The sequence below is a fragment of the Zea mays genome, chromosome 10, assembly GCF_902167145.1.
Source record: "Zea mays cultivar B73 chromosome 10, Zm-B73-REFERENCE-NAM-5.0, whole genome shotgun sequence".
NCBI lineage: Eukaryota > Viridiplantae > Streptophyta > Magnoliopsida > Poales > Poaceae > Zea > Zea mays.
This window is the reverse complement of record NC_050105.1, coordinates 134,293,211-134,365,299: the sequence shown is the minus strand read 5'-3', so window position 1 is coordinate 134,365,299 and position 72,089 is coordinate 134,293,211. Positions and strand designations below refer to the sequence as shown.

Here is a 72,089-nt window from a genome sequence, read left to right as displayed (position 1 = left end):
GTCATACCTATAATAAAATAGTTGCTCACTTGTTCTTAGCTTGTGTAGCTAATCTGTTTTACTTAGCTTGTGTAGCTAAGTAGTTGTTTCTCTCTAGTAGTGCTTGTGCTTTGTGCTCTTTGCTTACTAGTATGTTTAGGAGCTATCGTTATGCTTAAAATTACATTTGCATAATTTATATGTCGTTGCTAACTAGATTTGTATGGGAGAGCTCTTTCACTATCTTGGCACCTTAGTTGTTTCAATTAGAATCTTTTGTCAGGTGTTTGTAATAGTTAGAGGAGTGTAGTCTTGGCTAAACCAAAATAGTTTTAATTCCGTATTTATTTGTGTTAGCCATTATAATTAGTTTTAGAAAGGACTATTCACCCCCCCTCTAGTCCGCCATCTCGACCCTACAAGTGGTATCAGAGCCTGGTTCTCTCATTTGGGGGTCTTAACCGACCCGAGAGTAAGCTGGATGGCGACTAAAGGGCTAGAGGTTGCTTGTGAACCACACATTTTTGATGGCACACATTTTGCACAGTGGAAAACTTGCATGAGTCATTATTTTCATACAATTGATGTAAAATTGTGGTGGATCATAAGTGTAGGCTTTTATAAACCTTTTGATGAGAACACAAAAGATCTCACCCAAGCCAAAAAGAAATGCTTACATCTTGAACACCGAGCTACTAACATTTTATATCAATGGATAAGTGATAAGGTGTTTAAGGAAATTATGTGTATGGAGACCGCTCATGATATTTGGACATATCTTGATGACATATATGGGAGGATCTCTAGCGAGGATGTTGAGCACATCCACAACACGGTGGTTGTGAAAGATTGCTCCACCTCATGGTCAAGTGATGATGATGAAAGACACACAAGTTCACTTGATAATCATGATTGTGTTGGCTCAAACTCAAGTAATGCAAATGATTGTTCTATCTCAAGCATACTTGATGATTATGGTGATTGTTCATGCTCGGATGATGATATTGCTACTACAAGCTCATCCATTACACCACATTGCTTGATGTCACAAGGTAATACGAAGGTATATAATGCTAATGTGACTAATCATTCATATTCATATGATGAGCTTGTTGTTAGACTTGCTAGCATGAACATTGACTTAGAAAATGAGAAAGATAAAACAAGAAATTTGGAAAGCGAAAACTTATTTCTAAAGAATTCATGTGAACAACAAAAACATCTACTTTATGTTATTACTTGTTCACATGAGGAACTAAAATTGAGTCATGAGGAACTTAGTGTTGCTCATGAAAATTTGGTACAAGATCACGTTTTTCTCACTAACAAGATTTATAGTGAAGAAATTAAAACTAGTGACAACTCATCACATGATTTATATGATCAATTGCAAAATGTTGCTAATCCATGTGATGAAGATAAGAAGAATGTATCCACCTCTTGTGAAGATTTATTAGCTATGCCATGTTCTTCAACTATAGATTATTATTATTCTTCCTTGTCTTGTGGGACTAACCTTTTGAAGGAAAATAATAAGCTCAAAAACAAAGTGAAGAATTTAAGCAACATGTTTGAGAGGTGGCATAAATCAAAAGTCACTCATGATCTTATAATGAAAAATCAAAGAAGATATGATGACAAGAGTGGCCTTGGTTTCAACAAGAGCAATATCAAAGGCAGACATTCAAATTAAAAGGAAATAAGCTATCTCACTTCATGTGCTATAAATGCCATGAGATGGGTCATCTTGCAAAGGCATGCCCCAATAAAAGGAAGCTCAAGTTGAAGAAGGAAGAAAGGAGGCTAAAGCATGACATGTGCTTCAAGTGCCACACTTGGGGTCACCTCACCTCAATGTGCCCAACCAAGAAATTAGTGAAGCCACAAGTGAAGCCTCAATCAAAGCCACGAGTTGAGCAAAAGAAGAATCCCCAAAAGAAAATCAGGATTAACCATGAATATAATGGTGATGTGGGGAAGAAAAATAAAACAAGAAGAGAAAGAATAAGGCATTCAATATATAATCAAGATTACATGATGAGCACAAATCAAAAGAAGAAGGATGATTTGGCTCAAATCAAGTGTTACATGTGTGATGATATGGGTCACTTTGCCTCAAGGTGTCCCAACAATCTTGAGAAGAAGGCTCAAGCAAATGAGAAGAGGCAAGGCAATGTGAAGCAAAATTTGAGAAAGAAAGAGAAGGCTCAAACAAAGAGAACTTGCTACACACGTCGGGAAAGGGGACACATGGCAAATTCATGTCCCTTAGGTAACAATTCGAAGCCTATTTTAACTCATAAGAATATTATGCTTAGAAAGGATGGCAATGGCACCTCATTTGTTGCAATTGCAAAACATCCCGCTATTCATACTAAGGCAATGCCTAAGTATGTTGCTCCTAACTTAAGAGGACCCAACTTAGTTTGGGTACCATCAAAACGTGGATGATCATGATGTTGGGGCGAAGGCAGAAACGCCACCCTTCGCTCGAAGTCTTCCCTTCGCTCGATGTCCTCGCTGCAGCAACTGAGCCAACAGACAAAGCAGGCAGAGACACCCTTCGCATGTACCGCATCAGACGAAGACTGGCGACGAGGGGCACCCCACAGCGCAGCTTCGTCCAGCTCGGAGGCCCACGTGTGATCCGGCCCATTGCTACGGGCCCCGCGTGGCCGCCGTGCGTTACGGGCCTAATTTGTGAAGACATCCCTGTAATTACGGTCTGTAACCCCGCTTTATGGGAATATTCCGGGGATAATCTAGGTAGCTGAGGGCACATGCGTCCTTAGCTCAAGGCACTGCGCGCTCAGGTACCTATAAATACCCCTGTACAGTGCCCGTGAGAGGCCAGAAAAAACAGTGCTTTTGCCATCACGTGCTAAAACCCTGTTTGTGCCTACATTCCCCCTACCGTTGGATCGACTTGTGCCCGTGTGTAAGTTCCAACATTTGGCGCCCACCGTTCGTGCTACGAGAAAACCACCCGCGATGGCACCCAAGAGAGCTAACCCGAAGGCTGACGAGGCTGCGAAGGCAGCACTGCTCGCCGCAAGAAAGGGCAAGGCCCTCGCCCTCACCCACTCCACCCACCAAGAGGCCACTGAAGACAACGTTCCTCGCGCCTGCGAAGACGGCCCCCTTCGCACCTGCGACCCTGAAGGACAACCACAGCCGCCCTCAGGCTTCGCACCACCGGAGGGCGCAGACCTCACCGAGGACGGTGAAGTCCTCGGCGTCTCAGCAGAAGAACAGCTACAGCTCCGCGCCCTGCGCCTCAAGAACCGCAATCTCCAGAGGCAGAAGGAGACACTGGAGGCCAAGCGCCAGCGTGTGTCCGCACTAGCCAAAGTGCGGCAAATGATACGCGACGAAGAGCAGAAGGCCCAAGAACTCGAGCGGGAGATTGCGCTGATGCAGCGCGAAGGCCATTCCGGCCTGCAGCACGAGGCACCCACCCAGCAGCGCGCACAACTCGAAGACACGCGCGAAGGCCACTTCGGCCTGCAGCATGGGCCCCCCCTGCAACACCGCGCCCAACCGGAGGACCTGCGTTTCCCCCAGCGCGACATCACCTTCCCGCACGCCGCGCCGTTCCAAGGGGTCAACTATCTCGATGAGCGAAGTCCCCTGGCGCCACACCTGCAAGTGACGCCTTGGCCAGCTAACTTCCGGGCAGGGACTTATCCCAAGTACAACGACAGCACCGACCCGGCTCAATACATAATGAGTTATCAGGTCGCCGTTGCATCTGCCGGAGGGGACGACGCCACAATGGCGAAGTCTTTCATCATCGCCCTCGAGGGCCCGACACTCACCTGGTTCACCAGGTTGCCTCCGCTGTCCATTGATTCCTGGAGGAGTCTCCGGGACAAGTTCCTGCTCAACTTCCAAGGGTACCGCCCAGACACCGACGCCCTGGCCGAACTCTCGCTATGCAAGCAGCTGGAGAAGGAGACTCTGAGGGAGTATTACCGCAAATTTTTAACACTCAAATCACAGCTGCCCTAAGTCGATGACCAGATTGCCATCCACTATGCTATCAGTGGCCTTCGCGCCGGTGTCCTATACAGCCATTGCATCAGAGATCCGCCAAAGAGCCTCCAGGAGTTATATCAGCTGTTTGAAAAGTACGCCAGATCCGAAGAACTCCACCAGCGTAAGATTGAGTCCCAAAGGAAGCCGAAAGATGTCCCACAGTCCAGCCGCACGTGGACAAGGACTCCGCAGCCAGACTCCGGTCGAGACGGCCGCAGCCAGCAGCAAGTGCACAACATCGCCAACCAGCATCCCGCTGCTGACCCCCCTCGCCGCCAGGAATATCCCCCCCAGGGCCGCGGAAATGGCACTCGTGGTAGGGGCCGAGGGCGCACACAGCCGCCGCGCCGATTCTACTGCCTCTTCCACGGCGAAGACTGCGCCCACCAAACCAAGGACTGCCCCGAAACGAAGGCTACCAGAGAGAGGATGGCACGGGCGCAGCCAGCCGACAACCCCAGAATTGTCGCGCACAATTACCAGCAACCCCCTCCACCATATATCCACGCTCCCGCCCCGCATCCACCGCACCACGCTTACCAACACCATCAGGAAGTACAAATCGTACCTCCTCCACCCCCACCACCACACCTGCAACATCAGAACATCCCCAATGCCCCAAAGCAGGAGGACTTCGCCGATCAACCATATCGCGGAGTCATCCACATGATAACTGGGGGGTCCAGCACTGACTTCGACACCAAACGGCAGAAGCGGGACCATTACCGCAGCATCAACCATGTCGCCGTCACGGGTCCGGTTGTGCAGACTAAGTGGTCCCACATACCACTAACCTTCGACGCACGGGACGTCGACTTGCGCAGTGCCCCCCACTGCGACGCCATGGTGATCAATTGCAGCGTGGCAGGCTGGGACTTGCACAAAGTCCTAGTTGACAACGGCAGTCAGGCAGACATTATCTTCCTTCACGCCTTCGATCGCATGGGCATAAGCCACAACCTGCTCAAGCCTTCGGACAACCCGCTGTATGACTTCGGTGGCAAGGGCACCTTCCCCGTCAGCAAAATAGAGCTGCCTCTCTCCTTCGGTGTAGCACCCAATGCCCGAAGCGAGCAGATAACCTTTGACATTGTGGACATGGTATATCCTTACAACGCCATCATGGGCCGGGGCTCCATTAATAAGTTCGAAGCAGCCATTCACGGACTATACCTATGCATGAAGATACCAGGCCCGTTAGGCGTCATCACAGTCTTCGGTAATCAACAGACTGCGCGCAACATAGAGCGGGACTTCGTGCCCGGTCAAAGAAACGTGCACTGCCTCACGGCCCAGCGCGAGGTCCCCGCGCTTGCCAGCCCAACCAATAAGCAGCACGACAAGGCCCAGCTGCAGAGCAACGACGGGACCAAGATTGTCCCCCTCGACCAGGCCACGCCCAGGCAGACAGTCATTATCAGCGAAGACCTTACTTCGCATGAAGAAGAGAAGCTCCTCTGCTGTCTGGCCAAGAACAAAGATGTCTTCGCCTGGTCGGCCCTCGACCTGGTCGGGGTTAGCCGTTCAATAATTGAGCACAGTTTGGGAATCGACCCTTCGGTGCGGCCGAAAAAGCAGCGCCTTCGCAAAATGTCCGACGAGAAGACGGAGGCCGCCAAGGCAGAGGTGCACCGCCTCCTGGAGGCCAAATTCATCGAGCCGGTGGCTTACCCCACATGGCTCTCCAATGTCGTCATGGTGCAGAAAAAAAGCGGGAAGTGGCGAATGTGCATCGACTTCACCAGTCTCAATAAAGCCTGCCCAAAGGACAATTTCCCGCTGCCACGGATCGACAAAATAGTCGATAGCGCGGCCGGATGCGAAGTCATGTCCCTCCTCGATTGCTTCTCCGGTTACCACCAAATATACATGAAGGAAGAAGACAAGGCTAGCACCAGCTTTATAACACCCTTCGGCACATATTGCTTCATCCGAATGCCGGAGGGACTCAAGAACGCCGGGTCCACCTTCTCCCGGCTCACCAAAACTGTGCTCGAAGGGCAAATCGGCAGGAACATATTTACATATGTGGACGACATCGTCGTCGCCAGCAAGAGCAAGGAGGACCACCTCGCCGACCTCGCTGAAACATTCGCGAACATGCGAGACGCACAACTCCGCCTAAACCCGGAAAAGTGCGTCTTTGGCGTTCGCCAAGGCAAAATATTGGGCTACCTGGTATCACACCGCGACATAGAGGCCAACCCAACAAAGATTCAGGCCATCTTAGACATGACGCCTCCGCAGTCCGTCAGGGATGTCCAGCGACTAACAGGCAGATTGGCCGCCCTCAACAGATTCATCTCCAGGTCCGCCGAGCGAAGTCTCCCCTTCCTCAAGACACTCCGTGGTGCAAAGGACTTCGCCTGGGGACCAGAGCAGGCAGCAGCCTTCGCCTCATTGAAACAGTACCTGACAGAGTTGGCCGTCCTCAGCAGCCCCGACCCCTCGCTCCCCCTGCTGCTCTATGTCGCGGCTTTGCCACATGCGGTCAGCGCGGCACTAGTGCAGGAGCAGACTGTCGAAGGCGTTGTCAGGCAGCGCCCCGTATACTATGTCTCCGAAGTGCTGACACCGTCCAAGTGCAACATGACAGAGCTGGAGAAGATTGCCTACGCAGTCGTCATGTTGTCGCGCAAGCTGCGCCATTACTTCGAAGCATTCAAGGTCCGGGTCACCTCAAACAGGGGACTCGGCGAATTATTCAGAAACCCGGAGGCGTCGGTGAGGATTGCCAAGTGGGCGGCCGAACTCTCCGGCTACCACATCTGCTTTGAGCCCAGGACAGCAATAAAGTCTCAAATCCTGGCAGACTTCGTCGTCGACTGGACTGGGCCAACAACACAGCCAGACCCATCCGCAGGGAAGGTTTGGACGATCCATTGCGACGGCGCATGGTGCCATGCGGGGGCAGGCGTCGCTGCAGTCATCACCTCACCAGTCGGGGTCAAGCACAGATATGCAGCACGACTCAGCTTCAATCTGGAATCCGACAGATGCACAAACAATATAGCAGAATACGAAGCAGTCATCCTCGGCCTCCGCAAGCTGAGGGCCCTCGGAGTCACCACCTGCATCATCAAAACAGACTCCAAGGTAGTTGCCGGCCAAGTCGAGAAAGACTACGCGGCAAAGGACCCCTCGCTCATGCAGTACCTTGCGGCCATCCGAAGTCTCGAGAGGCAATTCAAGGGGTTCACCCTGCAGCACGTGGATCGGGCCAAGAATGAAGAGGCCGACGCATTGGCCAAGGCTGCCGCCAGGGGCGAAACTCTGCCCTCCGACGTGTTCTTCCACATCATCGGTACGCCAGCCGTCCGGAGCCCCGAAGGGCTCCAAATAACCAACGACAGCAAGGGCCACCGCATAGTCAACCTTATCATGACCGAGGACTGGCGGGCACCAATAACCCTGTTCCTACAGGGGTATTATCATCCAGCCGACGTCAGTGAGGCCAAGCGCCTCAAACATCGAAGCCGAGACTTCGCACTGATTGAAGGCCAGCTCTACAAAAAAGGGGTCAGCCAACCAATGCTGAAGTGTGTCACCGAAGCCGAAGGCATGCAGATCCTACGCGAAGTCCACAGCGGCACGTGCGGCTCACACGCAGGGCCAAGGGCCCTAGCAGCTAAGGTGATCCGCCAAGGTTTTTACTGGCCCGCAATGATTTGCGCCGCAAATCGGGTCACCCGGTCCTGCGAGGCCTGCCAGAAGTTTTCTCCTCGGTCAGGCAGCCCCTCGCAGTATACAAAGCTGATCGCCCATACATGGCATCTCCAGCGCTGGGGCCTGGACATCGTCGGGCCCCTGCCCACCGCTCAGGGGAACCTTAAGTTCGCCTTCGTCGCTGTCGAGTACTTCACCAAATGGATCGAGGCGCGGGCTGTCTCTACAATAACATCAAAGACTGCCCAAAAATTCTTCTGGCAGAACATTGTTTGCCGCTTCGGAGTACCGTCCGAGCTGACAGTTGACAACGGCAAGCAGTTCGATAATCAAGACTTCAAAGATTTTTGCTTCTCCATTGGCACCAAGCTTGCCTTCGCTTCAGTCTATCATCCGCAGTCCAATGGGGTCGTGGAACGCGCCAACGGGAAAATCTTCACAGCTGTCAGGAAAATGCTCCTTGATGAAAAGAAGGGCAGATGGACCGATTTGCTACCAGAGGCAATATGGGCACTAAACACGACTGAGTGCAGGGCGACCGGGTTCACTCCCTTCCGCCTTCTATACGGATCGGAGGCCATGACCCCGCAAGAAATAAAGCATGGGTCCCCGTGAACAGTCCCGTCAGCCGTCCCCGACGTGGACGAGCCAACTTCAAAAGATCTCATCGACGGAGACCGGGTCTTCGCCCTACAGGCCCTAAACAAATACCAAGCCCAGACCAAAGCATGGCGCGACCACGCAGTCATCCCGAGGGAGTTCAGCGAGGGGGACCTCGTACTCGTCCGAACAGCTCGGACGGAGTCCAGGGGCAAGCTGGAGCCCAAGTGGGAGGGCCCCTTTATAGTCAAGACAAAAGCTTCCCCCAGCGCTTACAGGCTCACAACGCCAAACGGCGAGGACCTGGAGCACTCCTGGAACATCGACAACCTTCGCAAATTTTTTGTTTGACTCATTAGGGCTGACTTCGCCCTTGTAATTCGCCAAAAACAATCTTGTACCGGCCCGCACTCTTTTCCTCCCGGGGGGTGAGGTTTTTAACGAGGCGGAGCCATGTAATATATGTGTGAAAAATCCCCCGCAAAAACATGCATCGAAAAAAGACCGCGACGACGGTCTTCGACATTCGACCAATTCGAGGTCACCGCGAGGCTAAGCGCTAGCCACCCTCGCGTGCGACGAATCCGCGCAGAAGTCGCCTAAGGGTGCAGCCGGACTAGCACAACAAGTGCGACAAACACGAAGTCTATCGCGAAGACTATCCGCGCAGAAGTCGCCTAAGGGTGCAGCCGGACTAGCACAACAAGTGCGACAAACACGAAGTCTATCGCGAAGACTATCCGCGCAGAAGTCGCCTAAGGGTGCAGCCGGACTAGCACAACAAGTGCGACAAACACGAAGTCTATCGCGAAGACTATCCGCGCAGAAGTCGCCTAAGGGTGCAGCCGGACTAGCACAACAAGTGCGACAAACACGAAGTCTATCGCGAAGACTATCCGCGCAGAAGTCGCCTAAGGGTGCAGCCGGACTAGCACAACAAGTGCGACAAACACGAAGTCTATCGCGAAGACTATCCGCGCAGAAGTCGCCTAAGGGTGCAGCCGGAATAGCACAACAAGTGCGAAAAACCCCGAAGTCTACCACGAAGACCATCCACGCAGAAGTCGCCTAAAAGGCGCAGCCGAACTAGTACAACAAAGGCAGAAACGACAGCATCAAACTGTCCGCGTTAAAACCGACTATAATCACACCAGCACAGCACAACAAAACATACTAGGCAAAATACACAACGCCTCCGCAGGCACAGGCGAGCGAGGGCACACAACTTCATCGTATAAGCCTTTACACATATACGCGCGAGGGCGCCACACCCTACATCGGCTCAACCTTAGGAATAATTCCCATCTCCCTATAATTAAACAACATTATCCTAAGCTCCTCACCCGCAAAAAGACTCCGCAGTTCCCCTTCCCCTGTACTCGCGGCGGCCGGCAAAGACAACAGTTCCTGCCGACCAGCCCTACTCACACGAAGCCGAGACCTTTCCTCCGTGCTAACTCTACGCTTTGCAACCGCCCTTCGCCGTCGGCGCCCGGTGCTAGGACCTGGCACATCTTGCGCGTCCGCAACGCGCGGCGAGGTCTCCGCCGCAGCCACATCCAAAGCCGCGAAATAGTCCAAATCCTCCTCCGACGACTCCTCAGTCCACTCAACCGAGCTCCCAGAATCAGCAACACCAAAAAACTCAGAAAATTCAGATCCAGATCCACCACATTCATTACCACCTTCCGCGGCCGAAGCCGCCAAAAATTTAGCAGTAGCGGTTGCGTGTGCAGGCCCAAAATCTTGAACCTGCGCAGCAACCAAAATTCAGTAACATATCCAAAATTCCCCAACCCTATTACACCCACTACGCCACCTGCGAAGGCCCTGGCGCTGCGGGGGCCTCCGCCTTTGGCTCCGCCGCTGCTTCCGCTGTCGTCTCCGCCACCACCGCCGCGGGATCTTCAGTACTCGGCGCAGCCGCCGCGGGGGCATCAGGTGCGCTTTCGGCCACCTTCGGGGGCAGGTCTTCGCCGGCCGCTGCGGATGTGGGGGCATCCGGCGCGTCTTCCGCGGTTTCCGGGGTTGGCTCCAGGGCGACCCCGGACGCGGCCTCCGCAGGGGTCGGCTCCGGATCAGGCAGCGCACTGTTCAGCGCCCCGAGGTCGTCCACCCGCTCGCCACGCAACGCCTAAGCCAAAGCACGCAAAATTCAGCAACCACACGCGCGCCCCACATACAACAAACGCCAAGCAAACGAAAATGTTACCTGAGCCATCGCCGCCTCCGCCCGCTCCCTGACCACCTCACGACCGTACAGACCCCACATCCGGTCATAGAGGGCCCCGGCGGATTCCTTCACCACGGGGTCTTCGACCTTATAGATATCTCGCTCAAAATCTTCATCCGCCTGGTCGAAGGCCTCGAAGTGCCGGCACCCTTCGCGGGAGAGCGCGTTCATCGCCCCCTCGCAGGTGACCAGGGAGGCGTACGACATCAACCCCCCCGCGACGGCTGGGAGTTCCAGCAGCTCCTCCTGCAACCATTGCAGACAACGAAGCCCGGGCTCTCGGTCCGGCACCTCGAAGTCACCGGTCCGCGCACCCAGCTCACGATATGTATCCATAAGCTGCGTGCGCGTCCGTTCGGCCTCCGCACGCATCGCGGCCTCGGCCCCCTTCGCGCGACTCTCCAGGGCGGTGAGCCGCTCTTGCAGATGTTCGGCGAGCTCCTTGGCAAGATTGCCCTCCGCCCGCGCCAGCTTGGCCTCCGCCAGCGCAGCCTGCTCCTTGGCGACGGCCTCGTTGGCTTCCCTCCTCTCCGCCGCCAGTTGGCGCCGGAGGTCAGCCTTCTCCCTCTCCAACGCGGCCACCTTGTCCGCCAGTTTACGGCACTTGATGTCGGAGGCTGATTTCTCACGGACAGCGTCAGCATGTTGCGTCCGAAGTCTCTCGACTTCGGCAGACACAGCTGTCGTGAGGGCCCCCGACGCAGTACGGCTGGCGAAGTTAGCCACCTGCAGAGCACACGTAAGGTCGTTGCCCCAAAAGAAAAAGGGGGGGGGGGAGAGAGTATAGCCCAGCAGACCTGACTCAGCGCCTCCGACACCTCCTTCAGCCGGCGGATCGCTGCGTCCGCCTCGTCCCTGACAACCGCGAGGGCCGCCGCCTCGCCCCCGGAGCCAAGAGCCTCGCCCCTTGCCTTCGGCACTATGGCAGCCGTCGCGACCGCCGCGTCAGGCGCAGCTGTAGCAAGCTGGCCCTCGTCCGACCCTGCAATGCACCAACGAAATAAAAAAAGAGAGAGAGAGAGAGAGAGAGAAAGCCAGCGACTTACCACCAAGATAGTGATCCACACAAATGTCGGTGGCGAAGTCGGCGACACGCTTGCCTGCCGGCGGCAACGCTCGGGCCGCCTTCGCGGCCTCCGCCACCCTGCTGAGCGGCGGCACAACCTTCGCCGGTTTGGAGCCTCCGGCGCCCGCCGCTGCCTCTGGCGCCTTGCTAGATGCAGGGACGCCTGACTTCGCCGCCAGCGGCGGCTTCCCTCCGCCGGGGGCCGCAGCCGTCGCCGACCCCCGCTTTTGCCTCTTTGGCCTGGCGTCAACAATCCTGATAGCCGCCTGCCGTTTTTGGGCAGCCCCCTGGCGATCCTTGTCCATCACTGCCGACACAACAGCAGCAATATTTCGCCCGTAAGGAAAAACTCTCCATTCACGAACCATGCGAGATGTAAAAACGTCCCCGCTGGCCGCGCGGGGGATAGGAACATTCCTAGGCCAGCAACCCCCGGTAACCTTCAGCATCCGAGCCGAAGACACCCGGAGCTCGGGCAAAGACATCCTTTCCCCCGGGGCCGCGCATGTCCTCATCAACTCTCTAGCAAACCCATCGGACACCCCAAGTCCTCCCATGGCAGTACCTAGTTTCCTCTTCTTAGAGGATGGGGCGGCCGCCGGCGCAGGGTCGTCTTTAGTCTCCACCACCGGTTTTTTCCCCCGGCGGTCCGTGTCGTCTTGACCTGGATAGCCGTCATATGGCAGTTGGTTCAATTCGAAGACCCTATTCAAACGGTCATTCGACCCGCGGATCTCCCAGCTGCGCTGGCCCTCGGTCCTCGGCACATAACGCCCAACAAGCCGCACCGCCTCATCCTCAGCTTCACGCACAAAGGCGGCCGCATCACGGTTTCGCAGATTTAGCGCGAAGGCAGGACTCCGCACCATCTCTCCACCACGGAAAGGCATCTGGCGAGGGCATACTTCGCCCAACGCCCAACCATGCGCCAAGGGCCATACCCCGTACGCCACAAACTCTTCAACCAAGTCGCGCCCGCTGCTCTGGCCGGCGGCATACCGAAGGGCCCCTTCGTCCACATCATCCTCCGCCACTTCAAAGGGCGGGTACGCCGAGTAAAAATGAGAGCACATTTCGGACACGGGAAGTCCCTTGTGGCCCTCGACGATACCCTCAGCAACGTAAAACCAAAATTCATTCCAGTTGCCCCACTTGTTGCGGGCGCACGGGACCAACTCGACTACCGGCATCATGGTCTTGCCGGTCTTCGGCGTGAATGTGCAGGACCCGAACTGAGCAACTTCGTCCCCGATCATCCTCTTTTGCCAGTGTAAACAATAATGCTTCGCAAAAACTTCGACCGAGGGCTGTCCGCCGTACGAAGTCGTCGCCCAGACATACTTCGACAGGGCCACCACGGCATTCGGCGTCAGCTGATGTATTTGCACGTTGAACCTGCGCAGGACTTCGCCAACAAACCGATGCGCAGGCAAGCGGAGACCGGCGGCAAAAAACGCATCGAAAACAACCAACTCGCCCTCCGGCTCGGGGACCTTCTCCGTCCCCGGGGCACGGGCAACTCCGCCGCCGAAGTAGCCCAACCGCTGCATATCTTCCACGCGGGCCGACGACATTCGCGACACGCCGAAATCAGCAGTATCGCCGGCGCGCAGCTCCTCCGGCATCAAACTGCTCAGCGTCTCCTCCGACGAGGCGGCGGCCGACGGCGAGGAACCGGCCGGCGGCGTAGCGGCAGCGGAAGAAGAGGAAGACGACATCGCTACGTACCGTCGGCGGCGGCGGGCAGTCTGCTTCACTCGCGCGAGATCTCCGGCGAACAAGAGCGCGGCGGGCAGACGAGCAGCAAGACGACGGGCGGCTAGGGTTTTCGCGGAGCGCGGAAAGTAAAGTCCAAAAAGCGCCGGCCCCCGCCCCCCTTTTATAGGCAGGGCGCGGCGCTTCGGGAAACCCGCAATCCAACAGTACGCCGTCAATCAACGGTCATATCAAAAACCCCCGCGGAACCACTTCGAGCGAGAGCAGCGTCTCCGCCATCTAGCGATGTCTTCGGCACCAGGTGACTTTGTCGAACTGGTCCCTCGGAGGGCAAATGTTGGGGCGAAGGTAGAAACGCCACCCTTCGCTCGAAGTCTTCCCTTCGCTCGATGTCCTCGCTGCAGCAACTGAGCCAACAGACAAAGCAGGCAGAGACACCCTTCGCATGTACCGCATCAGACGAAGACTGGCGACGAGGGGCACCCCACAGCGCAGCTTCGTCCAGCTCGGAGGCCCACGTGTGATCCGGCCCATTGCTACGGGCCCCGCGTGGCCGCCGTGCGTTACGGGCCTAATTTGTGAAGACATCCCTGTAATTACGGTCTGTAACCCCGCTTTATGGGAATATTCCGGGGATAATCTAGGTAGCTGAGGGCACATGCGTCCTTAGCTCAAGGCACTGCGCGCTCAGGTACCTATAAATACCCCTGTACAGTGCCCGTGAGAGGCCAGAAAAAACAGTGCTTTTGCCATCACGTGCTAAAACCCTGTTTGTGCCTACATTCCCCCTACCGTTGGATCGACTTGTGCCCGTGTGTAAGTTCCAACACATGAACAGGTACCTTGGGCGTTGGAGGCTTGATTCGATAATATTCATTTAATCATCATATGTTGAATTAAGTGTTGAAGACTAATAAAATTCTATCCCAATGCCAAGTCAATAATAAGTGAAGTCCAAATTCTACCAAATACAAGTGCTTTATTCAAGTTGGTTAAATTATGAATGGATACTTGTCTTTTGAAAGTAGTTCATTTCAGATTTGATTCAACTTGAAGAAGAATAACTCAATATACTGAAATCTGGCCAATATTGAAAATCTGACAAGGCTGTGCTCATAACCATGTTTGAGTGATCAAATCTATTTGGATTGGCTTGAAATTCAGTTTACTTGCTCTATGCATATGATAGCAAAGTCTGTGCAAATTTCATAATCATTGGATAAGTGAAACTTCTTGATTAAGTCAATCTTGTCAGCACAAACACAGCAGTTTTCAGCATGTACCTATTGTGGGAGATGTTGTGGCTGGCAGCACATATGAAGTCAAATGAGTCTCAACTTTTTACAGCTGTTAGCAGACTTATTAAAGCACATCTCCACCAATTTTCGTGGTCATAGGATCTGTACATCAAAATTTATGGATGTTTCTTTGGAGTATACAGAATCTGTCATAAGTGACAAGTATTTGAAATATTGAAAGTCACTTTGATTGGAAGGCTCTCATATAGGATAAATCACATAAGTTGTTTGAGAGACCATAGTTTGGTTTTGAATTGATCTATAATCATGGAAAGTGAAGGGGTACAAGGATATTTGTTGAGAAATATTTTGACACTTATCTTGGTACTCCAAGTTGAAGATCAAGACCAAAGATGATCAAAGTTGAGGTTATCATATAACCGATTGCATAATCTTCTTTCTTACATATGGCAATCCAAATGCTTAAATTGGTTGTAAGTATTTCTTGGCACATTTCAATTTGATTACTCTATTATTGCCATGATCTAGACATTAAAGAGAAAAAACCCGTGTTCGTGAATGAATAAGGTGCTAAGTAAGAAATTCAAATTCTTAAAGCACTTATCTAAAGGGGAATTCTCTATATGACTAGAGTTGTGAAACTAACTTTTTTTACCTAAGTGATCTATGTAGTTTCACAGCATGAGAATGAGTTTCTCAAATGGACTATGCAATTAAACGTATAAAGAAGAACAATCCAAAACTATGTGATGTATTCTCTCTTGTTCATTTGGATTTATTTCTTCTACATTAAATACTCACCATGATATGATTTAAAATTAGCCTTTGAACTTAATCAATTTATCATGTATGTTTAATTTGTTAAAATTAAGCATTGAAGACTAAGAGAATTTTAGTTCATATAATAAGGTTTTCTTGTTTAAGTATCTGCCTACTTTATGTATTCAAAGTGTTATAAAAGAGAATTTGGTACTTGCTTTACTAACGACATCTCTTTTGAGCATGTTCATGAAATTCTGTGAAAAGAGATTCTATATGTTCAAATTGGTTACTCCTCACCAAAAAGTAAGAAAAGAATTTCTAGAGGCAAAGTGGTACTTAATTGGAGCAATCAAAAGATTGATCAGGAAAGAGAACAAGCAACACATTCAAAGGCAAATCAAGCATATATGATTGATGTTTCAAACATGGATTGATTTTGAGTATTTTCCAAGTATTTTTGGTTTGACATCAATTCATGATCACTTATACTCAAATCATGTACATTCATGCAAATTATTTATATATGGTTGAATACTAATGCTTGGTGCAGTCATAAATTTCAATGATCCTATTTTAAAATTCAACTATTGAGAAGTTAACAGTCAGCTCAATGGAATGCAAGTTCCAGGTCTCGGACCGTCCGGTCCTAGGCCACGGACAGTCCGAGAGATCAGGCCACGGACAGTCCGAGCTCCCACTGTGGACCGTCCGTGAGTAGCAGTCTTGCATAAACAAAGGAATTTTCTGGACCAATATCTCCACAAGTGGTGTCATCCTTACAAGTGATATTCCTATATTCGGTGCAAATTCATAATTCTCTCACATACAAGTGGTATTGAAGGAACAAATGCATGTGAACTACAACATTCAAATTGTGCACTTGATCTTAAATGGGTTCTCGACTTCATACTGGTGAAGAATGGATTTCTTATTGATAATTGGTCTTCACCAAGCTATTCAATTGGACTTCACATTGCTATTGGAGAGCTAATCAAAAGAATCTTGACTATCCTCTACTCCAACATAGCAAAGGTATCATTGTGATGTGCATGATCATATCATCCCCTACTAGTATGTGGTTAGTGCATATAGTACATACTTAATAGTATCATGCATATTTAATGAAATATTTAAATTCATGTTCTACCACTATTGGTTATTTTCGTTGATTGAAACTAGTGGTAGCATATGAGTTTGTTCATGAGCAAAGTGAACCCATGTACTTAATTTATTTTGGATTGCAACAAGCTACAAGAACAACCTCGATAAGATAACCGCTTAATGCGTGTGAAGAAGCTTAAAGAGGGTTCAACCCGAACTTGGAAGCTTAAGCAAATCTATTTGGTTAAGTCACATATTGAGCCGTCATATGGCAGTTGGTTCAATTCGAAGACCCTATTCAAACGGTCATTCGACCCGCGGATCTCCCAGCTGCGCTGGCCCTCGGTCCTCGACACATAACGCCCAACAAGCCGCACCGCCTCATCCTCAGCTTCACGCACAAAGGCGGCCGCATCACGGTTTCGCAGATTTAGCGCGAAGGCGGGACTCCGCACCATCTCTCCACCACGGAAAGGCATCTGGCGAGGGCATACTTCGCCCAACGCCCAACCATGTGCCAAGGGCCATACCCCGTACGCCACAAACTCTTCAACCAAGTCGCGCCCGCTGCTCTGGCCGGCGGCATACCGAAGGGCCCCTTCGTCCACATCATCCTCCGCCACTTCAAAGGGCGGGTACGCCGAGTAAAAATGAGAGCACATTTCGGACACGGGAAGTCCCTTGTGGCCCTCGACGATACCCTCAGCAACGTAAAACCAAAATTCATTCCAGTTGCCCCACTTGTTGCGGGCGCACGGGACCAACTCGACTACCGGCATCATGGTCTTGCCGGTCTTCGGCGTGAATGTGCAGGACCCGAACTGAGCAACTTTGTCCCCGATCATCCTCTTTTGCCAGTGTAAACAATAATGCTTCGCAAAAACTTCGACCGAGGGCTCTCCGCCGTACGAAGTCGTCGCCCAGACATACTTCGACAGGGCCACCACGACATTCGGCGTCAGCTGATGTATTTGCACGTTGAACCTGCGCAGGACTTCGCCAACAAACCGATGCGCAGGCAAGCGGAGACCGGCGGCAAAAAACGCATCGAAAACAACCAACTCGCCCTCCGGCTCGGGGACCTTCTCCGTCCCCGGGGCACGGGCAACTCCGCCGCCGAAGTAGCCCAACCGCTGCATATCTTCCACGTGGGCCGACGACATTCGCGACACGCCGAAATCAGCAGTATCGCCGGCGCGCAGCTCCTCCGGCATCAAACTGCTCAGCGTCTCCTCCGACGAGGCGGCGGCCGACGGCGAGGAACCGGTCGGCGGCGTAGCGGCAGCGGAAGAAGAGGAAGACGACATCGCTACGTACCGTCGGCGGCGGCGGGCAGTCTGCTTCACTCGCGCGAGATCTCCGACGAACAAGAGCGCGGCGGGCAGACGAGCAGCAAGACGGCGGGCGGCTAGGGTTTTCGCGGAGCGCGGAAAGTAAAGTCCAAAAAGCGCCGGCCCCCGCCCCCCTTTTATAGGCAGGGCGCGGCGCTTCGGGAAACCCGCAATCCAACAGTACGCCGTCAATCAACGGTCATATCAAAAACCCCCGCGGAACCACTTCGAGCGAGGGCAGCGTCTCCGCCATCTAGCGATGTCTTCGGCACCAGGTGACTTTGTCGAACTGGTCCCTCGGAGGGCAAATGTTGGGGCGAAGGTAGAAACGCCACCCTTCGCTCGATGTCCTCGCTGCAGCAACTGAGCCAACAGACAAAGCAGGCAGAGACACCCTTCGCATGTACCGCATCAGACGAAGACTGGCGACGAGGGGCACCCCACAGCGCAGCTTCGTCCAGCTCGGAGGCCCACCTGTGATCCGGCCCATTGCTACGGGCCCCGCGTGGCCGCCGTGCGTTACGGGCCTAATTTGTGAAGACATCCCTGTAATTACGGTCTGTAACCCCGCTTTATGGGAATATTCCGGGGATAATCTAGGTAGCTGAGGGCACATGCGTCCTTAGCTCAAGGCACTGCGCGCTCAGATACCTATAAATACCCCTGTACAGTGCCCGTGAGAGGCCAGAAAAAACAGTGCTTTTGCCATCACGTGCTAAAACCCTGTTTGTGCCTACATTCCCCCTACCGTTGGATCGACTTGTGCCCGTGTGTAAGTTCCAACACATGAACAGGTACCTTGGGCGTTGAAGGCTTGATTCGATAATATTCATTTAATCATCATATGTTGAATTAAGTGTTGAAGACTAATAAAATTCTATCCCAATGCCAAGTCAATAATAAGTGAAGTCCAAATTCTACCAAATACAAGTGCTTTATTCAAGTTGGTTAAATTATGAATGGATACTTGTCTTTTGAAAGTAGTTCATTTCAGATTTGATTCAACTTGAAGAAGAATAACTCAATATACTGAAATCTGGCCAATATTGAAAATCTGACAAGGCTGTGCTCATAACCATGTTTGAGTGATCAAATCTATTTGGATTGGCTTGAAATTCAGTTTACTTGCTCTATGCATATGATAGCAAAGTCTGTGCAAATTTCATAATCATTGGATAAGTGAAACTTCTTGATTAAGTCAATCTTGTCAGCACAAACACAGCAGTTTTCAGCATGTACCTATTGTGGGAGATGTTGTGGCTGGCAGCACATATGAAGTCAAATGAGTCTCAACTTTTTACAGCTGTTAGCATACTTATTAAAGCACATCTCCACCAATTTTCGTGGTCATAGGATCTGTACATCAAAATTTATGGATGTTTCTTTGGAGTATACAGAATCTGTCATAAGTGACAAGTATTTGAAATATTGAAAGTCACTTTGATTGGAAGGCTCTCATATAGGATAAATCACATAAGTTGTTTGAGAGACCATAGTTTGGTTTTGAATTGATCTATAATCATGGAAAGTGAAGGGGTACAAGGATATTTGTTGAGAAATATTTTGACACTTATCTTGGTACTCCAAGTTGAAGATCAAGACCAAAGATGATCAAAGTTGAGGTTATCATATAACCGATTGCATAATCTTCTTTCTTACATATGGCAATCCAAATGCTTAAATTGGTTGTAAGTATTTCTTGGCACATTTCAATTTGATTACTCTATTATTGCCATGATCTAGACATTAAAGAGAAAAAAACCCGTGTTCGTGAATGAATAAGGTGCTAAGTAAGAAATTCAAATTCTTAAAGCACTTATCTAAAGGGGAATTCTCTATATGACTAGAGTTGTGAAACTAACTTTTTTTACCTAAGTGATCTATGTAGTTTCACAGCATGAGAATGAGTTTCTCAAATGGACTATGCAATTAAACGTATAAAGAAGAACAATCCAAAACTATGTGATGTATTCTCTCTTGTTCATTTGGATTTATTTCTTCTACATTAAATACTCACCATGATATGATTTAAAATTAGCCTTTGAACTTAATCAATTTATCATGTATGTTTAATTTGTTAAAATTAAGCATTGAAGACTAAGAGAATTTTAGTTCATATAATAAGGTTTTCTTGTTTAAGTATCTGCCTACTTTATGTATTCAAAGTGTTATAAAAGAGAATTTGGTACTTGCTTTACTAACGACATCTCTTTTGAGCATGTTCATGAAATTCTGTGAAAAGAGATTCTATATGTTCAAATTGGTTACTCCTCACCAAAAAGTAAGAAAAGAATTTCTAGAGGCAAAGTGGTACTTAATTGGAGCAATCAAAAGATTGATCAGGAAAGAGAACAAGCAACACATTCAAAGGCAAATCAAGCATATATGATTGATGTTTCAAACATGGATTGATTTTGAGTATTTTCCAAGTATTTTTGGTTTGACATCAATTCATGATCACTTATACTCAAATCATGTACATTCATGCAAATTATTTATATATGGTTGAATACTAATGCTTGGTGCAGTCATAAATTTCAATGATCCTATTTTAAAATTCAACTATTGAGAAGTTAACAGTCAGCTCAATGGAATGCAAGTTCCAGGTCTCGGACCGTCCGGTCCTAGGCCACGGACAGTCCGAGAGATCAGGCCACGGACAGTCCGAGCTCCCACTGTGGACCGTCCGTGAGTAGCAGTCTTGCATAAACAAAGGAATTTTCTGGACCAATATCTCCACAAGTGGTGTCATCCTTACAAGTGATATTCCTATATTCGGTGCAAATTCATAATTCTCTCACATACAAGTGGTATTGAAGGAACAAATGCATGTGAACTACAACATTCAAATTGTGCACTTGATCTTAAATGGGTTCTCGACTTCATACTGGTGAAGAATGGATTTCTTATTGATAATTGGTCTTCACCAAGCTATTCAATTGGACTTCACATTGCTATTGGAGAGCTAATCAAAAGAATCTTGACTATCCTCTACTCCAACATAGCAAAGGTATCATTGTGATGTGCATGATCATATCATCCCCTACTAGTATGTGGTTAGTGCATATAGTACATACTTAATAGTATCATGCATATTTAATGAAATATTTAAATTCATGTTCTACCACTATTGGTTATTTTCGTTGATTGAAACTAGTGGTAGCATGAGTTTGTTCATGAGCAAAGTGAACCCATGTACTTAATTTATTTTGGATTGCAACAAGCTACAAGAACAACCTCGATAAGATAACCGCTTAATGCGTGTGAAGAAGCTTAAAGAGGGTTCAACCCGAACTTGGAAGCTTAAGCAAACCTATTTGGTTAAGTCACATATTGAGCCGTCATATGGCAGTTGGTTCAATTCGAAGACCCTATTCAAACGGTCATTCGACCCGCGGATCTCCCAGCTGCGCTGGCCCTCGGTCCTCGGCACATAACGCCCAATAAGCCGCACCGCCTCATCCTCAGCTTCACGCACAAAGGCGGCCGCATCACGGTTTCGCAGATTTAGCGCGAAGGCGGGACTCCGCACCATCTCTCCACCACGGAAAGGCATCTGGCGAGGGCATACTTCGCCCAACGCCCAACCATGTGCCAAGGGCCATACCCCGTACGCCACAAACTCTTCAACCAAGTCGCGCCCGCTGCTCTGGCCGGCGGCATACCGAAGGGCCCCTTCGTCCACATCATCCTCCGCCACTTCAAAGGGCGGGTACGCCGAGTAAAAATGAGAGCACATTTCGGACACGGGAAGTCCCTTGTGGCCCTCGACGATACCCTCAGCAACGTAAAACCAAAATTCATTCCAGTTGCCCCACTTGTTGCGGGCGCACGGGACCAACTCGACTACCGGCATCATGGTCTTGCCGGTCTTCGGCGTGAATGTGCAGGACCCGAACTGAGCAACTTCGTCCCCGATCATCCTCTTTTGCCAGTGTAAACAATAATGCTTCGCAAAAACTTCGACCGAGGGCTCTCCGCCGTACGAAGTCGTCGCCCAGACATACTTCGACAGGGCCACCACGGCATTCGGCGTCAGCTGATGTATTTGCACGTTGAACCTGCGCAGGACTTCGCCAACAAACCGATGCGCAGGCAAGCGGAGACCGGCGGCAAAAAACGCATCGAAAACAACCAACTCGCCCTCCGGCTCGGGGACCTTCTCCGTCCCCGGGGCACGGGCAACTCCGCCGCCGAAGTAGCCCAACCGCTGCATATCTTCCACGTGGGCCGACGACATTCGCGACACGCCGAAATCAGCAGTATCGCCGGCGCGCAGCTCCTCCGGCATCAAACTGCTCAGCGTCTCCTCCGACGAGGCGGCGGCCGACGGCGAGGAACCGGCCGGCGGCGTAGCGGCAGCGGAAGAAGAGGAAGACGACATCGCTACGTACCGTCGGCGGCGGCGGGCAGTCTGCTTCACTCGCGCGAGATCTCCGGCGAACAAGAGCGCGGCGGGCAGACGAGCAGCAAGACGGCGGGCGGCTAGGGTTTTCGCGGAGCGCGGAAAGTAAAGTCCAAAAAGCGCCGGCCCCCGCCCCCCTTTTATAGGCAGGGCGCGGCGCTTCGGGAAACCCGCAATCCAACAGTACGCCGTCAATCAACGGTCATATCAAAAACCCCCGCGGAACCACTTCGAGCGAGGGCAGCGTCTCCGCCATCTAGCGATGTCTTCGGCACCAGGTGACTTTGTCGAACTGGTCCCTCGGAGGGCAAATGTTGGGGCGAAGGTAGAAACGCCACCCTTCGCTCGATGTCCTCGCTGCAGCAACTGAGCCAACAGACAAAGCAGGCAGAGACACCCTTTGCATGTACCGCATCAGACGAAGACTGGCGACGAGGGGCACCCCACAGCGCAGCTTCGTCCAGCTCGGAGGCCCACCTGTGATCCGGCCCATTGCTACGGGCCCCGCGTGGCCGCCGTGCGTTACGGGCCTAATTTGTGAAGACATCCCTGTAATTACGGTCTGTAACCCCGCTTTATGGGAATATTCCGGGGATAATCTAGGTAGCTGAGGGCACATGCGTCCTTAGCTCAAGGCACTGCGCGCTCAGATACCTATAAATACCCCTGTACAGTGCCCGTGAGAGGCCAGAAAAAACAGTGCTTTTGCCATCACGTGCTAAAACCCTGTTTGTGCCTACATTCCCCCTACCGTTGGATCGACTTGTGCCCGTGTGTAAGTTCCAACACATGAACAGGTACCTTGGGCGTTGAAGGCTTGATTCGATAATATTCATTTAATCATCATATGTTGAATTAAGTGTTGAAGACTAATAAAATTCTATCCCAATGCCAAGTCAATAATAAGTGAAGTCCAAATTCTACCAAATACAAGTGCTTTATTCAAGTTGGTTAAATTATGAATGGATACTTGTCTTTTGAAAGTAGTTCATTTCAGATTTGATTCAACTTGAAGAAGAATAACTCAATATACTGAAATCTGGCCAATATTGAAAATCTGACAAGGCTGTGCTCATAACCATGTTTGAGTGATCAAATCTATTTGGATTGGCTTGAAATTCAGTTTACTTGCTCTATGCATATGATAGCAAAGTCTGTGCAAATTTCATAATCATTGGATAAGTGAAACTTCTTGATTAAGTCAATCTTGTCAGCACAAACACAGCAGTTTTCAGCATGTACCTATTGTGGGAGATGTTGTGGCTGGCAGCACATATGAAGTCAAATGAGTCTCAACTTTTTACAGCTGTTAGCATACTTATTAAAGCACATCTCCACCAATTTTCGTGGTCATAGGATCTGTACATCAAAATTTATGGATGTTTCTTTGGAGTATACAGAATCTGTCATAAGTGACAAGTATTTGAAATATTGAAAGTCACTTTGATTGGAAGGCTCTCATATAGGATAAATCACATAAGTTGTTTGAGAGACCATAGTTTGGTTTTGAATTGATCTATAATCATGGAAAGTGAAGGGGTACAAGGATATTTGTTGAGAAATATTTTGACACTTATCTTGGTACTCCAAGTTGAAGATCAAGACCAAAGATGATCAAAGTTGAGGTTATCATATAACCGATTGCATAATCTTCTTTCTTACATATGGCAATCCAAATGCTTAAATTGGTTGTAAGTATTTCTTGGCACATTTCAATTTGATTACTCTATTATTGCCATGATCTAGACATTAAAGAGAAAAAAACCCGTGTTCGTGAATGAATAAGGTGCTAAGTAAGAAATTCAAATTCTTAAAGCACTTATCTAAAGGGGAATTCTCTATATGACTAGAGTTGTGAAACTAACTTTTTTTACCTAAGTGATCTATGTAGTTTCACAGCATGAGAATGAGTTTCTCAAATGGACTATGCAATTAAACGTATAAAGAAGAACAATCCAAAACTATGTGATGTATTCTCTCTTGTTCATTTGGATTTATTTCTTCTACATTAAATACTCACCATGATATGATTTAAAATTAGCCTTTGAACTTAATCAATTTATCATGTATGTTTAATTTGTTAAAATTAAGCATTGAAGACTAAGAGAATTTTAGTTCATATAATAAGGTTTTCTTGTTTAAGTATCTGCCTACTTTATGTATTCAAAGTGTTATAAAAGAGAATTTGGTACTTGCTTTACTAACGACATCTCTTTTGAGCATGTTCATGAAATTCTGTGAAAAGAGATTCTATATGTTCAAATTGGTTACTCCTCACCAAAAAGTAAGAAAAGAATTTCTAGAGGCAAAGTGGTACTTAATTGGAGCAATCAAAAGATTGATCAGGAAAGAGAACAAGCAACACATTCAAAGGCAAATCAAGCATATATGATTGATGTTTCAAACATGGATTGATTTTGAGTATTTTCCAAGTATTTTTGGTTTGACATCAATTCATGATCACTTATACTCAAATCATGTACATTCATGCAAATTATTTATATATGGTTGAATACTAATGCTTGGTGCAGTCATAAATTTCAATGATCCTATTTTAAAATTCAACTATTGAGAAGTTAACAGTCAGCTCAATGGAATGCAAGTTCCAGGTCTCGGACCGTCCGGTCCTAGGCCACGGACAGTCCGAGAGATCAGGCCACGGACAGTCCGAGCTCCCACTGTGGACCGTCCGTGAGTAGCAGTCTTGCATAAACAAAGGAATTTTCTGGACCAATATCTCCACAAGTGGTGTCATCCTTACAAGTGATATTCCTATATTCGGTGCAAATTCATAATTCTCTCACATACAAGTGGTATTGAAGGAACAAATGCATGTGAACTACAACATTCAAATTGTGCACTTGATCTTAAATGGGTTCTCGACTTCATACTGGTGAAGAATGGATTTCTTATTGATAATTGGTCTTCACCAAGCTATTCAATTGGACTTCACATTGCTATTGGAGAGCTAATCAAAAGAATCTTGACTATCCTCTACTCCAACATAGCAAAGGTATCATTGTGATGTGCATGATCATATCATCCCCTACTAGTATGTGGTTAGTGCATATAGTACATACTTAATAGTATCATGCATATTTAATGAAATATTTAAATTCATGTTCTACCACTATTGGTTATTTTCGTTGATTGAAACTAGTGGTAGCATATGAGTTTGTTCATGAGCAAAGTGAACCCATGTACTTAATTTATTTTGGATTGCAACAAGCTACAAGAACAACCTCGATAAGATAACCGCTTAATGCGTGTGAAGAAGCTTAAAGAGGGTTCAACCTGAACTTGGAAGCTTAAGCAAATCTATTTGGTTAAGTCACATATTGAGCTGCTCATGAGGATGACTTATGAAGAAGATACCAATGCAAATGAATATCAAAACCTTCAAGTGGCATCAATATCTACAGAGAAATGTCCAGGCCAATATTATTCCTTCAATTGGTATTCACTAAGTGGTTTCTAGATCAATCATACAATTGATATCCTTTGAGTGGTACAAGACTTCAAGTGATCCACAACCTTAAGTGATCATCAACTCAAGAGATCAACTCTCTCCTAAAATAAGTTCATGCAAGTGATGTCAAGGATTTTTATCATGCATATGGTGTCCATCAAAAACTTATTGAGTACTTTCAAGTTGATATAATATTCACAAGTACATTTTCCCAGAGCCTTAGAACAACCCTTTTTATGGTAATTAATGACAAAGGGGGAGAGGTTGGAACAAAGATATGTAAATGTACAAGTTGGAACAAAGATATGGAAATATGCACAAGAGAAATTGGAACAAAGATATGGAAATATGCACAAGAGAAAATTGGACATGAACTCAGGGGGAGCTTTTGGTCAATTGAGTTAGAATGAATACAAATGGATCAAAAGCAAAGTATAATGGTATGATATTTTATTGAACAAGAGATGCACACAAGTAGGGGGAGCAAGCTCGTGAATATATGTTTGATGCATTTGTTTGCACTACATTTCTTGCTTGCATCACATTTGTCTTATATTCCTACATACTTGTGTGTAAGTGTTTGCTAGAACTAAGACTTGGATGATGATTGATTTAGTGATATTTATAAGACTAGTCTTAGTGTGAAAGGAGTAACTAGAATCCTATTTATTATGATCTCATGTGGTATCTAGTTTCACTTGTTTCTAGCAAGATGATGCTAAGGATGAAATGAAAAGTAGTAAACACGCTACAAAGGTACATTTCTATTTTGTATACTTTAGCATCATGTGGTAGTGATAATGTCCCCTCAATTTTCATATCTTTGCATGTGTGTAAGCTTGAAACCAAACCATCCAAGCACACATGTAGGCGAGGATATCACTACCAAACCATTTTTATGGTGCTTATCCAAATCTTAACAAATGAGCTTAAAGTTGGATAAGGAACTTAAGAACTTTGCCAAACTAGCAATTTACACTTGTGTGAAAAGCTAGCTTGGAAAAGAACAAAAACGACAAATCTTTGTAGAGTTGTCATCAATTACCAAAAAGGGGGAGATTGTGAGACCCTGTTTGGTTTTGGTAATTGATTGACAACTTATATGGACTAATAAGTGTTTATGTTGAGATACACAGGTGATTAGTCCATAGGTACACTAGTGTGAGTTATTTTAGCCATGGTGGTGATGTGGCTTGGTGATATTGAGATGCTCAACTAGTGTGATAAAGGAGCTCATTGCATATGAAGACATGACATGGTGTCATGTGGCTATATGGAGAAGATCAAGAGATATGGCTTGGTTTCGATGGATCGAGTGGCTAGTGTGAAGGGCAAGTCAAAGGCTCATGTGTGAGGGACCGCGTGGCGGTGAAGCAAGAGCAAGGACTTAGCACCGATGGACATAAAGCAATGGTGAAGAGCAAGCTATGTTGAGATTGATGAACCAAGAAGGCTATGTGATAACATGGAGTGGATCATATCATTATAGAATTATCAAGCCATGTGTTGATCTGGGATATTGATCAAGTGGCTTGATGATGGTGGAGGAGGAACTTCATGCTATGGACAAATGGTAAAAGGTATCATGGTTGGCTACACTTATGGATGCCCATTGTTCATCATTTAAGGCGATGGAATTGAATGCTCAAGGCAAAGGTATAACAATAGGTTTTTGTTTTACCGGTCAAAAGGTGCTTAGAGGTTGATAATTGACCGGGTTAGTAGGCTAGATAGCCGTACTATCAAGAGGGGTCAATTATCTTACTTGACATGTCTTTAGTGCCTCATTGCTCGTATAGTTGGTGCATTTGCATGAGGGCTAACAACGCTTTGGTTCGTGTAATAAAATTTATTCAAAAGCGATTTCTTGAATGTGGGCTGAATTGAGGTACCGCGGACCGTCCAGGCCAGCATGGCGGATTGTCCGCAGGTCTAACTTGAGGTAATGGGCAGAAACACGGAGTTTCAGTGTTTCGTGAAGTTTTTGTACTGCGGACCGTCTGGTCCCAGGTGGCGGACCGTCCGTAGTTGAAGGATTGGTGTTTGGACAGAACTCGAGTAGTTCTGTGTTGGTTTTATTTTTTGAACTGCGGACCGTCCGGGGCCTGAGTGCGGACCGTCCACAGTACAAATATTTTGTATTGCGGACCGTCCAGGGTCCAGGTGCGGACCGTCCACAGTACAAAGATTTTGTATTGCGGACCGTCCGGGGTCCAGGTGCGGACCGTCCGCAGTACAAATTTCAGCAAATGTGCAGAGTCAGCAAAACTTCGTTTTGGCTCAGTTTTATGTATCGCGGACCGTCCGACCTTGAGGGGCAGACCGTCCGCAAGTCATTTTTGAATGCTCTGACATTTTTATAACCGTTTATAGCCGTTGGGATTCTTGTGCGGACAGTCCGGGCTTGTATTGCAGACCGTCCGCATGTGCGCAGAAAAGGGGCAATTGACCCATAACGGCTAGTTTTGGAGAGGGGGCTATATATCCTTGTGTTGCCCGGGTTGAAAGTGTGAAGGAGGCTAGTTGGAACACTTGTGAGCATATTGGAGCCTTTCCTCTCCCTCTCTCTCACTCATATTGGTTGGGATTGCATTCTAGTGAGATTGAGAGCCATCTAGTGCATTGCATCAAGTTGTTGATCTTTGAGGCACTAGGGAGATCATCAAGTGAGGTCGTTGGCTTGTTACTCTTGGAGGTTGCCGCCTCCTAGACGGCTTGGTGGTGGTTCCCCGTGAGCTCTTCAAAGGAGATTGTGAAGAGGCCGCGGTGGTGATTGTGAGAGGCGTTGTGCTTGCCTCGCCGGAGCGGTGAAAAACAACTCTAGTGGAATCGAGGTTTGAGGGTTCATTGACCAATCCGGCTCAAGAGATCAAGTGGAGACTTGATAGAGGAGCGGTTGGGAGCTTTGAATCTACCTCAACGTGGACTAGGGGTGACCGGCAAGTCATCGACACCACGGGAAAAAAATCATTGTGCCACGTGTCATCATCTTCCCGTTGGTTTGCAACTTTCCTCACTAGCTTGTATTTACTTGTTCATATACTTATGCTAGTGAGTATTTGTTGCTCGTGTATGCTCTTGTATATCTAGTCATACCTATAATAAAATAGTTGCTCACTTGTTCTTAGCTTGTGTAGCTAATCTGTTTTACTTAGCTTGTGTAGCTAAGTAGTTGTTTCTCTCTAGTAGTGCTTGTGCTTTGTGCTCTTTGCTTACTAGTATGTTTAGGAGCTATCGTTATGCTTAAAATTACATTTGCATAATTTATATGTCGTTGCTAACTAGATTTGTATGGGAGAGCTCTTTCACTATCTTGGCACCTTAGTTGTTTCAATTAGAATCTTTTGTCAGGTGTTTGTAATAGTTAGAGGAGTGTAGTCTTGGCTAAACCAAAATAGTTTTAATTCCGTATTTATTTGTGTTAGCCATTATAATTAGTTTTAGAAAGGACTATTCACCCCCCCTCTAGTCCGCCATCTCGACCCTACACTCTTCAAACATGACAAACATATAATGTTAGAGAAATGGTTTAGCATTTCTCCTGTATGGTCTATGCTCTAGGCAATATGATAAGCTATTGAGTGGAATATCTCATTCTATATTGGTAGATATTTATTTACTTATTCACAATTAAACATATAATGGTCTGTAGTAAGAGTGCATGATCCTAGGCTACGCAAGGGTTGTTCAGAAATCTTCTGTGCCTTTTCTTTTTAGAGAACTAGATTTGTTTTCCCTTCTATATAGTTGATTGAAGCACATACTGAAAAAAGGGAGACTCGGTGTCAGGAGACCTATATTCCGTTAGCGGAATTTTCATCATGTGTGCTGCTAATCCAATACCAAGTTGTTCCTTGCAAGAGTTCTTCCTTGTTATTATTTCTTGCAAGAGGGAGACTCGGTGGGTGGGGGTGTTTTTATGGCTGCACCTTGTTTTCAAGCATGCTGCAATCCCTGTAGTAACTCTGACTAGGATACGACATTCCATTCCTGGCTTGTACTTGCTAACTAATAAGCTAATAAAAATGTGAACGAAAATAATGTCATGTTCTGAACTGTCACAAAGAGTGCATACGTCATAACTATTTTCAGATAGAATATTTGTCGCTCCTTAGTTCATTTTTGAACTAATCGGTGACAAATAAAAAAGAACGGAGGGAGTACTAAGTTAGTAGAATGCTGGTTCACAAATATATTTATTTTGATGTCACAAATAGAATTGCTCTGGTGGAATAGCTATTATATGTACTTGTAGTATCGCTTTACAGTTGGATGAGGCCTCACGTGCTTCTTTTGGAATACTTGATTTTCCTTTTGTAGGAGACTGCTGATCATCTTTTGTACCCAAACCCAGGATCAGGATTGGTTCATGAACTACATCTGCAATATTTCCATTTTCTTGGAAGTCTACTTGGGAAGGTACTTTGACCATGTCCCTTTTTCCCGTTGCTAAGGAGATACTTGATCTAGCTCCTAGATTCTTACGTAATTTGGGGTTTGTGGCCTAAAATGTAGTGGTTTGAGTCTTTAGTTCAAAATGGAATCGAAATCAAGATGTTTTAAGGACGCCTAGCACCAAGGAGTTGGGTCTGAAGCTATACAAGCCCTGTCGGGGATCATAATTAGGGGTACCCTCAAGACGCCTAATTCTCAGCTGGTAACCCCCATCAGCATAAAGCTGCAAAGGCCTGATGGGTACGATTAAGTCAGGGATCAGTCCACACGAGTGACTCGATCACGCTTCACCTGAGCCTAGCCTCGGCCAAGGGCAGCCGACCTCGAGAGACTTCCGTCTCGCCCGAGGCCCCCTTTTTATGGCGGACACATCACCGGCTCGCCCGAGGCCTTGGCTTCGCTCAAAAGCAACCTTGACTAAATCGCCGCACCGACTGACCAAATTGCAGGGGCATTTAACACAAAGGTGGCCTGACACCTTTATCCTGACACACGCCCCCGGCAGAGCCGAAGTGACCGCCGTCACTCCACCGCTCCACTGGCCAGTCTGACAGAAGGACAGCGCCGCCTGCGCCACTCCGACTGCAGTGCCACTCGACAGAGTGAGTCTGACAGGCAGTCAGGCCTTGCCAAAGGCGCCACGGCGAACTCCGCCCCGCCCGACCCCAGGGCTCGGACTCGGGCTAAGACCCGGAAGACGGCGAACTCCGCTCCACCCGACCCCAGGGCTCGGACTCGGGCTAAGACCCGGAAGACGGCGAACTCCGCTCCGCCCGACCCCAGGGCTCGGACTCGGGCTAAGACCCGGAAGACGGCGAACTCCGCTCCGCCCGACCCCAGGGCTCGGACTCGGGCTAAGACCCGGAAGACGGCGAACTCCGCTCCGCCTGACCCCAGGGCTCGGACTCGGGCTAAGACCCGGAAGACGGCGAACTCCGCTCCGCCCGACCCCAGGGCTCGGACTCGGGCTAAGACCCGGAAGACGGCGAACTCCGCTCCGCCCGACCCCAGGGCTCGGACTCGGGCTAAGACCCGGAAGACGACGAAACTCCGCTCCGCCCGACCCCAGGGCTCGGACTCGGGCTAAGACCCGGAAGACGACGAAACTCCGCCTCGCCCGACCCCAGGGCTCGGACTCCGCCCTGGCCTCGGCCGAACGACTTCCGCCTCGCCCGACCCCATGGCTCGGGCTCGGCCACGGCAACGGAAGGCAGACTCAACCTCGGCTTCGGAGGAACCCCCACGTCGCCCTGCCTAGGGCACAGACCGCCACGTCAACAGGAAGCGCCATCATCATCCTACCCCGAATCGACTCGGGTCACGGAGAACAAGACCGGCGTCCCATCCGGCCAGCTCCGCCGGAGGGGCAATGATGGCGCTCCACAAGCTCTATGACGACGGCGGCCCCTAGCTCTCTTACGGAAGCAGGACGACGTCAGCAGGGACTCGACCGCTCCAACAGCTGTCCCTCCGCCAGGCTCCGCCGCACCTCCGACAGCCACGACATCACACCAGCAGGGTGCCCAGATCTCTCCGGCTGCCACATTGGCATGTACCTAGGGCGCTAGCTCTCCCTCCGCTAGACACGTAGCACTCTGCTACACCCCCCATTGTACACCTGGATCCTCTCCTTACGACTATAAAAGGGAGGACCAGGGCCTTCTTAGAGAAGGTTGGCTGCGCGGGACCGAGGACGGGACAGGCGCTCTCCTGGGGCCGCTCGCTTCCCTCACCCGCGTGGACGCTTGTAACCCCCCTACTGCAAGCGCACCTGACCTGGGCGCGGGACGAACACGAAGGCCGCGGGACTTCCACCTCTCTCACGCTCGACTCCGGCCACCTCGCCTCTCCCCCCTTCGCGCTCGCCCATGCGCTCGACCCATCTGGGCTGGGGCACGCAGCACACTCACTCGTCGGCTTAGGGACCCCCCTGTCTTGAAACGCCGACAGTTGGCGCGCCAGGTAGGGGCCTGCTGCGTGCTGACGAACAGCTCCCCGTCAAGCTCCAGATGGGCAGTCTCCAGCAACCTCTCTGGCCCGGGATGGTGCTTCGTTTCGGGGCTCTTGAGTTCATGTCCTTCGACGGCAGCTACGACATGATACTTCTTCCACCGCCGCACGACTACGACAATGGCGGCCGACAACCCGCCCGCCGGCGGCGGAATCGACGACGTCTTCCCCGCGTGGTGGAAGGGCAACATTCGGGCTCGCTCCGTTCTCTCCCCCGCCAACGGAGGAGGAGGCGGGGCCGTCAAGGCCAGGTGGGAGGCCGCGCTTCGTCGGCCGTCCAGCGAATCGACGCCCCCGACGCCCCGACGGAAGGCACGCCGGACGTCGACCTCGCGTTCAAGACGGAGGCAAGCGCCGTCCCCCCGCGGCACGCTGACCCCGAGCAAGAAGACGACGCCGGCGCGCTCGCGGAAGGCCTGCAGGACGTCGCCCTCGAACCAGAGTTGACGGTGCAACCAGTCCCCGATGTGACTACGTTGCTCCTCGTCGACAAAAAGGTACCGACTAACTCCCATCTTGCGTCATTTCGACTCGGCCTCAACCCGCCAAACGACCTCGTTTTGGCGGGCGCTCTCATCGAGGCGAGTGCAACCCCACTGAGGTTCCGTATGCGGTCGCCTTGGGACCGACTGACGGACGTCTCGACCTACGGGCCCTCTGGGTCCGAGGAAGATGACGATCCCAGCATCGCTTGGGATTTCTCCGGACTTGGCAACCCCAGTGCCGTGCGGGACTTCATGACCGCATGTGACTACTGCCTATCCGACTGTATCGATGGAAGCCGCAGCCTTGGCGACGAGAGCTGCGGCCCAAGCCGCGAATGTTTCCACATCGAGCTAGGGGATCCCTCCGAAGGCAACCATCTTGGCATGCCGGAGGACGGTGATCTCCCTAGGCCGGTGCCTCGCGCCGACATCCCACGGGAGCTAGCTGTGGTCCCCACTCCGGCGGGGGGTTACGACCCACAACTCGAGCAAGTCCGCGAGGTGCAGGCCAGGCTCAACGAGGGAACAGGAGCGCTTGAGCCGATCCGTCGGGACGTCGGACAGGCATGGGTGGGCCAACCTCTGGCCGGAGAAATACGTCACCTGCCCCAAGGTCTCCAGCACCGCGTCGCCAACGATGTCAGGATCAGGCCGCCGCCCGCATCCAGCGGGGTTGGTCAGAACCTGGCAACCGCAGCGATGCTCATCCGCGCGATGCCGGAGCCGTCAACCACCGAGGGTCGGCGAATCCAGGGAGAACTCAAGAATCTCCTAGAAGGCGCTGCGGCCCGGCGGGCCGAGAGCACTGCCTCCCGAAGGCAAGGTTATCCCTCGGAACCTCATGCCGCGACTTCCCGATTCATGCGGGAAGCCTCGGTCTACACCGGGCGCACGCGCAACACCGTGCCTGCGGCCCCGGGCCACCTCGGCAACGAGCACCATCGACGCGACCGTCGGGCTCACCTCGACGAAAGGGTGCGCCGAGGCTACCACCCCAGGCGTGGGGGGCGCTACGACAGCGGGGAGGATCGGAGTCCCTCGCCCGAACCACCCGGTCCGCAGGCCTTCAGTCGGGCCATCCGACGGGCGCCATTCCCGACCCGGTTCCGACCCCCGACTACTATCACGAAGTACTCGGGGGAAACGAGACCGGAACTGTGGCTCGCGGACTACCGCCTTGCCTGCCAACTGGGTGGAACGGACGACGACAACCTCATCATCCGTAACCTCCCCCTGTTCCTCTCCGACACTGCTCGCGCCTGGTTGGAGCACCTGCCTCCGGGGCAGATCTCCAACTGGGACGACTTGGTCCAAGCCTTCGCTGGCAATTTCCAGGGCACATACGTGCGCCCCGGGAATTCTTGGGACCTTCGAAGCTGCCGGCAACAGCCGGGGGAGCCGCTTCGGGACTACATCCGGCGATTCTCGAAGCAGCGCACCGAGCTGCCCAACATCACCGACTCGGATGTCATCGGCGCGTTCCTCGCCGACACCACTTGCCGCGACCTGGTGAGCAAGCTAGGTCGCAAAACCCCCACCAGGGCGAGCGAGCTGATGGACATCGCCACCAAGTTCGCCTCTGGCCAGGAGGCGGTCGAGGCTATCTTCCGAAAGGACAAGCAGCCCCAGGGCCGCCCATCGGAAGAAGCTCCCGAGGCGTCTGCTCCGCGCGGCGCCAAGAAGAAAGGCAAGAAGAAGTCGCAATCGAAACGCGACGCCGCTGACGCGGACCTTGTCGTCGCCGCCGAGTATAAGAACCCTCGGAAGCCCCCCGGAGGTGCAAACCTCTTCGACAAGATGCTCAAGGAGCCGTGCCCCTACCATCAGGGGCCCGTCAAGCACACCCTCGAGGAGTGCGTTATGCTTCGGCGTCACTTCCACAGGGCCGGGCCACCCGCCGAGGGTGGCAGGGCCCGCGACGACGACAAGAACGAAGATCACCTAGCAGGGGAATTCCCCGAGGTCCGCGACTGCTTCATGATCTATGGAGGGCATGCGGCGAATACCTCGGCTCGGCACCGCAAGCAAGAGCGCCGGGAGGTCTGCTCGGTGAGGGTGGCGGCGCCAGTCTACCTAGACTGGTCCGACAAGCCCATCACTTTCGACCAGGCCGACCACCCCGACCATGTGCCGAGCCCGGGGAAATACCCGCTCGTCGTCGACCCCGTTGTCGGCGATGTCAGGCTCACCAAGGTCCTGATGGATGGGGGCAGCTGCCTCAACATCATCTACGCCGAGACCCTCAAGCTCCTGCGCGTCGATCTGTCCTCCGTCCGAGCAGGCGCTGCGCCCTTCCACGGGATCATCCCTGGGAAGCGCGTCCAGCCCCTCGGGCGACTCGACCTCCCCGTCTGCTTCGGGACACCCTCCAACTTCCGAAGGGAGACCCTGACGTTCGAGGTGGTCGGGTTCCGAGGAACCTACCACGCCGTGCTAGGGAGGCCATGCTACACGAAGTTCATGGCCGTCCCCAACTACACCTACTTGAAGCTCAAGATGCCGGGCCCCAACGGGGTCATCACCGTCGGCCCCACGTACAAACACGCGTTCGAATGCGACGTGGAGTGCGTGGAGTACGCCGAGGCCCTCGCCGAGTCCGAGGCCCTCGTCGCCGACCTGGAGAACCTCTCCAAGGAGGTGCCAGACGTGAAGCGCCACGCCGGCAACTTCGAGCCAGCGGAGACGGTCAAGGCCGTCCCTCTCGACCCCAGTGGCGACACCACCAAGCAGGTCCGGATCGGTTCCGGGCTCGACCCCAAATAGGAAGCAGTGCTCGTCGACTTTCTCCGCGCGAACACCGACGTCTTTGCGTGGAGTCCCTCGGACATGCCCGGCATACCGAGGGATGTCGCCGAGCACTCGCTGGATATTCGGGCCGGAGCCCGACCTGTCAGGCAGCCTCTGCGCCGATTCGACGAGGAGAAGCGCAGAGTGATTGGCGAAGAGATCCACAAGCTAATGGCAGCAGGGTTCATCAAAGAGGTATTCCATCCCGAATGGCTTGCCAACCCTGTGCTTGTGAGGAAGAAAGGGGGGAAATGGCGGATGTGTGTAGACTACACTGGGCTCAACAAAGCATGTCCGAAGGTTCCCTACCCTCTGCCTCGCATCGACCAAATCGTGGATTCCCCCGCTGGGTGCGAAACCCTGTCCTTCCTCGATGCCTACTCAGGGTATCACCAGATCCGGATGAAAGAGTCTGACCAGCTCGCGACTTCTTTCATCACGCCGTTCGGCATGTACTGCTATGTCACCATGCCGTTCAGTTTGAGGAATGCGGGCGCGACGTACCAGCGGTGCATGAACCATGTGTTCGGCGAACACATCGGTCGCACAGTCGAGGCCTACGTCGATGACATCGTAGTCAAGACAAGGAAGGCTTCCGACCTCCTCTCCGACCTTGAAGTGACATTCCGGTGTCTCAAGGCGAAAGGAGTCAAGCTTAATCCTGAGAAGTGTGTCTTCGGGGTGCCCCGAGGCATGCTCCTAGGGTTCATCGTCTCCGAGCGAGGCATCGAAGCCAACCCGGAGAAGATCGCGGCCATCACCAGCATGGGACCCATCAAGGACTTAAAAGGGGTACAGAGGGTCATGGGATGCCTCGCGGCCCTGAGCCGCTTCATCTCATGCCTCGGCGAAAGAGGTCTGCCTCTGTACCGCCTCTTAAGGAAGGTCGAGTGTTTCGCTTGGACCCCCGAGGCCGAGGAAGCCCTCGGCAACCTGAAGGCGCTCCTTACAAAGGCGCCTGCCTTGGTGCCCCCGGCGGACGGAGAAGCCCTCTTGGTCTACGTCGCCGCGACCACTCAGGTGGTTAGCGCCGCGATTGTGGTCGAAAGGCAAGAGGAAGGGCATGCATTGCCCGTTCAGAGGCCGGTCTACTTCATCAGCGAAGTGCTGTCCGAGACTAAGATCCGCTACCCGCAAGTTCAAAAGCTGCTGTATGCTGTGATCCTGACAAGGCGGAAGCTGCGACACTACTTCGAATCTCATCCGGTAACTGTGGTGTCATCCTTCCCCCTGGGGGAGATCATCCAGTGCCGAGAGGCCTCGGGCAGGATCGCAAAGTGGGCGGTGGAAATCATGGGCGAAACGATCTCGTTCGCCCCTCGGAAGGCCATCAAGTCCCAGGTGTTGGCGGATTTCGTGGCCGAATGGGTCGACACCCAGCTGCCAACGACTCCGATCCAACCGGAGCTCCGGACCATGTTTTTCGACGGGTCGCTGATGAAGACGGGGGCCGGCGCAGGCCTGCTCTTCATCTCACCCCTCGGAAAGCACTTGCACTACGTGCTGCGCCTCCATTTCCCGGCGTCCAACAATGTGGCCGAGTACGAAGCTCTGGTCAACGGTTTGCGGATCGCCATCAAGCTAGGGGTCAGACGCCTCGATGCCCGCGGTGATTCGCAGCTCGTCATCGACCAAGTCATGAAGAACTCCCACTGCCGTGACCCAAAGATGGAGGCCTACTGCGACGAGGTTCGGCGCCTGGAAGACAAGTTCTTCGGGCTCGAGCTCAACCACATCGCTCGGCGCTACAACGAAACCGCAGACGAGCTGGCTAAGATAGCCTCGGGGCGAACGACAGTCCCCCCGGACGTCTTCTCCCGGGATCTGCATCAACCCTCCGTCAAGCTCGACGACGCGCCCGAGCCCGAGGTACCCTCGGCTCAGCCCGAGGTACCCTCGGCACAGCCCGAGGTACCCTCGGCACAGCCCCAGGTACCCTCGGCACAGCCCAAGGTACCCGCGGCCTCCGAGGGTGAGGCACTGAACGTCGAGGAAGGGCAGAGCGGGGCCACGCCAGATCAAGATTGGCAGGCCCCGTACCTGCAATATCTCCGTCGAGGAGAGCTACCCCTCGACCAAGTCGAGGCTCGGCGGGTAGCGCGACGCGCCAAGTCATTCGTCTTGCTGGGCGACGAAGAGGAGCTCTACCATCGCAGCCCCTCGGGCATCCTCCAGCGATGCATCTCCATCGCCGAAGGTCGGGAACTGCTGCAAGAAATACACTCGGGGGCTTGCGGCCACCACGCAGCGCCCCGAGCCCTTGTCGGAAATGCTTTCCGGCAAGGCTTCTACTGGCCAACGGCGGTGGCTAACGCCACTAGAATTGTCCGCACCTGCGAAGGGTGCCAATTCTATGCGAAGCGGACGCACCTGCCCGCTCAGGCTCTGCAGACAATACCCGTCACTTGGCCCTTCGCTGTATGGGGTCTGGACCTCGTCGGTCCCTTGCAGAAGGCGCCCGGGGGCTACACGCACTTGCTGGTCGCCATCGACAAATTCTCCAAGTGGATCGAGGTCCAACCTCTGAACAACATCAGGTCCGAGCAGGCGGTGGCGTTCTTCACCAACATCATCCATCGCTTCGGGGTCCCGAACTCCATCATCACCGACAATGGCACCCAGTTCACCGGCAAAAAATTCTTGGATTTTTGCGAGGATCACCATATCCGGGTGGACTGGGCCGCCGTGGCTCATCCCATGTCGAATGGGCAAGTAGAGCGTGCCAACGGCATGATTCTACAAGGGCTCAAGCCTCGGATCTACAACGACCTCAACAAATTCGGCAAGCGATGGATGAAGGAACTCCCCTCGGTGGTCTGGAGCCTAAGGACGACGCCGAGTCGTGCCACGGGCTTCACGCCGTTTTTCCTGGTCTACGGGGCTGAAGCTATCTTGCCCACTGACCTGGAATACGGCTCCCCGAGGGCGAGGGCCTACACCGAACAAAGCAACCAAGCTAGCCGAGAGGAATCGCTGGACCAGCTGGAGGAAGCTCGGGACAGGGCCTTACTACACTCGGCGCGGTACCAACAGTCCCTGCGACGCTACCACGCCCGAGGGGTCCGGTCCCGAGAACTCCAGGTGGGCGATCTGGTGCTTCGGCTGCGGCAAGACGCCCGAGGGAGGCACAAGCTCACGCCCCCCTGGGAAGGGCCATTCGTCATCGCCAAAGTTCTGAAGCCCGGAACATACAAGCTGGCCAACCATCAAGGCGAGATCTACGGCAACGCTTGGAACATCAAACAGCTACGTCGCTTCTACCCTTAAGATGTTTTCAAGTTGTTCATATACCTCGCGCCTACGCAAAGTTTAGTCGTCAAGGAAGGGTCGGCCTAGCCTCGGCAAAGCCCGACCCTCCCTCGGGGGCTAAAAGGGGGGAGACCCCCTCTGCGTCGAATTTTTCCTCGAAAAAGGATCTCTTTTTAGCAGGATTTCTTTCGTGCTTCTTGACTACTTCGGAAAGCGGATCCTGGAAACGACGGAGTACACGTAAGCGGCAAGGCCGACCGAGCCGAGGGATTCCCACGCCTCTGGGATACGGATACCTCACTCGTCCCTTCCGCGAAAAGCAACTCTCGCTCACACAAACATCCCTGTTACCGACAGAGTCCAGATGCTCGAAACGAGAGGAAAAAAGGCGCAGCTTCGCAAGCGTGGCGAGGGTGTGTTTTTTCTGGCCTCGGCGGCCGCAGAAAGCACATGCTACAAGATGATCTGATCCTGCAGGCTCGGGTCTTCACGCTGAAGGGAGCCGTAGCACCCTCGGCATCGACGACGTCTCCAGCAAAGCCCGACCCAGCCTCGGGCGGCGACGTGGCCCAGGGACTCCTCCGGGAATCCGGCCCGAGCAGGCGGCTCGACCGGTTACCCCTGGGGCCTCGGTCAACCGGCTTCCAAGGGCGCCAGCCCGACCCGAGGTCTCGACTGATCGACTTCGGCGTCGGCTCCGCTGACGGACAACACGGCTAGGCTCCGGCCAACCAGATTCCCATTCTCGAGCCAACTCCGCCTCTGTTCGTACTGATATCGCTACCCCTGGCCTCGGTCCACCGAAGGGCGGCCGAGGGGTCTCTTTAACTAAGCTAGAGGAACCCCAGACAACAAGGCCGAACGGGCCGAGGGATTCCTACGCCTCCGGGATACGGATACCTCACCCGTCACCTTGACACGGGGCGACTCATGCTTGGTAAAGCGGTTCAGATAATCAACAGGCGAGACTTAGTGCTCGAAAATGAGGAAAAAACACAGCTCCGTGCCGAAATTACATACATGTTCAGGCCCCGACAGCCACAATGAACAAAAAACACTGGCACTCGAGATGCCACTACCAACGGAACTCCGGTTCCCACCTCCGCAGGTACGGACAACCCCCCTCCGAGGGGGAAGGCCTGCGGAGTAACTGAAGAACGATGAGCGGCTCGCTGCCGCCCGTTCCAACCGCGACGACAACCACCCCTGCCCTAGACAGCGAAGCGGCTTGGGCAGCAGCTTTGGGGCAGGTGTCACGGCAGGAGGACTCCCCCCCGCTGAGGACGAGAACCAGCCATTCAGGCAGGGAGACGGAGATCCAGGGCCACTAGCGCCCTACACATCCCGGCATGGCTGGAGGAAGTCTCCGTGGGGCTCAAGGACGCCCTTCACCCCCGGGCGCGGGGGGAAGAAAAGGGCAGCCGACCCACGCGGGGCGGCCCCCCGACTCGCCTCATCTTCCATCTTGGCCTGGATGACGAAAATCCTTGAGGCCGAGGGAGGGGAAGAGGCCGCAGCCCGGCTCGCTTTCCCCCACCATCAAGCCGGAGGTCGCCATCTCAGGTGACTGCCGGCGGAGGGGAGCAGCCGGGCAGCATGATGAAAATCCTTGAAGCCGAACGATGGCTAAGAGGTACCAACTCCCATGGAGTTGCGTTCCTCCAACGAGGAGGCGGAGAGGCGGCGGATACCCCCCATCCGGGGGCTTGAAAGATGAGAAGACACGGCGCTTAAGGGAGGAAGAGGACATGGTTGCCTTCCGAAAGGAGTCTCCCTCCTTTTAAAGGCAACTCTCCCTACGTGCGCCCCCAGGCGCCACGGGCTGAGTCTTCTCCAACACGCTCCAAGGCCCTCCCCTGCGACTCGGGGCCTGGGTCCCGCATGTCATGCAAGCCGGCTCAGGGCAGAAGAAGCCGAACCGCCGCGCGTGGTGCGCACGACCGTCCAGCGGTTACAAGCGACCCCCCCATTTCCGCCCAGACCAACGGGCAGAAGGGGCGGGCAGCCATGCAGGCGGCAAGCAACCGCGCCAGATGGACGCGCTTCTCCGACTTCTGACACGCCAGCTTGGGAACCCAGGCCCACGCGTCGAGCAACCGGCGCGCCAGTTGCTGCATGCAAGCAACCGCACCGCCACTTGTGCCACCATCGCGCCTCTTCGGTTGCGGAGCCAATGCCGCGACTCGAGGCGACCCAACAGCGCCAGCCTGGCGCGTCGGTCAAAGCGACCGAAAGAGGGCCGGCAGTAATAGCGGTGGCAGGCGGGCGGGCGCAGCAGTCACGTCGTCAGCCAGGCTCACGTCCCATCCTGGGACAGCAAGAGAGCCTCCTCTCACGGCGTGGAGACGGTGCACCCGTGACCCGTTCCTCGAACGGATCGCACGCGCGCAACGGCCGCCCCGCCAACCACTCGCCCCGTCGCATTAACTCCGCGGCGGGACACGCGGCGCCTCTGGCAGGAGGAGCGCGCGACGCTTCACCTTCGCCGTAATAACCGTGTCAGAAAAGGTACGCCACGTCGTCCGATTTCGTATCCTTTTCCGTTTTCCTCTTTCTCTATCTCTTGCAACAGGGACCGGGAAAGGGGGATACCCCGAAAGGGATCCTTCTCCGCGAAGGAACCGGGCTCCGAGCCCCCCACTACTGATCAGGGGTTCGAAGGCTGGCCCTCCGAAGGGTTCAACAGCCGCCTCAGATCGCGTGGGCCCGACACCCACTACTGGTCAGGGGTTCGAAGGCCAGCCCCCCGAAGGGTTCCATGGCCGCCTCAGGCTACTCGGGCTCCGCGCCCATTACTGATCAGGGGTTCGAAGGCTGGCCCCCGAAGGGTTCACAGTCGCCTCAGACACCGAGCGAGGGATGACCAGGGGTACGTTCGATACATAACCAAGGCTCGGGCTGCGCTCCCGAGGTACCCTAGGACATTTCCGAGACCAGCGGGAACGATCTTGTAACGGAATCCCATCGAAGGGAGGCATCGAGCCCTCGGACCCCGTCACCAGGGGACCGGGTCCGGCAAATCACCCGCAGGTACTTTTGGGCGTGCCTCTGGGCCCCTAGCCGACCCCCAACGAACGGGGCACGGACGTCCACTCGGATTACCCGCTTGCAGCTCACCGGAGACACCATGTTCGGTGCCCATCGAGGGTAGCATGGCGCACTCCCCCCCTCCTCCTTGCGGAAAGGCGACGTAGGGGCGTATGTAAAAAGTCGAGTCTGTCCCTGATCGCCCTCTCGCCCTGTGCAGAGGCTCGGGGGCTGCCCTCGCAAAAACCGGCTCCGGCCAAATCGTTGACAGCGTCAACATACCAGCCCGAGAGCTTGGACCCCGACCGTGCACCCGGGCTACGGCCAGTTCGCATGAGGGAACGACCAGACCAGCCGAAGCATTGCGCGAGGTATTAAGACCTCGAAGGAGTGTAACCACTCCTCCGAGGCCTCGGGGGCTACACCCGGCGGGTGCGCTCGCGCGCACCCACCGGAACGAAATGCAACCGAGAAAGGCTGGTCCCCTTGCAAAAAAGTGCGACGAAAGCCTCCAAGCGAGTGCTAACACTCCCTTCGAGGCTCGGGGGCTACTGTCGGGGACCATAATTAGGGGTACCCTCAAGACGCCTAATTCTCAGCTGGTAACCCCCATCAGCATAAAGCTGCAAAGGCCTGATGGGTACGATTAAGTCAGGGATCAGTCCACACGAGTGACTCGATCACGCTTCACTCGAGCCTAGCCTCGGCCAAGGGCAGCCGACCTCGAGAGACTTCCGTCTCGCCCGAGGCCCCCTTTTTATGGCGGACACATCACCGGCTCGCCCGAGGCCTTGGCTTCGCTCAAAAGCAACCTTGACTAAATCGCCGCACCGACTGACCAAATTGCAGGGGCATTTAACGCAAAGGTGGCCTGACACCTTTATCCTGACACACGCCCCCGGCAGAGCCGAAGTGACCGCCGTCACTCCACCGCTCCACTGGCCAGTCTGACAGAAGGACAGCGCCGCCTGCGCCACTCCGACTGCAGTGCCACTCGACAGAGTGAGTCTGACAGGCAGTCAGGCCTTGCCAAAGGCGCCACGGTGAACTCCGCCCCGCCCGACCCCAGGGCTCGGACTCGGGCTAAGACCCGGAAGACGGCGAACTCCGCTCCGCCCGACCCCAGGGCTCGGACTCGGGCTAAGACCCGGAAGACGGCGAACTCCGCTCCGCCCGACCCCAGGGCTCGGACTCGGGCTAAGACCCGGAAGACGGCGAACTCCGCTCCGCCCGACCCCAGGGCTCGGACTCGGGCTAAGACCCGGAAGACGGCGAACTCCGCTCCGCCCGACCCCAGGGCTCGGACTCGGGCTAAGACCCGGAAGACGGCGAACTCCGCTCCGCCCGACCCCAGGGCTCGGACTCGGGCTAAGACCCGGAAGACGGCGAACTCCGCTCCGCCCGACCCCAGGGCTCGGACTCGGGCTAAGACCCGGAAGACGACGAAACTCCGCTCCGCCCGACCCCAGGGCTCGGACTCGGGCTAAGACCTGGAAGACGACGAAACTCCGCCTCGCCCGACCCCAGGGCTCGGACTCCGCCCTGGCCTCGGCCGAACGACTTCCGCCTCGCCCGACCCCATGGCTCGGGCTCGGCCACGGCAACGGAAGGCAGACTCAACCTCGGCTTCGGAGGAACCCCCACGTCGCCCTGCCTAGGGCACAGACCGCCACGTCAACAGGAAGCGCCATCATCATCCTACCCCGAATCGACTCGGGTCACGGAGAACAAGACCGGCGTCCCATCCGGCCAGCTCCGCCGGAGGGGCAATGATGGCGCTCCACAAGCTCTATGACGACGGCGGCCCCCAGCTCTCTTACGGAAGCAGGACGACGTCAGCAGGGACTCGACCGCTCCAACAGCTGTCCCTCCGCCAGGCTCCGCCGCACCTCCGACAGCCACGACATCACGCCAGCAGGGTGCCCAGATCTCTCCGGCTGCCACATTGGCATGTACCTAGGGCGCTAGCTCTCCCTCCGCTAGACACGTAGCACTCTGCTACACCCCCCATTGTACACCTGGATCCTCTCCTTACGACTATAAAAGGGAGGACCAGGGCCTTCTTAGAGAATGTTGGCCGCGCGGGACCGAGGACGGGACAGGCGCTCTCCTGGGGCCGCTCGCTTCCCTCACCCGCGTGGACGCTTGTAACCCCCCTACTGCAAGCGCACCTGACCTGGGCGCGGGACGAACACGAAGGCCGCGGGACTTCCACCTCTCTCACGCTCGACTCCGGCCACCTCGCCTCTCCCCCCTTCGCGCTCGCCCACGCGCTCGACCCATCTGGGCTGGGGCACGCAGCACACTCACTCGTCGGCTTAGGGACCCCCCTGTCTCGAAACGCCGACAAGCCCTTAGTTGAAATTAACTTGTGGCACCTTCCCTAAGGCTTTGCTATTGGAAGTCGATTATACACATGCAAATGGAGAGTTATACTCCCTCTTATTTTGATTTGCCCATTGATATACTGAAATAGCCATTGATATACTGACAGAACAAATCCCTAAAAGGTTCCATACGATGCGATTAAAATATGATGCGACCAGAAAAATTGAAGCTGATGGTGATGAAGATGGTGGTAGCTAAGAAACTGCTTTTTAGTCAAACACTTGAGGAGGATTATTTGGATATTGAAACCTTATAAATTTTATAGATGTTAGATTGTATGAAATGCAGCTAGGTTTTTAAAACCTCACCACTAATGTTTATGTGGGTTTTTGCCATTTTCCTTCTTAGTTTTCCTTACTAATATCTGTTTTTTTTGTGAATGTAGTTGTTGGAGGCTATGGTGGATACAAGACAAGATGGGCTCTTTTCTTAGTATGAACAGGTCCGACCAACTCAATATGCACATATACAGAGTATATCTTAATAGCTGCTAACATATCAGCCATAGTTAGTAGGGCTTACTGAACATCAAGTTATGAAGGAAAGTATAATGACTTTGTGCTTGGTCGAATCGACAAATGGGAAGCAAAAACAATGTAGACCTCTAGCAAATGTGCTGCAGTTTTTCTGCTAGGTCGAATTGCTTGCGATGACTTTGTGAAACTACAGCTTGTGTAGCATGGCAAGAGTATAACATGTTTCATTGCATTGTATTTTGTTTAGGGAGAAATTTCCCTTGGCACACGAATTTTGTATATCATAGTAATATTTGTCGTATCTATGTTTCACACTAAATTTTTACTCCCGTGGCAACGCACGGGCACAGACCTAGTATTTATATTATGTTGATCTTTTGGACTCACGTCGAGCGATTAAATTGTATAGTGGGTACTCGGACACGCCGAACAGGCTGCGTTATTAATCGGCTGAGTTATGGCATCAACTATACATTAGCTGCGCCCTAGCAACACGACGCAATATTTGTGTCGTACGAACTTGGCTGCGTCATGTGATTGCTATGTAGCACTCTCGTTTATTCGCACAGCTCCCGTTGAGTCGAACCGCCATCACTGAGTCGCGTATTTTTCGCATGCCCTGTAGGCACTGAATGTCTGTTGTGATCATTGAGCCACAATTGCGCCTGTTGCGCACGTTGCGTGGACTTATCGTGTACCCCAATTACCGAGCCATAATTGTGCCCGTTGCACTTATTACGAAGGCTTGTTGTGTTGTCGTGGCCCTGATAGCCGCACACGCGTTGACGCCAGATACGCTAGAGCTTGTACTCGTGTGGATTGTGGTGAGTTGTTTAAGGCCCTGAAGTCATATTATGCACAACCTTCCTAAATTTTTTTGACTCTATATTTTATTTGATTGTGTTGTGTGGCATCATATCTATACTACTTATTAAGAGTGTAAGAGTAGTCTGCCTCTTGTGGTTCTGCCGTTCTGCCTCTCCTTGATCCGCACCGTCCATCTTATTGCCCGCATCATCTTATTTTAATTAGATCAACTATGATAGGGGTTATAATTTTATGTAAGAAAATATAGAATTTCTACTCCCGGGCTCGATAGGGGTCTATGAATAGGAAATATTGTAGGGGTAAGGACAAAATAAAAACAAGATGTAGATCAATGCGCTCGTGGACCATGGGTTCATTTGTGAAATTCTGGGGTCTCATTAGCGAAAGGATTGGGACAATGTTAGTTTTGATCGACGTTGATTAGTATGACACTCTGTGGGTTGTTCATTCGTGGACAGACGATGGCAAAGAGAGTAGGGGTCAAGACAATGACCGATGGCGGCTGAGGCTGGTCCCACAGCGAAATGGAGGGGATCATGGGAGATGAATCTTCTTCCTGTTTAAAATTTGAATAGGAAATAAATTCCTTTTCCATGAATCCAGTCCATTTCTTTGGTCACTGAACCTGCCCTTGGTTGGATTAGACGGTTCCGTCTACAGTCGGTGGAGAAAGAGTAGAGCATACGATGATAAACATTTCATAAGGGATTTTGATGAGCTGTTGATATGGACCAACATCGTTTAGCCAGGTCAGACTATACTCGAAATGCGTAACTTGTTATTCTTTTCGCTCCTTTTCCCTAGTCTTCTGGGTACTTGTTTGGTAGGTTTAGGTTGATCGGCTTGATGTAAGGCTATCTCTAACAGCTTAATTATTTCCGTACCCATATTTAAACTACACTTAGGAACAATGCAGTCTACAGTGTAAAACAATGCTTTTAGGTAAACTTTGGGTAGACTGCTGCAGACGACCTAAGTAGTTTTTTTGTTGTTATTGTTCATTTTCATTTTTTTCAACCAATACAACACGGTAAAACTTTTGCCGTCCTTTGAAAAAATAGCTCATAATATCCAACCAGCCCTTGATACAGAATTCATAGCCATGGCATGGTCATGTACTTTCTGAGTTGTAGTTTATAGTTAGCCATAGCGAGAACGAGCACTAGTTTGGAAACTCAAATCCCCTCCGATAATCCATGGAATCGAGGAGGAAATGAGTTTTTATTTCTCTCGATTACATGGATTTTCGGATGAGATTTGAGTTTTCAAACTAGACCTAAAATTTGTATCCTTAGTTTTTTTAGGATGCAGAAATTTCACAGGAATGATATAGGAATTTTATATAAATATTCAAAAAAACACAAGAAAAACACATGATTTAAGAAATTATCATGGAGGCCTTAACCTTTTCTCCCTTGGCATGGACACAATATAGATTTGGAATGGAGATCCTGTTTGTCCACAGTGGTCATTAACCCGGTCTTTGTGCGGACAGGAAGCGATCAACTTGTACGTGTACAGCGTACCTGCCCTACGCCTGGCCGTGAGATCCATCATTCATGCTGTGTGCAGACGAAAACAAAATGCTTGGATGCGCTGAAAATCAGTGACAGTGCTACATACTGTACATGACATGACTACAACCTCTTGCAGGTTGCAAGTTGCGGAGCTGCGACGCGAACGCCGTCCTGTCAGTCAATGAGACCCGTGACGAGACGCCGCTTGGAACCTGTGTGTGAAGCAGCCGTGTCTCTGATCCGGGACTGGGCATCGCTGCGCTGTATTCTGAGACCGTGGTGTTTACTGACGCACTGTGTGGCTCTGTTATTCATGTCTGCATGACTGTGCATCGTCTCGGGAACTTTTTGCGCTGCCACTGTTTCACGTATGCGAGCAAACAGGGAAAATCTTGCAGCTTATCATGTGTAAGGCCGAGGTAGATCAGCAATGCACGGACCGACCGGCCACCGACACCGTGCCCGTGCAAGCACAAGCACGCGCGGCCAAGCGGCGGCGCAGATGATGCGCTCGCGCGACGGCAGGTACGGCGGCGCAGAGAGAGAGCGCAACCCCTTTGCGGTCGGATCAATCCGCAGACACATCTGCCCGTGCGGTGTATCAAGATCGATCCGGCAAGATCGTCTCTATCAGTGCAAGGCGCAGGACGGCAGGAGATCGCAAGGACAGGCGCTGGTGCGTGGCTGGCCGTGCACTGCCAAGTGTGGCTGCTAGATTGCTTGGTCACTCTGATCGGCATGGAGCCGGCTGCCCGGCCGGCTCAGTGGCCTCGCTGACGACGACCGCGCCCGATCCGCTTGCGGTTTCAGTCCTCGTCGCAGCCTGTCATCTGATCATGTCGCTTCGCTTGCTTGCCCGGCCGCTGGACGAGGGCGCAGGGGTTCCATGAACTTTTCGAGCAAGCAAGCAGACATCCGCCCATGCGGGCTCGCGATCTTTGCGCAGAGATTGGGCGCTCTCGCCTCTGTCTGGACTCACGAGTAGCAGCAGGTCGTAGAAGCTGCCAAAACAAAGGCGCCCAGCCCATGTTCATGCCTCCACAGTACTGGGCTACTGGCCTATCTGTCGAGGACAGCACATATTACGCTGTTACGTACTAGACATGGTTTGGCAAATAAATAAGTTACGACCTGTTTTGCGACATATATAGGAATTTGGTTGGTATAAATTACACGGAAGTTTGATATGGATCAGTCCAAATCCACACAGGAATAAACAAAAAATATCGCATTCTGCTAGTAATTTTGAAGACCAAAAGAAAAACTCGTCCCCATAGCTAGCCGGCGGAAACACCTTGAGAGATGTTGTGGGCATTCAACTACGTAAAAGATGATTTTGTTCAACGCCATAACTCTGTCATTGACTCATTGTCCCTTGGTTGGTTTTTGGCTTCTAAAAAGACAGTAGATTTGGAAGCCCTACCAAAGCCATATTCAGTACCAGTCGAGTGTAAATCCAGCATAGTTAATGCAGCATGATGCATGGTAACTAAAATAAGTAAGCGTATGAGAAAGATATGTTTTTAGCCCATAAAAGTTTATTCAAAGTGTTTTATCTGAATTTAGTTTCTTGTTGTTTTTTCCACACATGCTATCTATACTACTCTACTAAGACATTAGCGTCAACGTCCGAGCGCGTCCCCGCGCTAATCCCCTTCCCCCGCCGTGCCCTCGATGCACGCCTCTGGCCCCCGCCGCGCCACACCCGCAGGGAGGCAGATTTTGCCCAGTGCCCACACCGTCGATGACCTCCTCAAAGTGTCGCCCCACGTAGGCCACCGTCGTCTGGCTCGCCCGCCTCCGTCTCGCACTACTAATGACCTCTTCGACGTGCCACCCCCGTGTAGGACATCGCTGTCCAGCCCTCCCCCTCCCTCGACCTCTGTCTTGCAACGAAGCGTCCCTCTCCACATTCTCAAGGGCCCCATCGCTTCGCATCGACGGCTGTGATGCTCGTGGTACAAGATCAAGTCCCCATCTGCCTCCGTCTCGCACCGCCGATGACTTCCTCGGCGTCGTCCCTCTGTGCTCCTCAACATCACGCTCCCTTCCCACGCCACCTCCTCTCGCTCCGCCTACTCATGTTGACTCGAGCATCACGGACGGTTCGGTGCTCATGTAGACGGTCCGGTTGACTTGGCCGGACAGTCTGCCCATGGCCAGAGGTGTCGGCCTCCACACAAAGCGAAGAAGGGGGTGCAATGGCAAAGCACATGTAACACACATGGTCGGCTGGTTAAAGTCGGCCCTACTTATGATCAATTGCTCTCCATATACGCTAGCAAGAAGAGCATTCTACGCGATCAACCAACAAAGAAACCTCAGTCATCCACTAAAATAAAACGACCCGAAAGGCGGCGCGACAAGGATCGCCTATTCACCCATCTCCAGTGATGTCGGCGTTTCGACCCCGGGGGTCCCTGGACCGACGAGTAAATTGTCACTGCGTGCCCCAGCCCAGATGGGTCGGCGCGAGACGGAACACAAAGAGGGGGAAAACCACGGCTTCGTGTTGTCCTGCGCCCAGGGTGGATGCGCTTGCAGTAGGGGGTTACAAGCGTTCGCGAGGGAGAGAGAGAGAGCCTGTCCGTCAGCCCGTCCTCCCGCACGGCCACCTCCTCGTACGAGGGCCCTGGACCTTCCTTTTATAGATGTAAGGAGAGGGCCCAGGTGTACAATGGGGGGTGTAGCAATATGCTAACGTGTCCGGCAGAGAGGAGCCAGAGCCCTATATACATGTCGACGTGGCTGTCAGAGAGGTGCTAGTACCCTGTGCATGTGATGTCGTGGCCGTCGGAGAAACGCTTGAGCCCTGTAGAAGCACAGCTGTCGGGGCTGTCGGGACCTTGCTGACATCTCCTTGCTTCTGTAGGGGGCTGAGAACTGCCGTCATCATGGGAGCATGCGGGGTGCCATCATTACTTGTTTACCGGGGCGAGCTAGATGGGACGCCGGTCTTGTTCCCCGTAGCCTGAGCTAGCTAGGGGTAGGGTAATGATGTACCCCCCTGTAACGTGGTCGGTCCGAGCCCAAGGTCGGGCGAGGCGGTGACTCCTCCGAGGTCGAGGTCGAGGCCGAGCCCTAGGGTCGGGCGAGGCGGAGACCGTCTTCCGAGGTCGAGGTTGAGTCCGAGCCCTAGGGTCGGGCGAGGCGGAGACCGTCTTCCGAGGTTGAGGTGGGGGCCGAGCCCCGAGGTCGGGTGAGGCGGAGCTTCCTATGGCGCCTGAGGCTAGACTCGGTTGCTGTCAGCCTCACCCTAGCGGGTGGCACAGCAGTCGGAGCAGGGCAGGCAGCGCTGTTTTCCTGTCAGGTCAGTCAGTGGAGGGGCGAAGTGACTGCGGTCACTTCGGCCCTGTCGACTGAGGAACGCGCGTCAGGATAAGGTGTCAGGCGATCCTTGCATTGAATGCTCCTGCGATACGGTCGGTTGGCGAGGCGATCTGGCCAAGGTTGCTTCACTGCGAAGCCTGCCCGAGTTGGGCCTCGGGCGAGTCGAAGGTGCGCCCGTTGCTTGAGGAGGCCCTCGGGCGAGGCGTGAATCTGCCTGGGTCTACTGTTCCTGCCCGAGGCTGGGCTCGGGCGAGGCGAGATCATGTCCCTTGAGTGGACGAAGCCTTGACCTGAATTGCGCCCATCAGACTTTTGCAGCTTGTGCTGATGGTGATTACCAGCCGAGTTTAGGAGTCTTGGGGGTACCCCTAATTATGGTCCCCGACAAGTGATGCAAGGATACTTTCGACCAGCCTACCTGATAGTCACTTAGAGGGAGGGTGAATAGGCGAAACCTAAAATTTATAAACTTTAAACACACACTAGGGCCGAGGTTAGCGTTAGAATTAAATTCATGCCCAAAATAATGTTTCTCTTGCTTAAAGTTGCTCAACGGATGTGGATGACGTATGTGAGCGAACTCAAATTAATACTAGCAAGAAAACGTTGGAGAGAGAAAAGAGGACAAAACAAATCAAGCAAGAATCAAAACGAGTAGACACAGTGATTTGTTTTGCCGAGGTTCGGTTCCAAAGAACCTAATCCCCGTTGAGGAGGCCACAAAGGCTGGGTCTATTTCAACCCTTTCCCTCTCTCAAACGGTCACTTAGACCGAGTGAGCCTTTTCCTTAATCACACGGGTCACTATGACCCCGCAAGGACCACCACACACTTGGTGTCTCTTGCTTAGCTTTACAAGAACTTAGAGAAAGAGTGAGGAAGGAAGAAAGTCAATCCAAGCGACAAGAGCGCAAATGAACACACAAACTCTCTCTCTCTCTCAAGTCAGTAAGTGGTTGAGATGAATTTGGGACTTGTAGAGGATTTGATCTTTTGAATTGTGTCTTGGAGTGAATGCTATAGCTCTTGTATTGAATGTGAACTTCTGAAAACTTGGATACCAATAAATGAGGTGGTTGGGGGTATTTATAGCCCCTAACCACTTCCTAGCCATTGGCAAAGGCTGCTGGCGATGGACGCACCGGATAGTAAGGTGGCGCACTGGATAGTCACTGTTCGCTGTCCGGTGCGCGCCACGTCAGCGCGTCCATTAGGGTTTGGAGCAGTTGACCGTTGGAGGCGTTTGCCTTTTTGCTGCACCGGACAGTCTGGTGACCTCTGACTTCTGTCGCGGCATTGTTCCGCACTGTAGCGTTTTGCAGTCGACCGTTGGCGCGCAGGGAGCCGTTGCTCCGCTGGCTCACCGGACAGTCCGGTGGCACACCGAACGGTCCGGTGAATTATAGCGGAGCGCGCCTCTGAATTCTTGAGAGTGGCTTGTTCGAAGGGCGCCTGGCCTGGTGCACACCGGACACTGTCCAGTGCGCCAAAAATCAGCACACTCTATGTCTTGCTCCAATTTTTGATTGAGTCTCTAACTGAATTTCTTTCTTGGTTTGTGTTGAACCTTATGCACCTGAGATAAATGATATGTTGACAAACTAGTTAGTCCATGTGGTTTGTGTTGTACGTCAACCATCAAAATCGATTATAGGAAATGGTTAACCCTATTTCCGTTTCACTACCCATTGTCAATATGTTATCCTGTTCAAATGTGGAATGGTATGATGATGAACCTATGGTACATATGAAGTCCCTTTGCCTATTTAGGCTGGGGGGCAACTCCATTCCATACCTTTGGGTCCATTGACCGAATGGTCATGCCCGAGAGAAATGCAATCTGAAACAGACTTTATACATTAGAGATATATTAAATGATCACCCGATTGGATCGAAAAGGCGATGACTTGCTTCAGGCTTAGTGCATATGATTTTGGTTCGTCAACCTTCACCAAAAGGTATGGGGCATATGTTGAACAACAAAAATGACATGCGGACTGTCCGCCGCTGGGGTCGCACGGTCCGTGGTCCGGACTGTTCGTGGTGGCGACATAGACGGTCCGCACGTGCGTAAAATCAATTAGGGTTCTGGATTTCTAGCGGGATTTGTTAGCGAAACCTACGACATTAACTCGGGAACCAACTTGTAACAGATCCGAACCTCATCTCTTTATATAGATGAAGGGTTACAACCGATTGAACCCACACAATCGATCCAATCAAATCTACTTATCAAATTTACCTTATTTGCATCGTTCTTCCAATTCCTAGAAGTAGGAGTAATCTAGTCTTAGGTTTAAATCTAGTTTAATCTTCCACAACAATCTCTCTTCGATTCTATGCCGATTAGAGATGCACCAGGCGGCATGCCAACCCGGAGCAACGCCTTGGAACTCTTCCGCTCGATGGGATCTCTCTTGGGGCAAGTTCTAGGGTTCTTCGCGGAGAAGAAGACCCTCTACGCCACCACAGACTGTCCAAAAGCGTGCATACGAGGATTCGCTCCTGCACCTAGGTCGCGTACCGTCCGACCCTGTGCAGCGGACCGTTCGTGTCTCCATAGAGGGCACCGTCAGGTGGTTTGTTCTAGTGCTTTGTGTCCAGATCGACACTAACGAGTAGTTAGAAACTTTTTTTCTTAACCAAATGAGAGGGTAAAAATATTTTCATGTGTTTAGTCTAGTAAGTCCGGGGAGTCCTTAGGTTAGTTGTGTGTGTTGGGAGGACGATGTCATGTTCATTTGACTTTAATCCGTACCAGTTTCTACTGCTTCTACAGTGTTTTTGTCTTTATAGATTGCAGGCACAACAGTCCAAACAACTGGCTTTAATCCAAAGTGAAGCGACGAGCAGTCCAAACAACTGGCTTTAGTCTAAGCAGCTGCAGCAATCCAAACGGTTGGCATTAAACTTGTAATGTTTTCTGTAGCTTTTTTTCTAGTTTTTCTGGATAGGTGAAATCCACCTGTAAGCTGTAAACAGATGTTTTTGTCTTTGCTAATGCTAATATCAGGACAATGCCCTAAAATTCTAAAAAAATGCAGCACATGGTTAAAGTTAATTCATTACAAATGCTAAAATTACCATGGAGACAACCGAGAAAAAGATTCGTGACCTTGCATCAGATCATGTTGTATCTAGGGGATATTATCCTGACAGACTGATTCACCAACTCAGAAAGCGATAGCAGATCCAGGTCCACTTTGGCGTAGAATCAAACTATGCTCTACTAAAAATGAACCATACATATATGATGCAGCTATCCAAGTCTAACACGTCCCAACACACCAGCATTATACTATTAGTAATATAAGACCAAACCTGAAGAAGGTATTACGACTATGGTCATACCTGAAGGGAGAAGTGATGCATTAACCAAGAAAAACATTTACAAATTATAAGACTCGATCGATTACAAATGCGCAACAATATGAAGAAGTTCCCTAACAATTCTGTACAGATATAAAGACGGACGCGCGCACTATTCTTTTATTCAGATGTCAGAAGGGTAACAGTGTGATTGAAAGGGAAATAGGGTAAAACCTTTTCCTAAATGATTTTGGTGGTTGAATTGCCCAACACAAATAATTGGACTAACTAGTTTGCTCTAGATTACATGTTCTACAGGTGCCAAAGGTTCAACATAAACCAATAAAAAGTTAAAGTTAGGGTTCAAAAAGAAAGGAGCAAAACCAACCGAAGGCTGCCCTGGTCTGGCGCACCGGACTGTCTGGTGTGCCACCGGACAGTGTCCGGTGCACAAGGGAGATCAACTCTGAACTGCTCAGCTTTGGGTTTTTTGAGAGCCACTCCGTTATAATTCACCGGACTGTCCGGTGTTGCACCAGACTGTCCGGTGTGCCAAGCGGAGCAACGGCTACTGCGCCAACGGTCGTCTGCAAAAGTGAATAGTGAACGTGAACAGTGCGCGGACAGCGTGCGCAGAGTCAGAGCAGCGCCAGAAGGCGCACCAGATAGTGAACAGTGACTGTCCGGTGCGGCACCGGACTGTTCGGTGCCCCAATCTGTCAGAGCTCCAACGGTCGAACCCTAACGGTTGGGTGACGTGGCTGGCGCACCGGACAGTGTCCGGTGGTGCACCGGACTGTCCGGTGCGCCCATCGACAGACAGCCTCCCCAACGACCATTTTGGTGGGTTGGGCTATAAATACCCCCAACCACCACACTTCAAGGCATCCAAGTTTTCAGCCATTGCATTCAATACAAGAGCTCTAGACTTAACTCCAAGACACAAAAAAGAGATCAAATCCTCTCCCAAGTCCAAGATCACTCCAAACAATTAGTGACTAGTGAGAGAGAGATATTTGTGTTCATTTGAGTTCTTGTCACTTGGATCACTTTTCTTCTTCCCCATTCTTGTTCTCAACACCTTTGTAATCAAAGCAAGAGACACCAAGTTGTGGTGGTCCTTGTGGGGTCTAAGTGACCCAATTGATTGAGGAGAAAAGCTCACTCGGTCTAGGTGACCATTTGAGAGAGGGAAAGAGTTGAAAGAGACCCGGTCTTTGTGACCACCTCAATGGGGAGTAGGTTTACAAGAACCGAACCTCGGTAAAACAAATCACCGTGTCATCCGCTCTATTTCTTTGGTTGAATTGTTTTCGCCCTCTCTTTCGAACTCGATTATATTTCTAACGCTAAACCGACTTGTAGTTGTGCTTAAAGTTTATAAATTTCAGATTTGCCTATTCACCCCCCCCCTCTAGGCGACTTTCAATTGGTATCAGAGCCCAATACTTCATTAGAGTCTAACCACTCGAAGTGATGTCAGGAGCATCTGCCAAGAGGGAGATTGGGACCGGCGGCGACAAGTCCGCAAGCTCGGGGAGAACCCACTCAAGGGAGTTCGGCCACAAGCACAAGGAGGAATCCTCTTCCTCCATCAAGACACAACGGAAAGGTGACAAGAAGAAGAAGATGAAGAAAGTGGTCTACTACGAGACCGACTTTTCATCACCTTCCACCTCTGGCTCCGAATTGGCATCTGCCACTTTTAAGCGCCATGAGCGCAAGAAGTATAGTAAGATGCCCCTCCGCTATCCTCGCATTTCCAAACACACTCCATTACTTTCCGTCCCATTAGGCAAACCACTGGTTTTTGACGGTGAAGATTATTCTATATGGAGTGATAAAATGAGGCATCACCTAACCTCACTCCACAAAAGCATATGAGATATTGTTGAGTATGGAGCGCAGGTACCAAAGGAAGGGGACAAGGACTATGATTCAAAGGAGGTTGACTAAATCCGGCACTTCAACTCCCAAGCCACTACTATACTCCTCGCCTCTCTAAGTCGAGAGGAGTATAATAACGTGCAAGGGTTGTAGAGTGCCAAAGAGATTTGGGACGTGCTCAAGACCGCGCACGAAAGAGATGAGGTGACCAAGATCACCAAGCGGGAACCGATCGAGGGGGAGCTCGGTCGATTCATGCTCAACCAAGGAGAGGAGCCACAAGCCATGTACAACCGGCTCAAGACCTTGGTGAATCAAGTGCGCAACCTCGGGAGCACAAAATGGGATGACCATGAAATGGTCAAGGTTATTCTAAGATCACTCGTTTTTCTTAACCCTACACAAGTTCAATTAATTCATGGTGATCCTAGATATAAGCTAATGTCTCTCGAGGAGGTTATAGGAAAGTTTGTGAGCTTTGAATTGATGATCAAAGGCTCCAAACAAATCATCGAGCGAGGTGCCACCTCCACACCCGAGGTGCAACCCGTCGCATTCAAAGTGACGGAGGAGAAGAAAGAAGAGTCTACATCAAGTAGGCTCCCCATCGACGCCTCCAAGCTCGACAACAAGGAGATGGCGCTAATCATCAAGAGCTTCCGCCAAATCCTCAAGCAAAGGACGGGGAAAGATTACAAGCCCCGCTCCAAGAAAGTTTGCTTCAAGTGTGGTAAACCCGGTCATTTCATTGCAAAATGTCCATTATCAAGTGATAGTGACAGGGGCGACGACAAGAAGGGAAAGAGGAAGGAAAAGAAGAGATACTACAAGAAGAAGGGCGTCGATGCCCACGTGTGTCGGGAATGGGACTCCGATGAGAGCTCCACCGATGAGGACACCGCAAACATCGCCGTCAATAAAGGCCTCCTCTTCCCCAACATCGGCCACAAGTGCCTCATGGCAAAGGATGGCAAAAGGAAGAAGGTAAAATCTAGAGCTTCTACTAAATATGCAACATCTAGTGATGAGGCTAGCTCTAGTGATGATGAGGATGATTTGCTTACTCTTTTTGCCAACCTAAACATGCAACAAAAGGAAAAATTGAATGGATTAATTAGTGCTATTCATGAGAAGGATGAACTCTTGGATAGCCAAGAGGACTTCTTTATTAAGGAAAACAAGAAGCATGTTAAGGTTAAAAATGCTTATGTTTAGGAAAATTTTCTTTTAAGTTCTAAAACAAGAGATTTTTGAACACTAACAAACTTGTCATGTTCCTCATACAAAATGCCCTCTTGTTTTTCTAGCAGTCTATCCTTTTCATTTAGAGCATCAATTAATTCATTAATTTTTTCTACCTTAGCTCTATCTAAACCCTTAAACAATTCAGAGTAATCTACTTCATCATCAGAAGATTCCTCATCACTAGACGAAGAGTACTTAGGAGTATCTCGAATACGTACCTTCTTCTCCTTAGCCATAAGACATGTATGATGTTCATTGGGGAAGAGTGAAGACTTGTCAAAGGCAGAGGCAGCGAGTCCTTCATCGTCGGAGTCGAATGAAGAGCAGTCAGAATCCCATTCTTTTCCAAGATGCGCCTCGCCCTTCGTTTTCCTATAATTCTTCTTCTTCTCCTTCTTCCCATGTCTTTCTAGTGCCTGGTCATTTTCATTATCGGGACATTGAACAATAAAGTGACCAGTCTTACCACATTTGAAGCAGGAGCGTTTTCCCCTTGACTTGTTTTTGTTGGGGGTACTCCTTGCGTCCTTTTAGCGTGGTCTTGAAGCGTTTGATTATGAGTGCCATCTCATCTTCATTGAGCCTGGCCGCCTCTACTTGTGCTACCTTGCTTAGTAGCGCTTCCCTGCTTCTAGTTGCTTTGAGAGCAACGGGCTGCGACTCATAGACATGTAGTGGACCATTTAGCGTGTCGTCCATGTATCGCGCCTCCTTCACCATCATGCGCCCGCTCACAAATTTTCCAAGGATCTCCTCGGGCGTCATCTTGGTGTACCTAGGGTTTTCATGAATAAGATTGTCAAGATGGGGGTCAATAACGGTAAATGACCTGAGCATGAGTCGGACGACATCATGATCTGTCCATCTTGTGCTTCCGTAGCTTCGGATTTTGTTGACCAGGGTCTTGAGCCTATTGTAGGTTTGTGTTGGCTCCTCTCCCCTGATCATCACGAACCTCCCTAGCTCGCCCTCCACCAGTTCCATTTTGGTGATCACGGTGGCATCATTTCCCTCATGTGATATCTTGAGGGTGTCCCAGATTTGTTTGGCATTGTCTAAGCCGCTAACTTTATTATATTCATCCCTGCACAAAGACGCTAGCAAAACAGTCGTGGCTTGGGCATTTTTATGAATTTGTTCATTTATAACAATAGGATTATCCGTACTGTCAAAATGCATCCCATTTTCCACAATTTCCCAAATGCTAGGATGGAGAGAAAATAGATGACTACGCATTTTATGGCTCCAAAATGAGTAGTCCTCTCCATCAAAGTTTGGGGGTTTTCCAAGAGGAATTGAAAGTAAATGGGCATTTGAACTATATGGAATACGGGAATAATCAAAGGAATAGTTTTGATTAACCGTCTTTTTCTTCGATGAAGAGTCGTCGTCGTCATCATCCCTTGGTGAAGAAGATGATGCATCACTATCGTAGTAGATGATCTTCTTGATGCGCCTCTTCTTCTTCCCGCCCCTCTTCTTGTGACTCAAGCCTGAGTCAGTGGGCTTGTCGTCTCTTGGCTCGTTGAAGAGGGACTCCTTCTCCTTATCGTTGACCACCATCCCCTTACCCTTGGGATCCATCTCTTCGGGCTGTTAGTCCCTTAGATGAAGAGTACGACTCTGATACCAATTGAGAGCACCTAGAGGGGGGGTGAATAGGTGATCCTGTAAAATCAAACACTAAATAGCCACAAACTTGGTTATTTAAGTGTTAGCGCGACTAAGTAGCTTTGAAGCGAGTTCTTGTGAACACAATAATCACAGACAAAGCAACACAATGGACACGCGATTTTTATCCTGTCGATCAGATTCTGGGTGACATCAGCAAGGGAGTAACTACTCGCTCAAGATTAGCTAATTTCTGTGAGCATTACTTGTTTGTCTCTTGTATTGAGCCTTTCAGGGTAGAAGAGGCCTTGCAGGATACGAACTGGGTGTTGGCCATGCAGGAAGAGCTCAACAACTTCAAGAGAAATGAAGTCTGGAGCCTGGTGTCACGTCCAAAGCAAAACGTTGTGGGAACCAAGTGGGTGTTCCGCAACAAGCAAGACGAGCACGGAGTGGTGACAAGAAACAAGGCTCGACTTGTGGCAAAAGGTTATGCCCAAGTTGCAGGTTTGGATTTCGAGGAGACTTTTGCTCCTGTGGCTAGGCTAGAGTCAATTCGGATACTATTAGCCTATGCTGCTCACCATTCCTTCAGGTTATTCCAAATGGACGTAAAGAGCGCTTTCCTCAATGAGCCAATCAAGGAGGAGGTATACATGGAACAACCCCCTGGATTTGAGGATGACAGGTATCCCGACCACGTGTATAAGCTCTCTAAGGCACTCTATGGACTTAAGCAAGCTCCAAGAGCATGGTATGAATGCCTTAGAGATTTCTTAATAGCTAATGCTTTCAAGGTTGGGAAAGCTGATCCCACTCTTTTTACCAAGACTTATGATGGTGATCTTTTTGTGTGCCAAATTTATGTCGATGACATAATATTTGGTTCTACTAACTAAAAGTCTTGTGAGGAATTTAGCAGGGTAATGATGCAAAAGTTCGAGATGTCGATGATGGGCGAGTTGACCTACTTCCTTGGATTCCAAGTGAAGCAACTCAAGGACGACACTTTCATCTCCCAAACGAAGTACACTCAGGAACTTCTCAAGAGGTTTGGGATGAAGGACGCCAAGCCCACGAAGACACCGATGGGAACTGACGGGCACATTGACCTCAACAAAGGAGGTAAGTCCATTGATCAAAAGGCATACCGGTCAATGATAGGTTCATTACTTTATCTTTGTGCTAGTAGATCGGACATTATGCTTAGTGTATGCATGTGTTCTAGATTTCAATCCGACCCCAAGAAATGTCACCTTGTGGCCGTTAAGCGAATTCTTAGGTATTTAGTTTCTATGCCTTGCTTCGGGATCTGGTATCCAAAGGGGTCTACCTTTGACTTGATTGGATACTCAGACTCCAATTATGCCGGGTGCAAGGTTGATAGGAAGAGTACATCAAGGACGTGCCAATTTCTAGGAAGGTCACTGGTGTCCTGAAGTTCCAAGAAACAAACATCTGTTGCCCTATCCACCGCTGAGTCCGAGTACGTTGCCGTAGGACGGTGCTACGCACAACTACTTTGGATGAGGCAAACCCTCCGGGACTTTGGCTACAATCTGAGCAAAGTCCCACTCCTATGTGACAATGAGAGTGCAATCCGCTTGGCGGATAATCCTGTTGAACACAGCCGCACTAAGCACATAGACATCCAGCATCACTTTCTGAGAGACCACCAGCAAAAGGGAGATATCGATGTGTATCACATTAGCACCGAGAATCAGCTAGCCGATATCTTCACTGAGCCTTTAGATGAGAAAAGGTTTTGCAGGTTGCGTAGTGAGCTAAATGTCTTAGATTCGCGTAACTTGGATTGATCTAGAGCATACATGTGTTTCATGCCTTTGATCATGTTACTTTGTGCATTTAAATCAGTTATTTATGGTGCTCAAGTTGTACAAGTCATCCCCGGACCTCACAAGTCCATATGCAGATGTGCACATGTTTAGGGGGAGATGTGCTACAACTTGATCCCTTTGAGACTAAGTTGTTTATTTGAGTACACTTGATGTAGTATCGAAGGTACATTGAAAGGGAAAATGAACTTGGACGACGCAAAGCCTTCCACTGCACTCCGGTATTAGTGTATTTAATTCCAAAGTTCATACTTATGCTCTCCTTGCCTTTTTGCTCTTAATTGACATCTTTGGTGAGGCAATGGGGTTAAAGGGTCAAAAATGATCTCGTTTTGGTGCTTAATGCCAAAGGGGGAGAAATTAAGGCCAAATCAATGGATCAGCCAACCACTTGTGAATTTCGAAAACAATAGAGTTAGAATTTGTGTTTTGTCCAAAATACTCTTATTGCAAAATTACAGTCTCTTATGGGGGAGAATATTGATTATGGGAAAAGGGGGAGTTTTTGGCACTTGATAAATTTTTACTCTTGAAATATCTCTCGATTTGTCCAAACAAGTGTGTTTGACTTAGAGATAGGAAAAAGAATTTGATTTGCAAAAACAAACCAAGTAGTGGCAAAGAGTGATCCAAATATGCCAAATCTTAAGCAAAAAGAATTTGGTCTTCAATCTGCATTGATGTTACATTTTTTTGTTGCCTTTTAATGTGTTGGCATAAATCACCAAAAAGGGGGAGATTGAAAGGGAAATGTGCCCTTGGGCCATTTCTATAAGTATTTTGGTGATTAGATGTCCAACACATGTTGATTGAGTTCTAATGTGCTAAATGTGGAAAAATTATAAATCAAAGGACAAGGTATGTTTCTACACTTAGTGAAATGTTTTTTGTATGCTAACATGTTTATCTAAGTGCTAGAAACAGTACCAAGAAAAGAAGATTGGAATTGGAGAAGAGTTGACAAAGTTTAGCCAACACCAGCTCGGGCCTGGCACACCGGACTGTCCGGTGGTGCACCGGACAGTGTCCGGTGCACCAGGCTGGCTCGGCGTCAACAAGGCGCTCTCAGGAAAAGAGAAAGGCGATGTGACTATAATTCACTGGACTGTCCGATGAGCCAACGGCGCCAGTGGACACGTGGCTCGCTCTGACGGTCGGCTGGGTGCACCGGACAGTCCGGTGTGCACCGGACAATGTCTGGTGCGCCAACCGGTCCCGAGGAGCAACGGTCGGCTGCGCCCGATATGGAAGGAGATCGCGCACCGGACATGAACAGTGGCTGTCCGGTGGTGCACCGGACTGTCCGGTGCACCACTCGACAGAAGGCAAGAATGGCCTTCCAAATTGATCTCCAACGACTCCTAGCTATCTTGGGGCTATAAAAGGGACCCCTAGGCGCATGGAGCAGAACACCAAGCTTTCAAGAAACATGCTAAGACTTCTAGACTCCGCCTCCACACATTTGATTCGCTGTGTTAGTGATTTGAGCTCCATTTGAGTTGCGAACTCTGTGTGTTGTGTTTCGAGCTCAAGTCTTGACTTGTATGAGTGGTCGTGCTGCGGATTTGAGTCTTGCGTGTGTTGCTTTCCCATCCTTACTCTTGTGCTTTCCTTGTGATCATAACTTTGTAAGGGCGAGAGGCTCCAAATTGTGGAGATTCCTCGCAAATAGGAAAACCCTCTAAAGGAAAAGACCGTGGTATTCAAGTTGATCATCGAATCACTTGAAAGGGGTTGATTGCAACCCTCGTCCATTGGGACGCCACAACGTGGAAGTAGGCAAGTGTTACTTGGCCGAACCACGGGATAAAAATCGCGTGTCTCTTGTGTTGCTTTGTCTATGATTATTGTGTTCACAAGAACTCGCTTCAAAGCTACTTAGTCGCGCTAACACTTTAATAACCAAGTTTGTGGCTATTTAGTGTTTGATTTTATAGGATCACCTATTCACCCCCCTCTAGGTGCTCTCAGTTGTGTGTGTTGGGAGGACGATGCCATGTTCATTTGACTTTAATCCATACCAGTTTCTACTGCTTCTACAGTGTTTTTGTCTTTATAGATTGCAGGCGCAACAGTACAAACAACTGGCTTTAATCCAAAGTGAAGCGTCGAGTAGTCCAAACAACTGGCTTTAGTCTAAGCAACTGCAGCAATCCAAACGGTTGGCATTAAACTTGTAATGTTTTCTGTAGCTTTTTTTCTAGGTTTTTTGGATAGGTGAAATCCACCTGTAAGCTGTAAACAAATGTTTTTTTGTCTTTGCTAATGCTAATACCGGGACAATCCCTAAAATTCTAAAAAAATGCAGCACATGGTTAAAGTTAATTCATTACAAATGCAAAAATTACCATGGAGACAACCGAGAAAAAGATTCGTGACCTTGCATCAGATCATGTTGTATCTAGGGGATATTATCCTGACAGACTGATTCACCAACTCAGAAAGCGATAGCAGATCCAGGTCCACTGTGGCGTAGAATCAAACTATGCTCTGCTAAAAATGAACCATACATACATGATGCAACTATCCAAGTCTAACACGTCCCAACGCACCAGCATTATACTATTAGTAATATAAGACCAAACCTGAAGAAGGTATTACGACTATGGTCATACCTAAAGGGAGAAGTGATGCATTAACCAAGAAAAAACATTTACAAATTGCAAGACTCGATCGATTACGAATGCGCAACAATATGAAGAAGTTCCCTAACAATTCTGGATAGATAGAAAGACGGATGCGCGCACTATTCTTTTATTCAGATGTCAGAAGGGTAACAGTGTGATATTGATCTTATTGTCAATGTCACCGTATCTAATACAGTAGTTATTTGTAACTAACAAGTGCATATCCATTCTGATAGGTACAATTAATGAACCTGAAATAACCCTTATAGTTAGAGGACTTCGATAATGTTGGTGAGCTCGGGAGCACCTTTACAATCCAGCACTCCGAGCTCTAGCTTACTTTTGGTCACTTTCAGTTCTAACTTGAGATCAAACTTTCAGCTAGAGGATTATGCATTTTCAAGTGGAGATTGGTCCTTTCATGTCGTGGTCGTAGATCACTTAAGTTGGCGGTTAAACTCATCCACTTTGCTCTTTTTGCCCCGTGCAAAACGCAACATCCTCAGAGTGAGTTCAGACTTCAGAGGCAAGCTCATTTTCTTCATCAAATGTACCACATGATCATGAGGCAGGGAGTTTTAGTGCTGCCCCTGCTGCCCCTCCTGCCATTGGTCCCGCTCTGGTTGCGATACTTCAGTCTCTTACACAACAGCCGGCTCATCTGGCAGCCGAGCAGTCTCGACAGGCAGCTATCCTGTAGCAGATGTCCGAGCGAATGCTATCTATGTTTCAGGCCATTCAGGACTGTCAGCACACTCTGCAGCAGCAGCTCTTGGTAGACAGGGCTGAGCACCTGCTTTTATGACTCATATCCTTCAGCATACCGGTGTTCAGCTCCCACCATTTTAGTCTGCCCCTCCTACAGCTCTTCAGGCAACCGTTGTGCTAGCGATTTAGGCAGGACCCCCACTTTCTCCTTTTGGTCCTTCTCCCTCTTCGCTCCGACCGGTCACTCTGGATTTCTCGTCACCGGTCGTCGGAACCGTTAGTGCTCAGCCGCCAGTGCCACCAGCGCCTGCTGTTACCACTGCTGCTGTGGCAGTGTCCGTGACCACTTTTGCTCTGGTGGATCCTGCAGCACAGCCTCTGTCAGAGTTAGTACCAGCTCTAGCTTCTACTGCAGATCCTGGATCCGAGACTGATTCCGACCCCCAGCTTGCATTTGCACTTCTGCCACGACTGCGACCGGATGCACCCCTGCCTCCTCCTTTAGCAACATGATCTCTAAGGAAGGGATGACAGATATCAATGTGCTTGGTGCGAGAGTGTTGTACAGGATTATTAGCAATTTTAACAACACTCTCATTGTCACACAATAAAGGTACCTTTTCTAGAACTACACCATAGTCTAGAAGAGTTTGTTTCATATATAAAATTTGTGTGCAACAAGCACCCACGACAATGTATTCCGCTTCGGCGGTTGACAAGGCAACACTAATTTTCTTCTTAGATGTCCATGATACTAGTGATCTCCCAAGCAAATGGCATCCCCATATGTACTTTTTCTACCAATTTTGCAACCGGCATAATCCGAATTGGAATAGCCAATTGAATCAAAAGTAGCTCCTTTGGGATACCAAAGGCCAACGCTTGGGGTGTGCTTAAGATACCTAAGAATTCTTTTAACAGCATGAAGATTACTTTCTTAGGATTTGCTTGAAATCAAGCACACATACAAACACTAAACATGATATCGGGCCTAGATGCGGTAACATACAATAAACTACCAATCATGGAACGGTAGAGAGTTTGATCAACCGGGTTACCTCCCTCATCTAGGTCGAGATGTCCATTAGTAGGCATGGGTGTCTTGATTGGTTTGCACTTCTCCATATTGAATCTTTTCAACAAGTATTTGGTATACTTCTCTTGTGAGAGGAAGTTACCATCTTTCATTTGCTTGACTTGAAAGCCGAGGAAGTACGTCAGCTCACCAATCATAGACATCTCGAACTCCTTCAACATCAGCTCACCAAATTCCTTGCAATGATAATCATTTGTCGAGCCAAAGATTATATCATCAACATAAACTTGACAAATGAAAATATCACTGTTATGTTTCTTTGTGAATAAAGTTGTGTCGACGGTCCCAATCTTGAAGCCCTTTTCAATGAGGAAGTCGCGAAGGCGCTCATACCAAGCCCTTGGAGCTTGCTTTAGCCCATATAGCGCCTTGGACAACCTGTAAGCATGGTTAGGATATCTAGGGTCTTCAAAATGAGGTGATTGCTCAACATATACAAGTTCATATATGAAGCCATTTAAAAATGCGCTTTTTACATCCATTTGATAAAGCTTTTATGTCATAGCATGATGCATATGCAAGTTGGATACAGATGGCTTCAAGTCGAGCAACCAGTGCAAAGGTCTCTCCAAAATCTAAGCCTTCAACTTGAGAGAAGCCCTTTGCAACAAGTCTTGCCTTATTTCGCACAATCACACCTTGATCATCTTGTTTGTTTCTGAACACCCGTTTTGTTCCAATGATCCTTGCATCTTGTGGAGGCTTCTCCAGGGTCCAAACTTGGTTGAGGGTGAAGTTGTTTAATTCTTCATGCATGACATTCACCCAGTCCGGATCCTGTAGCGCCTCATCTATACATGTAGGTTCAACACAAGAAACAAAAGAGTGATGTTCAATAAATGAAGCATGTTTATGAGAACGAGTGATAACCCCTTGTGAAGGACTCCCAATGATTTGATCTTGTGGGTGTGCTTGAAGTAGTGATGAGTTTCTTTTATCCACCACTTGGGAAGAAGGTCTTGGAGCATCAACATCTTCCGCTTGTACCCTTGCTTGTTCATGAGAGACAAATGTATCTTCATTTGCATGCCTCTCATATTTTTCATCATCATGTGGTACATGTGATGAAGAAGGCCTGTCAATATTTTGCACCTCTTCTTCATCTTATTTTGGTTTGATGGCTCCAATTGGCATGTTCTTCATGGCTTCCCTAAGTGGCTCATCACTTACATCATCAAGATTTTCAAGTGCTCCTTGGGAGCCATTAGTCTCATCAAACTCCACATCATATGTTTCTTCTACCATGCCAGTGGCATGATTGAATACTCGATATGCTTTGGATTTTGATGAATAACCAAGTAGAAAACCAATATCACAACGTCTTTGAAACTTCCCTAGGTGATGGCGTTTCTTGTAGATGTAGCATTTGCATCCAAACACCCGAAAGAAAGAGACGTCTGGCTTTTTCCCATTTAGTAGTTCATAGGGGGTCCTCTCAAGTAGCCGGTGAGGAAATATCTTGTTTGATGCATAACATGCACTGTTGACAACTTCAGCCCAAAACCTCTCCGGTGTGTTATACTCATCAATCATTGTTCTTGCAAGAGTGATCAAGGTCCTATTCTTCCTTTCAACAACTCCATTCTGTTGAGGTGTGTATGTTGCTGAAACTTCATGCTTGATCCCAATCTCATCACAATATTCATGTATGTTGGTGTTGTCAAATTCTTTTCCATTGTCACTTCTAATCTTCTTGATTTTGCAATCAAATTCATTTTGAGCCTTCTTGGCAAACTTCTTGAATATAGATGCAACTTCAGACTTATCATGGAGAAAGAACACCCAAGTGTATCTTGAAAAGTCATCAACAATAACCAGACAATAGAGGTTGCCACCAGCACTAGCATAAGTTGTTGGTCCAAATAGATCCATGTGAAGCAGTTCTAGTGGCCTTGATGTTGACATAAAAGCTTTTGTAGGATGTGTGTTAGCAACTTGCTTTCCAGCTTGACATGCACTACAAGGCTTGTCCTTTTCAAATACAATATCCTTTAGTCCTCTAACCATGTCCTTTTTTAGTACTTTCTCGAGTGTGCTCATTTCAACATGTGCAAGCCTTCTATGCCATAGCCATCCAAGTGATGCTTTGGTAAAGAGGCAAGTTCTTAAGTTTGCATCTTTAGAGGTGAAATCCACTAAGTAGAGATTGATGTATCTAAATCCTTTGAACACCATTGACTCATCATCCATTTTTGACACAACAACCTCTGTAGGAGTGAATAAGCATTGAAGGCCAATATCACAAAGTTGACCCACTAATAGCAAGTTGAAGCTCAAAGGTGCAACCAAGAGAACATTTGAAATTGAAAGATCATTTGAAATAGCCACCTTGCTAAGTCCTTGAACTTTTCCCTTTGAATTATCCCCAATAGTGATTTTATCTTGTCCATCAACATTCTCATCAAGTGAGGTGAACATCCGTGGGTTACCAGTCATATGTTGAGTGCATCCACTGTCAATAACCCAATGACTCCCACCGGTATTGTAGTTCACCTACATCAACAGATAAATCAAGCTTCAATTTTGAGGGCCCTATTTTGCATAGGACCAGTGACTTTCTCAATCAAAGACTATGCAACTCAAATTTGTATAGGTCTACTCTTGCTTGGTGGACCTAGGAATGTAACTTTGACTTTTCCATTTGCTACTTTTCTTAGAACATAATGAGCATTGAAAGCAAATGGTCTTGAGTGCTTTGGCAAGGGAGTTGGTGGTTTGGCTTTGCAGTTATGGGCAAAATGTCCTTCTTTCCACACTCAAAGCATTTGATAGGCTTATGAGTCGGTTTTGCCTTGTATTGATTTGTTGCTTTCTTTTGCACAAACGAATTATATCCAATACCACTCTTGTTGTTTTTCATGATAGTGTTTATGAGCAATTCATTTTGAAGGTATTGGCCTTTGTTGAACTTTTGCACACTTGTGGCAAGATGTTCATTTTCATTCTTAAGTTTCTTGACCTCATTTCTAAGCCTTTCATTGTCCACTGCCAACTCATTGTTAAAGTCATTGCTCTCTACGACAACCTTTCCTCTAGTAGTTGCATCAGTCAAATATCTCTTCAATCTCTAGTTGTCTAATGTCAAGACTTCAATTTTTTCAGTCAGTTCATCATGAAGACTAGTTTGATCATCTTGGCTCAAATCATCACATGAGGTTGCTACATCAATCTTAACAGCAGGGTTAATAGCCTCATGTGTATTGCAAGATAAAAACTCATTTGCAACAAGAAGATTATCATGGTCAATTTTAATTTTTGTATAGTCTTCCTTAATTTTTACAAGTCTATCTTTCAACTCCCTATTTGCTTCATTTAATTTGTCACACTTATCTTTAGCATCTTTTAGGGAGGATTTAAGCTCATTTATAGTGGATGACATAGTTTTGTTTTCTTGTTTCATCTCATCACTAGCTTTTACAATTATGTCATATTTGGAAGTTAAAAATTCATTTTCATCTTTTAACTTATCACATTTAGCCTTTGACTTCCTAATGATTTGAGTGTATTCCTTAAGCAAGTCAACTAATTCATCATAGGAAGGTGAAGCAAATTCATCATCACTATCACTATCATCAATAATATCATTATCAATTTGTACCTTTCGTTCACCTTTAGCCATGAGGCATAGGTGAGAAGTGGATGAGGGTGGTGGTGGTGGTGGTGAAGAGAAGTCCCCAACGATGGCGGCAACTTTTTCATCATTTCTTCACTTGAAGAAGACCCGCTTGAGGACTCAATGTCAGTGAGCCAGTCACTAACAATGTATGCTTTCCCATTTTTCTTTTTATGGAATCTTTTGTGCTTCCCATCCTTTCTCTTGAAGAATTTCTTTTCCTTTTTCTCGTCATCACTGTCATCATCTTTCTTGCCCTTGAACTTGTTCTTCTTGGGCTTGTTGCATTGATGAGCAAGATGACCAAGCTCTCCACAATTGTAGCAGTCCATTTCAGAGATGGGCTTTCTTTTACTGGAGAAGAACTTCTTCTTTCTTGAGTCAAACTTGATGCCTTCTCTATTGAGCTTATTTAACATTTTGGTGGTCTTTCTTACCATCAAAGCAATGTTAGCATCAAGATCATCATCACTTGAGGATTCCTCCTCAATTTGCACTTTAGCTTTTCCTTTCTTTTCTTGATTGGCTTTGAGAGCCAAGTCTTTTCTCTTGGAAAATGACTCATCCTTGTCATTTATGTGCATGTACATTTCATGAGCATTGAACTTTCCCAATATTTGTGTAGGAGTGGCAACTGAAAGATCCATCTAATATAACACTGTGACAATGTGTCCATATTTGTCAATTGGAAGGACACTGAGAATCTTCCTCACAACATCTTGTTGTGAAATTTGGGTGAGCCCCAAGCCATTTACTTCCTCTATAAGAATGTTAAGGCGTGAGTACATAGCATTGGCATTTTCATTTGCAAGCATCTCAAAAGAATTTAATTTTCTCATTGCAATATGATATCTCTCCTCACGCTCACTTCTAGTCCCTTCATGTAGAGCACATATATCCATCCTCAAATCATGAGCATTTCTATGATTTCTAACTCTATTAAAGACATCTTTGCAAAGGCCTCTAAAAAGAGTGTTTTGGCATTAGCATTCCATTTTTCATAATTAAACTCTTCTCCTACAAGATTTGCGGGATCTCTTGGTTCGGGGAACCCTTGTGTGGCGGCTTTGTAGACACCAATGTCTATAGCCTCTAAATAAGCTTCCACATGAATTTTCCAATATGGAAAATTGTCACCATAAAAAACGGGAGGAGGTCCATCCCCGCCGGACATCGCTACTCTAGCGGTTAAGCTAATCTAAGAGCAACAAGGCTCTGATAACAATTGAAAGGATCACGATGCCCAAGAGGGGGGTGGTGAATTGGGCTTTTCTAAAAATCAACAATAATTAAACCCTAAGCAAGAGCCCAACTTCACCCAACAACTAGTAATAAGAGAATACTACTAGAAATATAATAATACTAAGACAATGCTTCAACTACTTGCTAAACAAATGCACAAGGTAAAATGCTTGAATTAAATGCGGAATGTAAAGCAAAGTTTAGAAGACTCCTCCAATTTTTCCCGAGGTATCGAAGAGTCGACACTCTTCCCTAGTCCTCGATGGAGCACCCGCACAAGGTTATCGCTCCCCCTTGGTCCTCGCAAGAACCAAGTACTCACTATGAGATGATCATTTGCCACTCCGGCGTGGTGGATCCCTCACGACCGCTTACAATCTCGAGCCTGGTCATCAACAAGTCCTCCAAGGTGATCACCGTGCTCCCAACGCCACCAAGCCGTCTAGGTGATGCCAATCACCAAGTGTAACAAGTCATAGACTTTCACTTGACCAAGAGAAGCCTAATGCATGCGGTGTGTGCTCTAGGTGGCTCTTACTAGCACTAATGAGGTCCTAATACGGGATTAAGATTTTCTAATCACCTCACTATGCTTTGTGGTGCTTGCAATGCTCTAGCAATGAATGGGTGTTAATGTGGGCAGCAAGTCATTCAATATGGTGGGTGGAGGGGGTATAAATAGCCCTCACGCACCCAACTAGCTGTTACCAACCTTTCCTGCGTATGGGCGCACCGGACAGTCCGGTGCGCCAACGGGACGCCAACATTGCGCCAACGGTCACTTCCAACGGCTAGTTCTGACAGCTAGCCATTGGGCTGATGGCACACTGGACAGTGAACAACCACTGTCTGGTGTACACCGGACAGTCTAGTGTGCTGGCTAAAATTCCAATTCTGAACTCGTTGGTCTCGGGTTTCTGCGGGGGAGACACACTTCCCCGGGCCAGACTGGCCCCACTATCAGAGGGTGCACTGGACAGTCCGGTGCCCCTAAAACAGAAACCCTAGATTCTATTTCCTTCTGTTTTTCGAATCCGTTTTTGTTCTAACTCGTGAGTGTGTTATAGAGTGACACCTAGCACTAGATGTGAGTGTGAATATGCACCAACACTACACTAGAACTCTCTTGGTCAAACTACTCATCGACAACCCCTCTTTATAGTACGACTAAAATAAAATAGAAGACCTAACTCTATACTGAATATCCACAACTCCTTGACACTTGGAATACGAAGACCTTCATCTTTTGATTCGTCGTTTCAGTCATCACTTCAAGTTCTCATATCGGGGATTGTTTTCCCCGTTGTAGTACATCTTCCTGTAATGCGACCTAACTTACCATTGTCTCTACAAAACACACGTTAGTCACATATAATATTACATTGTCATTAATCACTAAAACCAACCAGGGGCCTAGATGTTTTCACCAGGCACGACCCTATTCGTGTCGTGCGTGACCGTGCTCGGGCCGAGTCCATGTCAGGCGGCCTGGATGGACATCTATACTTGAAACCAATCTAAACAACAACAAATTGGGATACTCCAAAACTAAACACTACCTTATACAAAACTTGACACAACACAACAAGCAGTCACATGTGGTTCTTCCTGACATCAATAGATCATATTGGTTGATTGTGCAATCGAAGTCGCATTCAGGAGAGATGATGACAACAGTAGGACTCCACGCGTGGTTGTTGCCTGGATGACTACACCCTGGTTTTGCACAACAACAATTAGTTAGCAGTAGTTTTTTTGTCTCAATGTGTTATGGTAATTGTATTTAGTAGTTACTTTTTGTCACGAGTAAAAAATATTGTCACAATGTATTATATTCTATGTAAGTATTATATATTAGACAATGTGTATGTAATGTTAGTACAATTGAGTTAATATAATGTTCAACATGTTTTCAAGGTCAGAACACGAGGAAACAAAAACTTCTCGCATCTAAGGTGATAATATAATATTTGACATGTTGTGGAAGAATGGATGGAGATGGGAGCTGTATGAGTCCACTAACACGAAGAAAATGTGTTTTTCTCGTGTCTAAAGCATTGGAGCATGGTTATGACAATGTTATGATTGCAAGGATCGAAGGTGGCGGAAATCAAGTATGTCAGGTGGAATGACAAGTGAGGCACGAGCAAGAGCGATACGTGAAGAAGGATTTTAAAAAAACCCAGTGAATGATAAGTGAGGCACGAGCACGAGCAAGCGTGGTACTGCCAATTGACGCCCCACAATCGATCCAGTCAAAACTATTTATCGTATTTACCTTATTTGAATTCTTCTTTTCATTCTTTAGTAATAGAAATAATCTAGCCTTAGTTTAGCTCTAGTATTAGTCTTCCACAATCTCGATGTAGTTGATGGCAACGGGTAAAAACCCGCTGTGTTTTGCCATCCTAAACCCGTACCCGTGAAAATATCTATACCCATTAAAAACCCTGTACCCATGACAACTTTAAAATTTTGCCCAAATCCGTACCCATCGGGTTAGCGGGTACCCACTGGTTACCTGTGGGTTTCATCTTCAATATGCTTGTCCTTCTCATAATCAATAAGTATCATAATGATTAATGAGGTCATGGTCCAAAATTTATGTGATGAACAACGAGTTCATGATTTGGTATAAAATTTATTAGTAGAGAGAATGAAATACAAATAATAAACTATATAATCAAGTGACCTTGCACTTAGTTATCCATCCACCAC

The 72,089-nt window shown here is 49.7% G+C and overlaps 1 long non-coding RNA gene across 1 annotated transcript; it reads left to right on the top strand.

The window, feature by feature from the left end:
• The first annotated feature begins 28,124 nt into the window (after window positions 1–28,124).
• Window positions 28,125–44,821, top strand: LOC118473600 (uncharacterized). The gene is made up of 2 exons (XR_004853345.1): window positions 28,125–30,044; window positions 44,412–44,821. It is a non-coding gene; the product is annotated as an uncharacterized lncRNA (long non-coding RNA).
• The last annotated feature ends 27,268 nt before the right edge of the window (window positions 44,822–72,089 follow it).